The 60,948-nt window shown below is 55.6% G+C and overlaps 3 protein-coding genes across 3 annotated transcripts in view; 2 read left to right on the top strand and 1 right to left on the bottom strand.

Annotated features, from left to right (window-relative positions):
• Positions 1-16,727: 16,727 nt before the first annotated feature.
• CDK4 (cyclin dependent kinase 4) lies at positions 16,728-26,474 on the top strand. Its single transcript, XM_032786869.2, has 8 exons — positions 16,728-16,810; positions 17,362-17,595; positions 19,615-19,750; positions 20,141-20,308; positions 21,834-21,943; positions 22,917-22,967; positions 24,949-25,084; positions 25,606-26,474. The coding sequence occupies exons 1-8, from the start codon at positions 16,803-16,805 to the stop codon at positions 25,696-25,698; spliced, it is 936 nt and encodes a 311-aa protein (XP_032642760.1). The 5' UTR covers positions 16,728-16,802; the 3' UTR covers positions 25,699-26,474.
• A 502-nt stretch (positions 26,475-26,976) lies between these two features.
• On the bottom strand, positions 26,977-45,860 carry TSPAN31 (tetraspanin 31). Its single transcript, XM_032786882.2, has 6 exons — positions 45,640-45,860; positions 37,296-37,463; positions 33,392-33,472; positions 30,667-30,816; positions 30,152-30,280; positions 26,977-29,875 (listed from the first exon to the last, which is right to left on the bottom strand). The coding sequence occupies exons 1-6, from the start codon at positions 45,703-45,705 to the stop codon at positions 29,801-29,803; spliced, it is 669 nt and encodes a 222-aa protein (XP_032642773.2). The 5' UTR covers positions 45,706-45,860; the 3' UTR covers positions 26,977-29,800.
• Positions 45,861-58,062: 12,202 nt separating this feature from the next.
• Positions 58,063-60,948, top strand: part of LOC116828446 (uridylate-specific endoribonuclease D-like) — a 6,373-nt gene continuing 3,487 nt past the window's right edge. The window contains exons 1-3 of the mRNA XM_032786676.1: positions 58,063-58,356; positions 59,028-59,230; positions 60,697-60,813. Of these exons, the coding sequence (XP_032642567.1) occupies positions 58,103-58,356; positions 59,028-59,230; positions 60,697-60,813 (574 nt within the window). The 5' untranslated portion in view covers positions 58,063-58,102. The remainder of the gene's footprint in view (positions 58,357-59,027; positions 59,231-60,696; positions 60,814-60,948) is intronic.

Here is a 60,948-nt window from a genome sequence, read left to right as displayed (position 1 = left end):
AAGTACCTAGGTGGTGGGATAAGGGTGTGTGATTGCTGCAGAGCAAGGGGCCAGTGCATCTAAATGCCTGATACTCTGTCTCCTAGCAACTGATGGCCTGGGCCCCTCCTCTGCAAAGGTGCCAACTGAAGGTGTTGGAGACAAAGAGATCAGGTGACCTCCTGGCCTGGGAAAGGAGCTGAGCAGAGGAGGAGGGGCTTTCAGTCTGGAGCTGCCTGGGGACAGGGAGTGAAGTGCAGAGGTGGGGGTCTGGCTCACTGCCCCTCAGAATGGACCCAGCCAAGGGGTCCGGTTCGCGGTACCTACAAGCTCTGTTTTAGACCGTGTTCCTGTCATTGAATAAACCTCTGTTTTACTGGCTGGCTGAGAGTCACGTCTGACTGCGAAGTGGGGGTGCAGGACCCTGTGGCTTCCCCAGGACCCCGCTGGGTGGACTCGCTGTGGGAAGTGCACGGAGGGGCAGAGGATGCTGAATGCTCCAAGGTCAGACCCAGGAAGGTGAAGCCATGTGAGCTTCTTGCCCTGGAGACAGTCTGCTCCAAGGGAGAGGAGACTCCCCAAAGTCCTGATTGACTTTGTGGGGAGCAGTTCCAGAGCATCGCCCAGGGACTCCGTGACACCACCCACCCGCCAGGTGGGTTAATTGGTCTCTCAGGCCTGCATTAACCCTCTCAGAGCCAGGATTGGAGCAGGGAGTTTATACCCTATCAGGGATGTTTTTACTGAAAGGCTGTGATCAGGGCGTGTCTCAGCTCTTGTTTCAAACAGAAAGAAAGCTGGGAACTCTGGCGGTTGGGAAGGAAATCTTGGCACCACGACCTCCTGGTGATGATAACACCACGGGGCTTTTGATCATTTGGATTGCTCGTTTGAGAGCAGGTCACTGGGGTGTTTCCTGCATGAAGATGGTTCAGTTGAATGGGGTGGTGGGGTGGGGTGGTAAGAAAATCCCAGCAGGAAGCGAAACAACAGCTGGACCTGCTCCTGGGGGTAAATGCTTCAGGGTAGTTAAAAGACGCTGGCTGGGCTGTTAGTGGGGAGGGTTCTATCTCTTTACATAAGAACGGCCATATTGGGTCAGACCAAAGGTCCATCTAGCCCAGTAGCCTGTCTTCCGACAATGGCCAGTGCCAGGTGCCCCAGAGGGAATGAAGAGAACAGGGAATCATCAAGTGATCCATTCCCTGTTGCCCATTCCCAGCTGCTGGCAATGAAGCTAGGGACACCATCCCTGCCCATCCTGGCTAATAGCCACTGATGGACCTATCCTCCATGAACTTATCTAGTTCTTTTTTTGATCCCTGCTATAGTCTTGGCCTTCACAACATCCCCTGGCAAAGAGTTCTACTGGTTGACTGTGCGTTGTGTGAAGAAATACTTCCTTTTGTCTGTTTTAAACCTGTTGCCTATTAATTTCATGGGTGACCCCTAGTTCTTGTGTTATGAGAAGGAATAAATTACACTTCCTTATTTACTTTGTCCACACCAGTCATGATTTTATAGACCTCTATCATATCTCCCCCTTAGTCGTCTCTTTTCCAAGCTGAACAGTCCCAGTTTTATTAATCTCTCCTCAAACAGAAGCCGTTCCATACCCCTAACCATTTTTGTTGCCCTTTTCTGAACCTTTTCCAGTTCCAATATATCCTTTTTGAGATGGGGCAACCACATCTGCACGCAGTATTCAAGATGTGGGCATTACCATGGATTTATATAGAGCCAACATGATATTTTCTGTCTTATTATCTATCCCTTTCTTAATGATTCTTTGCACCAGCTGAGCTACGAAACTGGGTTTGGGTGGGTACCAGCAGAGTGAAAGGACATCTGGTGGGATGAAAAGTGACACGCTTCTCTTTCTCCGAGGATGGCGGTGGGGTTGTTGATAGGGAGCTGTCCAGGCTAATACCGGCTGAAGAAGCCAGACCTTCCCGGCCCATCGTCCCAGGACTTTAGGGAAGGCAGATCTGCATACTTGCTGTTTGCCAATCCTTTTCCCTCTCATGTTGCACTTTGCTCCTACTGTTAGAGTTAAGCAGCGCTTTGATTTCGAAAGGCCGTTGGATCGCTCTGCTCACCACTGAAGAGGTGAGGTTTTTACCCATGAAAGCTTATGCCCAAATAAATGTGTTAGTCTTTCAGGTGCCACCGGACTCCTTGTTGTTTTTGTGGATACAGACTAACATGGCTACCCCCTGATACTCTACTCATCACTGGCCACAGAGCTCTGCAAGGGGAACCCGCAGGTGCTGAACCCGGTTGGACCTGCTGGGGAAAGCACGGTGAATGCACAGGGTGTGCCAGCCCAGCGTCCGCTCAAGGGATTTCACTTGTGGGGGGTGCGCTCGGAGAGACCACACAAGGGTCAGCGGTGCCGCCCTGTAACCGTGACAATAATTATTATTAGGGCTAATTAAATAATAAATCCAAGAAGGCTAGCCAATCAGCAGCCAGTGTGTTTGTAATTAGCCGTTCCTGGAAATGACTGATGAGCTCTCTGGGGCAGGGTCTGTCACAGCACCTGACCAGCAGGACTCCGTTTGGGTTCCTAAGGCGCTGCCATAATACACCTAGTTTATGAGTCGTGAATAAAGCTGCTGTTTTGCTGATGTTCATCTGAAACCCCCCCCCGCCATGCATGGAACAACATGGGATGCACCATCTGCAGCTGAGTTCTGCCCACTCGCGACAGGAGTGGATGTTTGTCCGCCGGTGGGACCCCAGGCGAGGACGCGGCCTCCACTCCGGTTCCGGCACAGGAGAGCCACAAAGGAATCATCTGAAGACAGCATAAAACCAACTCCCTGCAGAGTCCCCGGGAGGGACCCCCGATGCAAACAAGCGAAGAGCAGCCCTGGATCTCTCCAGCACAAGGGCCATTTCTCTCCCCTACAGCCAGCCTGGGCCCTGTTCATGGTGCTGAAAAGCTGGCGTCAGGGCGGTGGTAGGTTGTCCCAGCCTTATCAGGTAGCTCTTGGGACACCATCTTCCCCCTGCCCCACTCACCTTTTGTGGGGCAGAGCATCTTGTTCAATTGGGTACAGCTGTGACCTCCTGCCCCCCATGTCCTGAGGGATCGGGAGACACCCTGCAGCTGGAGCTGGGCTTGTAATTAATCATTGAATGCTCATGACTGGTTTCTGATGTGCCAGGCACTTTGCAGCAAGGATGGTCCCCTGTTCCAGGGATCGCCTGAGCTAGGAAGGGGCCAGCACGGAGGCAGAGGCTCCAGGAAGGGAGCAGCAGGTAGAAAGGACGGCCTAGTGGGCTGGGCTCTGGCCGGTGACCCTAGTTCAATTCCTAGCTCTGCGGCTGATTCCCGGGCAGCCTACGGGCCCTGTAGTGTCAGGCGCTGCACAGCACAGAATGAGAGACAGTCCCTGCCCAAGACTGAAGAGACAAAGGGTGGGAGAAGGGAAGGATTAGTACTCCTGGCTTTACAGCTTGGGGGCCTGCAGCTCAGAGAAAGAGTCTGTCCCTCCATTGATCCCAACCTGGGCCAAAGGGATTTCACTCTCCCAGCCTTTCCAAAGGGATTTTCCACTGTCCGTCCACCTGGGTCTTTGGAAAGCTCCCGTCCCTGAGGGGAGCAAACCACGGTGCTTTGCTCCTGCGATAAAGGCTGGGGCACGGCAAAGGAGAAAGCAGGAGGCGTGGCTGCTCGGCTTTCAAGGAAAATAGCTTCAATTAGATTTCTGCAAGCCCACGATGGCCATCTCGGGTGTTCGGAACACAATCAGGGTAATGGATGGGGAAGGCGCTTGGCCAGAGCCGCTGTTCAAGTCATTCCCCTGGAGAGGAGTCGATCCATGAGCCATTAACCCTTCCATGGGGTGCAGAGGAAATTCTCCGCTGTGGATTTTGCCGTCTGTCATGCCTGATCCCTACCTAGACATGTCCTCATATGACCCTTATTACCCTGGTATCTGAGCGGTTCATAGCACCCCTGAGAGCTAGTGGAGCATTATCCCCAGTGGGGGAAACTGAGGCATGGCACAACTAAGCCCCAGAGCCATTGGATCCAGACCGCTGGTACAATTTCCCAAGAGGCGTGGTGGGTTCTTCATCAGTGGCCATTTTTAAATCAAGATGGGATGTGTTTCTTCTCTGGGAATTCTTCTGAGGAAGTTCTCTGGCTTGTGTTATACAGGAGGTCAGACTAGGTGATCTTGGACACTAGGAACCCCCAGTGGGATCTGGGCTCCTAATTTCCATTGGTTTCCTTGGAGGAACCGGGCCTAAGTGACTGGAAGCCAGGACTCCTCCCCCAGGCTTGCTGCTCTACCCACTAGACCTTCCATCCTTATTCAGGGTGGCCCTCCAGTTGTAGCCCCTTATTATTCCCGACCAAGATTGGGGCTTCCGTTGTGCCAGGTGCTGCCGCAGATGGGGAGCCAGGGCCTGCCCCAAAGGAACTAACCGGACAAGACAAAGGGGGGAAGAAAGGCAGGACTGTTCTCCGGGGCAGATGCTGAGGCTCAGAGAGGGCTCAGCACACAGGATTGAGGCCAGCTGAGCTCTTCTGACAAATCTGGTCCTTTATTCAAGCACCGAAATGGGAGCAGGGCCACCCTGTGGAAGACCTATCTCCCCGGGACTTGCCGAGGTCAGTAGCACAGCTGGGAAGTGAAGTCGCAGCTCCTGCGTCCCCAGCGAGCGTGTTAACCACAAGGCTGTCCTCCCTCATGTCCTGTGACCCTGGGCACTGGCTGCGTCTGGAACGTCAGGGACACACGAAGGCCGGGGCAGATCAAAGGTACTAAAAGGCAACTGGATGCATTCGCCTCAGGATGGTGCCTGGGGGACCCCCGGCACAGCCGGCCGTGCTGGACGAGGGATTGCCGTGTAGAAGACCCGGGCGGTGTGCCAGATACAGGCTCGGTGACGTGCAGCGTGGCAGCCCAGCGAGAGGGGCCATGGAAAGGGAACGCTTCCCTTCGATCGCAGCCCCGCGAGGAAACGCAGGAGCCAAGAACATTGCTTGCCTTTGGCTCCCGTGACATTGTCACTCGGTACGTCTCCGGCAAGGTGGTGTGTTCCCTCGGGGGCACCCGGCTGGCTTGAGAGGAGGCTTCCAGGGACTCGCTGCTGCTAACTGCAATGTGCCAAAGGGAGCAATAGGTGTGTGTGTGATATCAGCAGGTTAGCGCGTGTGTGTGACAGCAGAGCCTGGGGAAAGGCCCTGGCAGCACTCAAAGCCTTGCTAGCCGACGTCAGGCCTTTGCCCCCACCCAAATTCACCCTGGTGCAGAGATGACGCAAGGCGAGAGGCATAAGTGGTGTCTAGACCAGGGTTTCTCAACCTGTGGGTCGAGACCCAGAATTGGGTCGCCAGAATGTTTCAAAGGATGGTGTGGCAGCTCCTGTCCCACGGGGCAGGCTGGGCTCGTCTCTTGGCATCGCAGCCTCTGGGCTCCTGGCGCCACTCAGGTTTGGCCCAGCCATCACGACGACGGGAACCCGGGTAGGCCGCATTCGGGTGAGTGGTGCTGCAACCCCCGCGAGCCAGCTCACATCTCCACTCACACACATTTGATCCAGCTGGGGTGGCGGGGCCAAACCTGAGCGGTGCCGCAACCCTGGAGGTCACAGTGCCCCCCTAGCAGGGAGAGCCAAGCCCAGCCAGCCCCACAACACAGGAGCTGCAGGAGCTGCCACTGTGGGGTGAGTGCCAGGCAAGACCCAAGCCCCCCAAGGGGGCAGGATCAGACCGAAACCACCCCAGGGCCTCCACTCCCAGCCTATTTACTGGGTTGTGACGAGTCATAAAACGGGTCCTGAGCCCAAAGAGGTTGGGAAGCACTGGGCTGGACTGAGTGGACTCCTGAGTGCTACATCGCATGTTCGATACAGTGTTTTCGTACCATGGTGCCTTTCATATACACGCCCCCCGCCGCCAATGGGTGGGCACCTTCCCCTTCCCCAGAGCCTCGCATCAGCCTCTCGTCGGTTTAAATAGTGACGTGGCGGCTTTCGCTTCCACAGCAGCCAGGCAGCTGTGTCAGCCCCTGAGCTGAAGACGAGCAGCTGCAGCGTGTGGAGCCCAGAGGTCAGGAACCCCTGACTCTCTGCAGCAGTGGGAGGGGGTCAATTTCCTTTCCCTTCTCCCCATGGTCTGTCCTGCAGGTGCCCAGCCAGTCTCTTTTTTTCCGACCCATTTAATTTGCCATCCTCCTGTCTGGCTTCCAGGAAAGCGCAGGCCTTGGGTGGGCGTCAGACCCAGCACCACGCCAAGCCTCTAAATCCATTCAGAGCAGCCGGCAGACTCATCAGCAGAGCCTGGGGCTGGCTCCCCTCTCATGGCTAAGGGTTGACGAACGGGCTGTCTCTGAATCTTCCCAGGCAGCAGAGAGGAGGCGCTCTGGAGCTGGGGTGGTGGAGGGGTTTGCATTGCTAACAGTAATGATGGAGGCCAAAACCCACACTGACACCATCCTTTGCCATCTGCAGCCTGGCCTGCTATCCATGACCCCAGTATGTCTGGCTGCATGAAGCCCCGGACACCTGCTCCAGCTCCCAGCCATGGGTGGGTGGCAGGGACATTTAAGCCATGTGCTTTTCGACCTGTCTGCTCCTCACCCTCACCTCTCCCAGCATCGCACCTTTTAATCAGGCTGCCGGGTACAGCATCAAAGCCATGCACCCCACCCAGTGGGGTCTATCTAAGGCCCCGCTGTACCCCACTCCCCATACCCCAGGACCTTTCTGCCCCCAGAGAGTCTGAAAGCTGCGATGGGCCCAGGTGTCCACTAGGGGGGCCCATCACATAATGAAACGCAAAAGACATCTGGGGCTGAGCTTTGAAGAGCTGGATCCCCTCCCCTCCTACTGCTCCCCCTCAAACTGGGGAACAGAGAGGGGAGGCGTGGAGGGGAACCCCACTTGACTGGGGATCAAGAGCACGGATGTGGATCTACTGGAAGGGATGGCCACAATATTCCACCCTCCTGAGTCTGCCCTGCTGCAAAGACCTCCCCTCCTACTGCCCGCACAGCTGGCAGGCCTCTGGGGTTTAGGCTCCCTACCCAGAGCTCATCCTCTAATGCAGAAACAGGAAGAGCCCAGCGCCTCCTGCAGGCAGTTCTAGAAACTGCGAGCCCCATCCCAAGGCATGGGGCAGTGCGGAGACTGCAGCAGCCATTCCACGCTCGTCAGAGGGGACACGGGGGTTAAACCCCCAAATGCCGTAGGGCATTAGATGCTTTCCCGCCGACATAGTGCTGGGCACACAGGCACTTTTGGGGTGTGACTTGTGTCGCTCACTCAGGAGGGTGGAATATTCACCCCCTGAGCGACACACGTTTTGCAGCATAGGCAGTAGTGTAGACAGAACCTTAGAAATGAGCCCCCAGAGCTTACTGAATTCCTCTGAGCGGGAACCTTCCTTGAAACAGGACTCGATTCAACCTCGTGCCCCGATAGGCAGCACATAACACTGGGTGGGGCTCTATTCCAGCCCTTTCTTTCCGTGACCAGTGTCCTCAGAAGCCGAGATTGCGGTGGGTTTATGAGCCACATTAGAGCCCAGAATATTGGCACATTAGCCAAGCGGTGCACGGGGAGCCGGGGACTGGAATCACCGGGGCAGAAGATCAGGCTTGAGGTGCATCAGCAGAGCTGGATGTGGCAGAGCCGGTGGGCGAAACTTCCACCTTATGCCCCCCCACAAGCCTGCAGCAGCTCTCCGCCCCCGCCTCCACCCTGAGGCACCTCCCTCCCCCCCACGGTAGGCCCCCCCCCGGAGCCACTCCCCCCCCCCTCTCTTGCGTCTGTCGCGCACACACAGCGCTCTCTGCTAACCATGTGAACGAACTGGGACGTGTTACCTCATCGTTTGCTCCTGAATACTGTCGTTTCGCAGCGATCCTCAGCTGATCCCTATCGGCAAGTTCTTCAAGTATCTGGCAGCAGGCCAAAAGGCCATGGCACGCTAAGTGCCTTGGCACTCTGTCTCCTAGCAACTGATGGCCTGGGCCCCTCCTCGGCAAAGGTGCCAGCTGAAAGTGTTGGAGACAAAGGGATCAGTGGTGACCTCCTGGCTCTGGGAAAGCGAGCTGAAGCAGAGAGGTAGAGTGGCTGGAGCAGTGTCGGGAGTGCTGGAGCTACCTGGATGGATAAGGCAGTGAAGTCGACCTAGGGTCTGGCTGCACTGCCCCCAGAATGACCGGCCGAGGGGTCTGGTTCGCTGATTCTACAACTCTGTTTTAGACCCTTTCCGGTCATCGACATAAACCTCTGTTTGCTGCTGCTGAGAGTCACGCCTGACCGGCAAAGGGGGTGGCAGAACCGCTAGTGGCTTCCCAGGACCCACGCCTGGGTGGGCTCGCTGTGGGAAGCCCACGGAGGGCAGAACCCCAAGAAGTTCCTCAGCTCCTTATAGGGCGCCTGGAATGCGCAGGCTACATGTGAGCCCCCAGAACCGTGCCACTGGATCTCCTGAGAATGGGTTTTGTGACCTCTGGGGTTAGTGGCCCTTGAGAAATGGGTTTTGGGCCGCTGGGGTTATGGGCTACTGGAAATGGAGTTATTGTGGACTCTAGGTTTAGAGGCCTCTGGATAATGGGCGTTTTCGGGCCCCTGAATGTTAGGGTCCCCTGGAAATGCGGCTTTTGTTCCCCTAGTGGTTAGGGTCCCTGGAAATGGGGGTTGGGCAATTGGTTTTAAGGGGCCTCCTGGAAAATGGAGGTTTTGGGCACCTCGGTCGTTAAGGGCTCCTGGAATGGGTTTCGTGGCCCTGGGGTTAGCCCCACTGGAAATGGCGGAGTTGGGGCCCCTTGGGTTAGGGTCCCCTGGAAATGGGGTGTTTGGGGCCTACAGTTAGGGGCCCCTGGAAATGGTGCGGCGGCCGCTGGGTGTTACGGCACCTGGGAAATGGTGGTTTTGGGCCCTAGATTAGGGCCTCTGGAAATGGGGTTTTGGCAGGCCACTTAGAGTTAGGGGATCCTGCGAAAGTGGGGGTTGGGCTCTGGGTTGTTAGAGGCCCCAGGAAATGCGGTTTTGCTCCTCTTAGGTCAGGAGGCCTTCTGGAAATGGCGGGTGGGCCCTAGGGTCTAGGAGGCCCCAGGACATGGGATATTGGTGCCCCTAAGTTAGGGGCCCCGGAAATGGGGTTTTGCGGGTCAATGAGATTAAGGGCATCTGGAAATGGGGTTTTGGGGGCCTATAGGTTTCGCGGGACCCTGGAAATGCCGCGAGTTTGGGGCCCCTAGGTTTAGGAGCCCGCTGGGAAATGGGTTGAGGGCCTCTGTTTAGGGGCCCCTGTTAAATGGCGGTTCTGGGGACCGATTCGGTATGTTAGTGGCCCCTGGAAATGGGTTTTCAGGCCCCTGGAATGAAGGGGCTTCCTGCGAAAATGGGGGTTTTGAGGCCCCCTCAGTGTTAGGGGCCGCTGGAAATAGGGAGTTTGGACCCCCCCTTGAGGTTAGGCGGTCCCTGGAAATGCGCCGGTTTTGGAGTCCCTCGGATTAGGGCGGCCCCTAGAAATTGGTGTTTTTTTCAAGGTCCCTCGGCGCTTAGGGGCCCCTGGAAATGGGGTATGAGGCCCCTCAGTTTAGGGCCCTGGAAATGGGGTGATTAGGTGGCCCCTGAGAGGTTAGCGGGTCCCTGTGAAATGGGGTTTTTGAGGGCCCCTCAGGTTCAGGGCCCTGGAAAATGGTTCTGGGCGCCCCTACTTTAGGGGCCCCCAGGAAATGGGGTTTTGGCCCCAATGGTAGGGCCCGTGGAATTTTTGGTTTTGAAGGCCCCTGAGGTTAGGGGCACACCTGGAAATGGAGTTGGGCCCCTTGTTTTAGGCGGCCCCTGGAAATGGATTCTTGGTGGCCCCCTGAGGTAAGGCGCGTCCTTGGAAATGGGGTTGGGGCCCCTAGGTTTTAGCGGACCCGGTGGAAAATGCGTGGTTTGGGCCCTAATGGTGGAGGGCCACTGGAAATGGCGGTTTTGCGGGTCCCCGTGGTTATAGTGGCCTTTGAAATGGTGTATTTGAGACCCTAGGGTTACGAGGGCCCTGGAAATAGCGGAATATGGGGCCCCTAGGATTAAACGGGGACCTGAATAAGAGGGTTGGGGCTCTTGGGTGGGAGTGGGCCCTGAAAATGAGGGGTTTGCGGCCCCTGTGAGTTAGGCCCCTGGGATATGCGGGTTTTGGGTCCCCTAGGTTTAGGGGCCCCTGGAAATTAGCGGGGTTGGGGCCGCGTAACGCTACGGGCCCTCGAAATGGGGTTTTTGGTGTCCCCGACTTTAGGGGCCCTGGAAATTGGGTTTTGAGGCCTTCGTGAGGCCCCACCCGCGAAATGGGTTTTACGACCCTCGGGTTAATAGCCACTCGAAAGGGGGTTGGGCGCTGTAGGAGTTAGGCGGCCCCTGTAATTGGGATTGTCGCGGGCCTTTGAGGTGAGGGGCCCCTGGAAATGGGGGGTTGCGGCCCCTTGGTATTAGGGGCCCCTGGAAATGGGTTTTGAGGGCCCCTGAGGTATTAGGGGCCACTGGAAAAATGGGCTTTCGGGCCTCCTGGGTTTCAGAGGCCCCGGAAATGCGCTTTGGGACCCTAGGGGTTAGGGGCCTCTGCGAAATTGGCGGTTTGGGGCCCCTAATTCTTACGAGGCCTCTGTAAATGGATTTTGGGCCCCTTGAAGTTAGGGGCCCGTGAAATGTTTGGGTTTTGTGGCCCGCTTGTGTGGATGTGGTGTCACGCGGTGGGTCTGCTACACGGGATGGGGTAATGCACAGTGCACAGATGCATTTCTCAGGAAAAGCAATGAGTGCCACCCTGAGGCCATGCGGGCAATGCCACCAGAGCATTTTCCTGCCATGGCAGCAACACTGACACCATGTGGCCAAGAGGGGTCATGGCACAGAGCATTTCCCTAACAGGTGTAGCGGACTGTGTCCCGCATGGAGGAGAGGCCAGATGACTCTCCTCCCGTTCACTCGCTAGAACTGCAGACCGCAAGCTTAGTGTCTGTCTCTCCTACCTAGCCAGTCGCACGCTGACGACTCATGGTCGCCCACAACGATTTCTGGAGCTTATTATTCGCGTCAGGAGCGCGCATTGTGCCGTCCATGCGAGCACACTGACACCGTGCTGGCCAAGAGGGGTAATTGCACAGAGCATTTCGCCGCCCTAACAGGGAGCAAACAGTTTGACAAACCTTGGCGTGCGGCCACTCAGATTGAGGAACCATCCCTTATCGCAATATGCAGCTTCCCGAGCGAAAAGGGATGGCCGATGTCTGAGCTGCATTTAAGTATGCGTTCAATCTTACTTAGACTTAAAGTTATGTGACCAAAAGCCGTCTTACGGACAGGTCCTCGCGAGCATTCCTGTGTTGCCCCTGCTGCCATGCAATGGATGCGCCTAGCTCCAGGTGTACAGCTCTCGTGTGCGTATGTTCAACCAGTGCACTGATGTTCAGATGGAGCAGATGTTTCACAAACTTACAAGGAACTTCTGCTTCGTGTCCAGGCACGGTAGGGCTGAAGGAATATGCCAGAGCATTCGGTTGCTTTACATGACAGCTAAATCGGGTGCACTGGAGCAGCAAGTTAGCTCTGGGCACGCCGAGACGCTCCAGTGCCAGTGCGAGATGACAGTGAGAAGCTTGCGTGCGAGCCGCGTCGCGTTGTGCCCTGATATGGTAAGCGCAGGCAACTCGCTAGCGCCATGTACTTGGCCTCCTGGCTGGCCCGGCCTCGCTCAGGGTACCCTAGTACGAGATGGAGACTAAGTCTGCGCCGACAGGGTGGGGATGCAACAAGGCAGAGCCGGGCTTGCGCACTGAGCAATTGCCCGATCCTCCTCTCGGGAGCCAGCGCTACGCCATGATTGGATACCAGGGGTGGGCCCAGGGTGGCTCAAGCCCGGATGCCGCTTAGGCTAGACTTCGGGTGTCATGCGCTTGTCTGCAGTTCACGGTGGTCCGCTCCATTGTGGTAGACGAACATGGGATGGTGTGTGGGTTTTTAGCGTGGTCTTGTGCCTGCTGTGTGGAGTACTCCTCGTGGGGTAAAAAAGGGTATTTTGGGCCTCAGCGGTCTCAAGTATGTGCGCCTTGAGAGCATTAGTTCTGTTATAGTGCTAGATCTGGCCCCGTAGCAGGAGATTGAGCCATGGCTACCTAGATGTGCTGGCAGCTCTGTCTACCTGCACTGATGGCCTGGGCTCCACCTGCCGGTCGTGCAAGGTGCCAGCTGAAAGTCGTTGGAAGATGACAAAGGGATCAGTGGTGACCTCTCCTGGCCGTGGGAAGGAAGCTGAAGCAGAGAGGTAGGCGTGCTGCTGTGGCAGCTTACCCCACATTGGCCGGACGACGTCTTTGGAGCACCTGGGGAGTGTCATTTAAGAAGTGGTGATTGTCCTGCCTAGGGAGTTCTGAGAGCTCACTGTCCTCAGCATGTAGCGCACTTACCCCACGGGTTCCGAAGGGCGGTCGCATATCGCTAGTAGTGTCACTTGACTTTGTGGTAGTACTGAGCATAAGCAATTGCTCGCTTTTCTTGACCCTTTCTCTGGTTACCTCCCGGCAAAGGCCACTCAAGCGCGTCTGTTTGTTCTGGCTTGTGCTGGCTAGGTGAAGTAGTTCATGTGGCTCTTGGGACAATAGTGCCTCGTGTGTGGGTGCAGCTACCCGGGTCGGCTTACACCTGTGCAGCTTGTCTCCGATCGTCTTGGACTGGGTGGCGCTCCTGTGGGAAGCCACGGAGGGGCATGAGGTTGCTGAATGCTCCAAGGAGAGACCCAGGAGGTGAAGACGTGTGAGCTTCTTGCCCTGAACAAGTCTGCTCCAAGGGAGAGGAGGCTCCCAAAGTCCTGACTGGCTTTGTGGGGAGCAGTTCCAGAGCATCGCCCGGGGACTCCGTGACACTCCACCCCCCAGGAAGCCTGGCAGGGTGGGGTTAGCACCCTGGGACCTGCAGCCAGAGAGGCCCCGCGTCTTGCCAATGATACAGCAAAATGGCATGAGGCAGCTGAATCCAGAGGGGAGAGGAGAGCGACCTGGCAGGAGCTGGCGGTGTGACGTCCCAGCATCACCTGTGTGCTGCAAAACCCCACCGGTATGGTGTGTGGCCACGGGCTGAGCTGAGCCCATCATTCCTGGCTGGGCCTGGGCTGCAAGAAGCCTTTGCTTTACATAATTGTCTGGGTGATGCTGCACCTGACCAGCCTGGCTTAGGCACCTTAGGATGCTTTGGAGGGGAGGGATCCATCTCTGTGATAAATGAAGGAGCAGCGGGGGAGCTTCCTGTTACGGACACCCAGCCAGCCAGGAGCTATAAAATCCCTCTTGCTCTACCTGTAAAGGGTTAAACAGTCTCACCACTATGCACAGGTAAAAGGAAGTGAGTGGGCACCTTGCCAGAAGAGCCAGTGGGAAGGCTAGAGCTTTTTAAAATTGAGAAAAGACCCCCCCTCCGCCTTTGTCTGTCTGTTGTTCTCCTGGGGAGAGGCAGAAAGGGCAGAGCTATGTTGTAAGGAGCTTGGACCAGGTATGAAAAAAATCATCAGTATCATACCTAGAAACTATGCATTTAAAACCCCAGTAGATCAGGAAATGTCTAGGAAGACACAATTAGGTTTATCTCTTTTATTTCTTTATGGCTTGTAGATTCCTCTGCGCTAATCCCAGGTGCTTTTGGTTTGCTTTGCTTGTAACCTTTAAGCTGGACCTCGAGAAAGCGATTCTTGGTGCTTAATCCTTGTAGTTGCTCTTATTAAACCTGGCAATAGCCTGAGTTCTCAGATGTATTTTCTTGAGTTCTTTTTTATTAATAAAACGTACTTTTTTAAGAACAGAATTGGATTTTTTGTGTCTTAAGACGTTTCTGCAGATTAATTAGCTGGTAGCAACAGCTGATTTCCACCCCCCCCCCCACTTCTCAGCTCTTCCCTGGAGGGGTGTGTGAAACGGCATGAGGGTACCCCATAGGAAGGAACTCCCAAGTGCTCCTTCCTGGGCTCCCAAAGGAGTTCTGCACTTGGGTGGTGGCAGCATCTACCCATCCAAGGTCAGAGAAAAGCTGTAACCTTGGAAGTTTAATACAAGGCTGGAGTGGCCAGTGATTAATTTTTAGAATCCTTGCGGGCCCCACCTTCTGCACTCGGAGTGCCAGCGTGGGGAATGAGCCCTGACAACCTCCATTAAGTCACCACCACAGCAACCACAATTAGTGACCAGAAGGCAACAGAATCCAGGGGAGTGGGGACGGCATCATGAGGGAGCAGCTTCCAGGAGTTCTCCTAGATGGGGTCCAGCTGTGGGCGAGACTGGGGTGTGCACCATGGGGCTGGGATGCAGGGGGAGGTTGGCAGGACGTGCAGCAGTCACCATGCATCCAGAGCTTTAGTGGCATGAGAGATCTGCCCTCTGCTGTGTGGATGGCCCAGCAGGAAAGAGGACCAGGGAGTGACACGGATCCCAGTCACAGAGGAATCTGTTGCTGCCAAGGGGTTGAGAGAAGGAAGAAAAGTCTGCATGGAGAGAGAGGAGCTCCCTTGGGGCAGGCCCGGCCCCATCACAAGCTCGGGGCTAGGAGCAGCACCACGACCCAACCACCTTTAGTGGTGCGGACTCAACAGATCCAAGAGAAGCCTGCCTGAAACACCCAGCGATGCAGATGCGGCGAACATTGTGCCTGTGCACAATGGGGTCCTGGTCCGAGATTGGGGTTCCTAGATGCTACCACAATACGCCTTCTCCTCCTTGGCTGGGGCACCTGGAAAATAACAGCTCACTACCGGGGCTGGCGATGCTAGAGGACATCTGTGTCATGGTGCTGATGATCCAGAGTTCAAGCCAACCGGGGGGGCGGGGGGGGGGTTTACACTAGACAGATGGGTTCCTGGGAGGCTTGTGCTGCTTCGTTGGGGGCCACGAAGGTGTGGGAGGGGAGAGAAGAGCCTCAGAGTTGCCCTCAAGGGGCCAGATGTGGGTGTTGGGGATGCTAGGCTGGGCCCTTTCAGAGTAGCACCCCGCACCTCAGGCACCAAGGACGGGTGGGGCTCTGGCAGGGAAGCCAGGATGGGTCGTACCCTGGCTTCCCCAGGGGACGTGGCTGTCAGCAGGGATCAACCCAGGGGTGGCTGGCCTCTTGGCACACAGGAGCAGACTGCCTGTGACCCCAGGGCTGGCAGCAGTAGTTGAGCTGTTATCCCACCTTAGAAAGGGAGCAGGCCTTTGCCAGGGGGAGGGGAGCTCGGCCTGCCCCACTCTGCCCCTCCTTGGAGCCAGGGGCCCTTGAAACCTGCCCAGAACACAGGAGTCCAGGCTCGCCACACCACACAGAACCCAGGAGTCTGGGCTCCTCCCACAGAACCCAGGTGTCCGGGCTCTCCACACCCCACAGAACCCAGGACTCTGGGCTCCCCCCATGGAGCCAAGGAACCCAGGAGTCCGGGCTCGCCATGCCCCACAGAACTCCGGGCTCCCCCCATGGAACAAAGGAACCCAGGAGTCCAGGCTCTCCACGCCCCATGGAACCAGGACTCTCCATGCCCCACAGAACCAAGGAACCCAGGAGTCCGGGTTCTCCACACCTCACAGAACCCAGGATTCCGGGCTCCCCCCAGAGAACCAAGGAACCCAGGAGTCCGGGGTCTCCATGCCCCACAGAACCCAGGAGTCCAGGCTCTCCACGCCCCATGGAACCAAGGAACCCAGACTCTCCATGCCCCACGGAAACAATGAACCCAGGAGTCTGGGCTCTCCACGCCTCACAGATCCCAGGAGTCCGGACTCCCCCCACAGAACCAAGGAACCCAGGAGTCCGGGCTCCCCCCATGGAACCAAGGAACCCAGGAATCCGGGCTCTCCATGCCCCACAAAACCCAGGAGTACAGGCTCCCCCCAAGGAACCCAGGAGTCCGGGCTCTCCACGCCCCACAAAACCCAGGAGTACAGGCTCCCCCCAAGGAACCCAGGAGTCCGGGCTCTCCACGCCCCACAAAACCCAGGAGTCCAGGCTCCCCCCAAGGAACCCAGGAGTCCGGGCTCTCCACGTCTCACAGGAACCCAGGATCCGGGCGGTCCCCCATGGAACCTAAGGAACCCAGGAATCCTGGCTCTCCATGCCCCAACAAAACCCCAGGAGTACAGGCTCCCCCCAAAGGAACCCAGGAGTCCGGGCTCTACCACGCCCACAAAAACCCAGGAGTCCGGGCTCCCCCCAAGGAACCTAGGAGTCCGGCTAATCCAGCCACAGAACCAGGAGTCCCGGGCTCCCTCCAGGGAACCAGGATTCCGGGCTCTAACGGCCCCAAGGAACCCAGGAGTCCGGCTCCCCCCACGGCACCAAAGGAACCCAGGAGTCCGGGCTGGGGGGGAAGGGCTGCTCCATCGACCTTCCAGCCGGCCCGTCCTCGCCTGGTTCCGGTCCTCCGGCCCCGCCCGCCGCCGGCCCCGCCCGCCGACACCGCGGCCCGCGAGCCCCGACCGCCCTGCCGCTGGCCCACCTCGGGTTGAGTCCGCGCCCCCCCCCGACCTCCCCTTCCCGGGCGCCCCTCCCCACAGACCCCCCCCGGCCCCTGCAGCCCCCCCCGGCAGCCCCCCCGCCTGGAATTCTGCCCCCCCGCACTTGCCCCCCATGATTAAGTTACCCCTAGCGGGGGGTGGGGGGCTGGTCCCCATGGGGATTCCCAGGGGAGGGGCAGTTCAGCTCCCTCCGCTCCCCCACAGCACATGGTGCGGGCCGGTGGGGGCAGGGCTGGCCCTGGCGGGGGGGTGGGGCGAGCCCTTTGCCCGGAGTCTCCCCAGCGACCGGATCGGAGCCTCCCTCTGCCCAGGGGGCCGGAGCAGGGTTTCTGCGCTGAAATGGCCAGGTGGGGTGTCTGTTATTGTAGGGTCGCTCATGGGGGCTGGGCCCCACGCGTCGTGTGCTTCCCCCCCCACACACGTGGGTGCCCTTATAGGGTTGCCCAAGGGGTCTGGGGCCGAGCTCGCTGCTGTTGTAGGGTGGCTGTGAGTATGGGGGTGGGGGTCGGTGCATTTTCAGGGTGGCATGGGACAGCTGTAATGTGTGTCTGCCTGGATGGGGGGCCTGTGGTAGGCTTATTGCGGTGGTGGGGCAGCCTTTCTGGGGTCGCTCAGGGTCCCGGGTGCTGGGCAGTTGTGGGGTCACCCTAGCTCTGCTGCAGGAGCCCCATATTGTGTGTTTTGGGGATGGGCTAGGGTGGAAGGTGACCCATCTATCTTGCGGGGGGGCATGGGATCCAATAGCATGGGATTGAGATGAAGGGGAGCAGACAGGGTATCTGAGTGAGGGGGAGCGGGCTGGGCAGTGGGGTGCAAGAGGGAGCAGGCGGGGTTGCTAACAGTTCATAATCTCCTCTGCCAGAGTCTCTGCCTAACCTGCCGTCCCCTTCCCTTCTAGCCGGCGTGGAGCCAGGATGGCGAAGGAGATGCGGGCGCAGTACGAGCCGGTGGCGGAGATCGGTGTCGGCGCCTATGGCACGGTCTACAAGGCCAGGGACCTGCAGAGCGGCAAGTTCGTGGCCCTCAAGAACGTGCGCGTCCAGACCAACGAGAACGGGCTGCCACTCTCCACCGTGCGCGAGGTGGCGCTACTCAAGCGGTTGGAGCATTTCGACCACCCCAACATCGTCCGGTGAGGCGCTGGGGGCGGCTGTATGGACGGGGGAGGGCTGGGGGGAAGCCGAGACCCAGGGAGGACTTGCATGTGGTGCCTACTCACGTGGGGCGGGGGCTGGCGGACGCTTAATTTGCATTGGAGGGAGTTTGGTTTTGGGGACCCAACAGCCACTTCCCTCTGGGATAAAGGCCCCGGGGCTGTGCAAGAAGGGGAATCAGTATCCCATCGGGGGGGGTCTCCCCCTGGCTCGGGGGTGTGGGTAGAGAGGAAAAGGAGGCTTGGGGGTATGGGTGGGAGACAAGAAGTGGGGAGGGGTCCCCAATCAGGATCTGCGTAGGAGGCACACGGCTAGGCCTGCTTGGGAGGTTGGAGTGGCCATGCAGGGGACAGAACCCTGCCCTGCTCTCTGGGGCCTCTCTTCCTGTATGAGCTAATCCCTGGGAGCTGGAAGCAGCCCCAGGCCGCTTTGTGCTCATTTTTCCAGCTCTGGGAAATGTGCGGCCGGTTCTAGGAATTGAGCCGCGGCGGCCTGGGAGCTGCCTCCTTCCTGCGAGTTCTGAAACGCCGGCGCCGGGGCTGGGCCGCGGGATGGCTCGGCTGGCAGCCGGGCGGGTTTCCACTGGCAGAGGATGTCTGTCCTCCCCCTCCCGCCAAGGGGCCCGCCTGCGCTGGGGGTGGGGGAGGAGGCTCAAGAGCTGCTCTGAGTCTTGCCTGGCCTTGGCCCCAGGTGTTTATAGGCCTGGTGCGTTAGGGTTTTTCTGCCAGCCGGTTCCGCTCTGCTGGGGGTCCGGCCCACCCCAGCCTGGGGCACTGCTGGCTTTACAGAAACACTGGGGTGACGGCAGGAGAGCTCCAGGGAAGGAGGTCACTGGTGGGTGGGGTCCCTGTCCTGCCCCTCTCCCGGTTGGACGAGACGCTCGGGGGTAAATTGAGACGTTTTCGGGAGCTTCTAAAAATCCAGCTTCGGTAGCAGGGCCTTGGCGGGAGGGGATGGGGGCAGGGCTGGTGGGACGAGTGGCACACCATCGGGGAGGGGAGTGGGTGTCGGGAGGCAGGGGGAAGCCGTGGGGCAGGGGTGCGTTGGGGATTGAGGGCAGCCGCATCTCGAGAGACCGTAGCTTTTTAAGCGTTTAGCTCCCTGGCGGCCTCCTATGGTGAGAGGGGCTAGTGGAGCTGTCCCGACCCCACTGCGAAGGGCCAGGCCGTGGCACACTGCCCTCGAGTGATCTCTGGGAGTGGGGACACTGCTGCCCTCGGCTCTACGGCTCCCCCTTTCAGAGGAGCTTGCAGGGGCTGGTTCTGCTGGCTCCGTCCCTTTGAGTCGCATTCTGTCTACATGTGAGCCTGGCCCAGCCATTTCCCAGCTCCTTGCCAGCCTCTGTGAGCCAGAGGGCAGTATGGTGGGGCCTCCCTGTCCTGCGCTGATTAGCTTCCAGGAAGTAGGGAGGAAGCAATGGGGCCCCAGGAATTGCTGATTGAGTTAGCCAGATAAGAGTGTCCAGCCCTGCCTCGGGCTATCTGGTGGCAGGATCTGCAGCTCGGGAATCTAATCAGCCTGGGACTGGCTGCAGGTCTGTTACTGGTCGGGGGTGGGGGGGTTGGTTTGATGCTGTGAGCTCAGGGGGCATGCTCAGAACAGGGGCTCAGGACGTGTGTCCCCAAATTACCATGTGATATGAAGCATGGGGAGCAGGAGAGGGGGCTGAATGTTGGGATTGAAGGCCATTGGCAGAGGGGGGGGGGAGGGGGCTGAGTTAGCAGGGGGCTGCAGGTCAGGACTGAGGGGCATTGGCAGAGCTGTGTTCCATCTCTCTAGATGGGCCTGGGGGGATCCCTGGCCCCCATCTGTCCCGCCTTGAGCCCAGACAGCCTCGGTTCTTCGTATTGTGTTGAGCTGGATTGTTGAGTTCCTGCAGCTGCGAGCGGGAGCCCCCCTTCCAGCAGAGCATGTGTCAGTCAGATCCCTGCCTGGCCCCTCCCTCCCGCACTCAGATCCCCAGCCCCCGCCAAGCTCCTTTCTCCGCCTCCCCGCAGGTTGATGGACGTCTGCGCCACCACCCGGACGGAGCGCGAGACCAAGGTGACCCTGGTGTTCGAGCATGTGGATCAGGACCTGAAGACGTATCTGGACAAGGCGCCGGCCCCTGGCTTGCCAGTGGAGAAGATAAAGGTATGAGGAGAACTGAGCCCTCGGCTGTAGGGACCTTCGGGGATGCTCCCGCCCCACGGTACCCACTGCTCTCGTGACATAGGCTACTAGGGTGATCAGGGAGGGGAGAGCTGCTTGCCCAGGGGAGGCTCCAGGAGCTGGGCTGGTTCAGCCTGACCTAAACACATCTGATTGCTCTCCATCCGTACAGCCGTGGGAAGCCCAGGGGAGGGACGAGCCAAAAGACAACGTGAAGCCAAAAGACAATGAATCGGATGACATGACAGGCTCCAGGGCTGGACTCGATGCCCCAGGAGTGTCCTTCCTGTCCTGTATCCCTGGCCCCTGCCCCACCTGTGCTGCTGGGATAGGCGGGGAATCTGACTCTGCACTCTCCCCCTGCTTGGCCAGGATCTGATGCGCCAGTTCCTGAGCGGCCTGGACTTCCTGCACTCGAATTGCATCGTGCACCGCGACCTAAAGCCGGAGAACATCCTGGTGACTAGCAGTGGGCAAGTGAAGCTGGCGGACTTCGGCCTGGCCCGGATCTACAGCTGCCAGATGGCCCTGACCCCTGTGGTGAGCACTCGGCCTGTGCGTGTGGAGGGGGTAAACAGGAGCAGCTTTTGGTTCATGGAGCCTGGCTTGGAAATGCTGAGGTGCCTCCTCCCCTGCTGGTCTCCAGCCCCCTGCCATCCCGCACTTGTGCCTGTGATGCAGATGCCTGGCTCCCTCCTGGAATACTCTGCTCTTGGTGTTGAGGCTCCTGCCACTGTGGGGAGGGGAGAGCCGCTGCCGTGGGTTGGGAGCCGCGTGAGCCTGAGTCACTGGAGGGTGACTGCCTGCTGCCTCATCCTCTGCTGTGGGCATCTTCCCCCAGAGGTGCCGGCCCGGCCCCAAGCTGGAGATCCTGTGCTGGGCAACGGTCTCCTTCCTGGGCTGGCCTGGCCTGGCCTGCTCTCACTGTCTGAGCCCACACGGTGCTCCGAGCAGATGGGGCAGCAGCCCGCTGGGTGCCCTCTCTGCTGCAAAGGGAGGATTTCCCCAGGGTTTGGAGCCACCCAGACATGAGTGCTTCTCAGTTACCCCCATCAGTGGGATCTTCACTCAGCTTCTATGGGGCACCACCCGTGGGGGGATTACGGTGACCAGATAGCAAATGTGAAAAATCGGGATGGAGGTGGGGGTAATAGGAGCCTATATAAGAAAAAGACGCAAAAATCGGGACTGTCCCTATAGAATCAGGACCTTGGTCACCCTAGGGGGGATCCCGGGGAGACCCCAGCCGTACTGAGTGGTCCCCCTGCCGCCGATGCTGCTGGGAGCGAGGTGTGCTGGGAACCTGGCAGAGGCTTGGGCGCACTCAGCCATCATTGGGCTGGGGGGTCCAAGAACCCAGGGCCGGGGGCACGGTATAGCTGGAGCTCAAGGCTGTGTGAGCAGCAAGGGGGCCTGACTCAGCAGCTCTTCCTTCTCCGGGGGCTGGAGATCCAGGCCCTAGTCTGAGGGCCCCTGCCCTGCTTGAGGGCTGAGAGAAATGGGGGTTCTCCAAGCTGTTAACTTTCAGCTCTTGGGGGCACCTGGGGCCAGGGCCTGGGGCAGCCCTGCCCGGGCAGGCTGGGTCTGTTGCTGGGGTGCTGCTGTTGGGGTTTACCCGGTCACGTCTCCAGGGAGATGAGCTCCAGTGTGGTGGGTCTCTGTGTTGGGGGGCAGAAGGGGGGAAGCTGCAGTCTCTGGCAGCTCCCATGCTGCTTCCCCTCAGCCAGTGGAGTGCGTGGAATCTGTAGGGTAAATATTGTGCCATAAGCAGGAAGTGGGACTGGCGAGTGGGGAAACTCAGCCTAAAGGCATTTCCTGCCCAGCAGGGATTAGGAGCTCTGAGCTTCCAACCAACCCTGGAGAGACTCTCCCTCCAGGAGATGGGGGACTCATAAGCTGCTTGCGGGAGGGGAGCCCTAAACCCCAGCAGGCGTCTACCCAGGGATGGGGACACAGTCTGTTTCTGGGAAGCATCAGGACGTGTGGCCTTGGGGGCTGCCTAACTGTGGGGGCCCCTTTGGGGTTGTCGCGCCCCCCCCACCCTGATGTGACTGTGCCCGTGCAGGTGGTTACCTTGTGGTACCGCGCCCCGGAAGTGCTGCTCCAGTCGACCTATGCCACCCCCGTGGACATGTGGAGCGTCGGCTGCATCTTTGCTGAGATGTTCCGGCGAAAGTGAGTGTGCGTGGGGAGGAGCTTGCCGGGTGCGGGCACTGGAGTGACTGCAGACACAGGGCGGGCACTGGGTGGCGTGGGCACGGGCGGGTGAGGGCGTGGCTGTGTGTGGTGCAGGTAGGCCTGGCTGCATGTCCATGTATAACCTTGAACCCCACCCACAACCCCCCAGGGTGGCATCTCCCTAGCACCACTTAACTCAGGACCCTAAAGTGCTTGATGCCAGGAGGTTGGTCTTGCCAGGTCTCTTCTCTGGGCGGGAGGCGTCTTGCCTGACATCTCTCAGAGCCAGGAACCCTGACTCCCAGGGCCCTGCTCCAACCAGTAGGTCACGCTGCCTTGTGGTAACGTGGCCCTGCTGGGGACTAGGATGGGCACGGCTGGGTTGGCTCTGGCCTCCGGCTGGCGGCAGCCCATGGTGGGGAGCCCACCTGCTGGTCTCTGCCTCTCCCCCAGCCCCTTGCCGTAGCTTAGCAAGCCCAGCTGGGAGACAATTAGGGCTGAGCCAGGAACTACCCCCACTCCCCGCTAGGCTTATCGGCTGGGCTCTGTGCTGATAGACAGGGAGGGGCCCTACGCTACCAGATCTCCCCTCCCGGCCTTGTGGGCTCAGCTCTGGGCCTCTCCAGGGGTGGGGGGATGTGTGATAATGAGGCTTACGCCCTGGTGCCCAGCGGGCCCCTTCTGGGCAGGTCATGGCTAGCTGGGGGAGGGGGAGTTGGGCCTTGGCCTATTACTGGCCCCTCTAAGCCCTCCTGCCATTGTTCAGCCTCTTTGGCCTCTTGAGTGGGCGGGAGGGTGACGTTGGTGGGAGTCTGTGCCCATGCAGCCATTTCTGGGTGGGGACGGAGCTGCTGAGCAGATCCCGGCTCTGATTCTGATGAGTCTTGCCCCAAAGGGAGAGGGGAGGGGGCTAACGGTGGGGAGCACACCCCACGCTCAGCTCAGCAGCCAGCCCCTCTTTTCCCTGCAGGCCCCTCTTCTGTGGCAACTCAGAAGCCGACCAGCTGGGCAAGATTTTTGAGTAAGTTCTGAAGCTTCCCTAGTGTCTTGCGGGAGAGGGCTGGATGGGGGCAGGGGTGGCCCCCTGGGATCTCAGCAAGGGGAGGAGGGTGAGGCACTAAGAGCAGAGCCAGGGTGGGGCTGGGCGACCCAGCCCTGGCTGAGAGCTGATTGATGGGACAGGGCGGGGCAGCGTGCCTGGGTGTAGCGCTGCTGCTGGAGGTAGAAACACAAGAGTTTGTGGGGTGGGGGGCTGCTGGGAGCTTGTCGTCTCCGTGACCAACCCACCCCGCTGTGCTCCAAGATCAGGCTGGGTCCAGCCTTGTGCTGCTTCGTGACCTCCTTTCACATCCCCCCTTCCCTCCCCGGGTGGCCAAGGCAGGGGTTCTTTTGCTGCATGGAGCAGAATGTCCAGGGGGCTGCCTCGTGCAAGCGGCCCGGGGCCCAGTGGCGTGGGCAGCTCTGTGCTAGAGGAGAGAAGGTGCATTTCAACCCTGGGGCCGAGGGGACAGTAACGTCTAGGAGCACCAGTCACAGACCGGGACCCCTTGGTGCACGGCGCTGCACAGACAGAACAGAGACGGCCCTTGCCCCAGAGAGTGGCGGCTGTAAGGGAACAGTCTGGTGAACATGGGTTACCTTAGTGGGGATTAAAGAGGCCCCTTTGTTCCTAGCAGAGACAAGGTGTCAGGGAGTCCCCGGGCGATGCTCTGGAGCTGCTCCCTACGAAGCCAGCCAGGACTCTGGGGAAGTCTCCTCTCTGTGAGCAGACTGGCTCCAGGGCAAGAAGCTCACACGGCTTCACCTTCCTGGGTCTGACCTAGGAGCATTCAGCATCCTCTGTCCCTCCGTGCGCTTCCCACAGAGAGTCCGCCCAGGCGGAGGCCTGGGGAAGTCAGAGGGTCCTGCACCCCCACTTCGCAGTCAGACGTGACTCTCAGCCAGCCAGTAGAACAGAGGTTTATTCGATGACAGGAACAAGATCTAAAACAGCTTGTAGGTACAGAGAACAGGACCCCTCAGCCGGGTCCATTCTGGGGGGCAGTGAGCCAGACACCCACATCTGCCCTCACTCCTTGCCCCCAGCTAGATCCAAACTGACTCTCCAGCCCCTTCTTCTCTGGGCTTTGTCCCTTTCTGGGGCCAGGTCACCTGATTCTTTTGTTCTCCCACACCTTTAGCTACCCCCTTGCAGGGGGGAAGGGCCCAGGCCATCAGTTGCCAGGAGACGGAGTGTCGGCCATTTATGTACACTGGCCCTTTGCACTGCAACAATTACACCCCCCTTATCCCACCACCTAGAGACTTAAATATATAGGGGAAACTGAGGCACCCCTACAGTATTTAGAGGAAACATTAAGAGCAGTCCCAGTTCGTCACACAAGGCTGGAGAGGCAGGGAGCTGGGGTGGAGGAGATCCTGCTGGGACTCGTGGGTGAGGGATTCGGAACTGGGCCGGGAGAGGCTCTTGTCTGAAGAGGCTGGGGATGTGTAGGGGGGCGGGAGATGGGACAGCGAGTTGCCAGTGGGTCAGGGAACCTGGGCTCGGCTCACAAAGGGCTTATCAAGGAAACGGAAAGCCGGTATCCTTGGAATCCTATGCAGCGTTAGCCTGGGGAACTCACTGCCACAAGAACTCATGAGGCCAAGAGCTTGGCAGGGTTCAGAAGAGAATCCGACCCCTCCCCCCCCATGGGTAACGAGAGAGAGAGAGAGAAAAATAGCTTGTTTTTAAACAAGGGATCAGAGTCCTTTAGCCTCAGGGCAGAGGGAAAATGCTGGCTGTAGTTAGTAGGGCAGGCTGTTCCCTCGCATCCCAGGCAGGGTTCCTCACACCTTCCTCCTTCATCCTACCCTTGGTGGGATGGGACAGTGGGCTGTGTGGACCTCTGCTCTGGGCTGGCCGTGCCCATGTCCCACCCCCTGCCTGGGTGCCAGTTGCTGTGCAAAATCCGTCCCCTCCCTGCTGCCCCGTCCCAGCCATTCTCTTCCCTCCCCCGCAGCATGATCGGGCTCCCGGCAGAGGATGACTGGCCCCTGGACGTGGCCCTGCCGCACTGCGCCTTCACAGCACGCTCCCCGCAGCCAGTGGAGATGTTTGTACCGGAGATGGAGAAGCTGGGGGCACAGCTTCTCTTGGTAGGTTGGGGCAGGGGGAGACGATGTGGGAGTAAGGGGCGGGGAGCAGCAGTAATTCAGCCTGAGAAGGAGAATTGGGGAGGGGGCCCTCTGGGCTTTGCGTCCGAGGCCCTAGAGCTGCTGATGCTCCTTGGAGAGACAAGGGCCTGGTTCGTGTTTGTTCCCACCGCAAAACCAGCCCGTGGGGTCAGCTGACTCTGGAAATGACATGCCCAGGAGCATCGGCAGAGCTGGGGGGAGCGTGCCGTGCTGGGAGAGCAGGGGGCTGTGCGTCGGGATTGTGGAGCACCAGCAGAGCTGCATGGTGGGGAGCCTGGGGTTGGGAGAGCGGGGGGCTGCCGGTCGCGGAGGGGGGACAGGACACAGGGTCCTGTTAATTCGCCCTTCGCTCTTTGAACAGCCAGTTAGCTCAGCTGGCCCCCAGCTGATCCATTGGGTGGGGAGGCTTAGCCCTGAAGTCTCTCTCTGTGGGGATAGGGTGGGGGTCCGTCCCATTTAACCCTTTCTCCTCTCCTCCCTAGGAGATGCTGACCTTTAACCCCTACCAGCGGATCTCGGCCTTCAACGCACTGCGTCACCTTTACCTCCAGGACAAGAGCCTGGTGGAGGGGTAACACCCCAGCGCCCCCCTCTCCCCTCCACGGGGACCCAACGGAGGACTCGGGATAGTGCCAGTTCTGCACCCGCAGCCACGGCCCCTTCTCACGTTCAGTCCCCTGCACCTGCCCCACGCACACGGAGACGGACTCGAGCAGGGAGCGGAGACGCCTCCTCCCCGAGGACGCTGGGATTTTGGTGGCATCTCCCCTCCCCACCCCATAGGCGCCTGGCCCCGAGCAGGCCTAGCTCTGTTGAAGGTCAGTTTGTGTTGGGAGGGGGCCCGGCGGGGCCTCACCCGAGTTCTCACAGACACTTTGAGTAGCCTTTTGTAACCGTTTACAAGATAACTGTTGCTGCCTTATCGCATTCCAGCCTCCTGCTGCTGGTCTCAGCTCTTCCCACCCCCCTAGCGAGGGGCTGAGAGCAGCACGACAGGCCCCCCCAACTCCCCACACTTGGGGCAGGTGGGGGTTTTTTACTAGAAATATTCACGCGCGGTTTTTCTACTGCCAGGGCCATGGCCAGGGCGAACTGCCGAATTCTTGGTGCACATGTGAGAGTTGCTTCCCTGAGGGTGGATTGGGGAATCCCGGGGGGTGTGTGTGCTCCCCCGGGCCGGGATAGACAGTTTATATTTATAATGATTTTTCTCAGACACTTTTTTTTTTTTTAATCGGCTCTAAACATGGTAAGAGTCCAATAAAGGGAAGGCAGGGGGATGGGAGGGCAGCACCCGGGCAGACCTGGCTGCCCTGGCGTGCGGCCCCACCCCAGCCTGCTTTGTCACTTGGTTTGCCTGAAAGTGTCTTGGGTTTGACTGATGCGGCTGAGAAGCCAGGACTGCACCCCTTGTCATGTAGGGGTCAGAGGTCCCCTTCTGATCACTGCTGCCCCGGTGACACTGGTAGGTTACGGGGTCGCTGGAGTGGAGGCAGCTGGGCATCGCCCCTCATTGCTCTTGACTGGCTTGTTCGCCCTTTGGTCCGAGATCCAGGGTGGGCTGTCGACCCCAGGAAGTGGACACCCCTTCCTCTCCAGCAGCGGACAGAACCACGCCTCCTGCTCCCAGAGCGTCCATCCAGGCTGCAGCGGGGGGCCAGAGACAGGACCCTGAGAGCTGTGTACGTGTTCTCACCTGGCATCCCTCTCAGGGGTGCAGGGGTCATGCTCATGTTCCTGCCTTCTGCCACCTGGGGGTCTCATCACTGCCTCTGAGGGGGCACTGCACCTTTACTCCACGGGGACGGGGACCGAGGAGTGTCCGCCCCCCAGTGATACCGCAGAGCTGGAGGGTCACTGAAAGGTGTTTATTTGAATGAACGATAAAGTAACAGATACACACAACAGTGAATGAGCTGTGAAGGTTCCAGCCACTCCAATGGACACTGATAACACGGGTCCAGCACGGATCCCCCGGCCGGGGAGCCAGGACAGAGGCTGAGCAGACTGGGGAGAGGCTGACGTCCTGCTGCCCCTGTTTAAACACAAGTCTTTGGGAGCAGCATCTGCTTTGCTAGCACCCCAGCTGAGTTCTGCCCACACCCACAAGTGCTGCTGGGAAAGCATCCTCTGCCCCAGCCAGCCCAGCTAAAGCACCGAAACCTCTAGTATCACTGCCTGGGGCTGAGTCACACGGGAGTCCCCAGTGCCCCCCGAGGGCCTGTGTGCAGGACCTTGCCCTGTGGCTCTGTTTACATACCAGCTGGGGCCAGTGACTTCCCCAGGGAGCAAAACCTTGAACTCCATACTGCAAGGCTGGCTCAGCTGGCAAATGATCCAAGCGGGCGCCAGAGAGGAAATCGACTCCTTCAGCACCTGGGCTCCCCACTCTGTCGGGCTGCACCCAGATGCCTGCTAATGGCAGCCTGCACCTGGTGTGCGTTTAACACTGAGGCGTGGGCACTCTCACTGAGTTCCCTACAAGGGTTAATTGACAAGGGAGCCGGCAGCATTCTGCTGCTGCCTGGTCCCCCCTTGCTGGCTCTGATGGGCATAGCCCAGAGACTGAAGGGCAGAGTTTGGGGAGAGGGCCCTTTAACGAAGCGTGGCTGGAGAATCAGGCGCTTGTGCTGGTTCTGCAGAAGGCCCCAGTCTCCTTGCCCCGAGCCTTGTGCAGGGAGGGCTCTGTCACACTGTGGGAAAACACCTTCTACTCCTACCACATACCTAGTTTCCAGCTAGACTTATAAATAAATAGCATGCAGCCCCTCTGGGCTCTAACCACACTAGTCACATGAGAGAGGAGACTCTCAGAGGCAGGGCGAGAAGAAGAATCAAAACTATCCAGTGTTGGTTAAGGATGGTGCTTCTCCTGGGGTGGGGTGGGCGGGAGGGCAGTTTACCCAGCTGCGCCTGGGCCCTCTACTGCATGCGAGGGGAGGGGGAGCAGCCAGCATCTTTTGGGGAGCCTCCAGCCCCACCCTACTGCCCGTCTGAGTCCAGCCAAGCGGTGGCTGGGCCAGTGCTGTCTTGCCAGGGAGCTACGGCCTGCAGCGGCGGCTGTTCTGTGCCATTGGAGCTGGCGGCTACGGCCGCTGGCGGCGACACTCATTGCAAACTCGGGTGAAGGTGAGAAGCTAGCACTGTCTGTCCCCGTACTGGGGGGGGAGGGAGGAGAATCCATTGGCCCTGGCTCTATTCCCAGCCCCACATGCTAATCAACTTAGCCCCACTGCAGAGCACAGGACTTGTGCGTGGGACTAAGTGCCCAGCTGCACATGTAACAGCACAAGGCTCCAACTCCCCATGTCCAACCCAGAGAAAGGGGCAGACACTGCTCCTTGGAGACAGCGGGTGGATCCGGGAATGCAGTGGGCCAGCCCAGCCCTCCCAGTCAGTCTCAAGCCAAACTCACCTGCTGCAGGGAGGTGTAACACTGCGCTCTAAGTAAGGCATCGGTCAAGCTGCATCTGGCTGTTGGGCTAAGGTCTCAGGCCAGGGATGCAGCAAAAACCAAAGACGCCACAGCTGGGGGCTGGCAAAGAGAGATCCCAGCCAGCCCTGCAACAGGCAGGGAACTGCCCTGCAGAGATCACCTGGGCAAGGAATCTGGGTGGGGGGTGGCCCCTCTACAACAGGCCGATCCCTTTATGACAGTGCAGAAGCAAGCTCCAGCTGACTGCGGCAGCGGAGGAGGATGGGACCCCCAGCTCGGCTGAGGCTCTCACCGTTCCAGGAAGGCAGCTGGTCTCTACTGCCCCATGGGAGGTTAGGGGCAGACAGCTGGGGGTCAGCCATGGACATAGAGGCCAGAGGCTTTGAAAGATTCTTCTGCAGGAGGCTGAGTTGCTGCTCCAAGGCTCTGAAATGTCCCTGCAAAGCCCTTAGGTGGGGCAAGAGGAAGCAGGAGCAGCTGCCCAGGTGCTACCTGCTGAAAGGCTACAGCCTGGCTCTTAAGATTCCACTTAGTTTAAGGATAAAAATGCCAACAGGTATGCACCAGCACCTTGGCACCTGTTAGATCCCCTCCACCCCCCCAGTCACATGAACATCTTCAGGGCAGGTAGCTCCGTGACAGGCTGTACATTCATCAGAGACAAGGCCCCCTGCCCCACCCCTTAAAGGAACAACTTCCTAGATGACGGGGCCCTGGCGCTTCGCTCCAGCTCCGCCGTCTCCAAGCTGTGCAGATCCCTCCCTCTCCTTGTCGGGTCAGCGCAGCTGTGGCACGTGAGTCTCCACAAAGGTAAATACAGCCCTGGAGTTTGCTCCTGGCCAGGCTGGCATGGCCGGTCTCAGCAGGGCAACATGCCTCTCTGCCTTTGGCTACGTGCCAGAACAGAGCCCTAACTACAGGTTAGCACCTTCATGCTCCTAGCCGTGCCCAGCGCTCAGCGGGGCTGCCTGGCTCCGGCACGGCCAAGCCCAGGCTCTCACTGCACCAGAACGTTCTCGCGGGGCTCCCCACCCCACGCCACTCCCACCAGCCGTTTGCCAAAGGCTTCATATCAAGGATGGAGCCATGCAGCTGCTGTTTCATCCGCTCAGCACTTTGGTAACACGGCCGTGGGAGAGGGGGGCAGATGCAGGCGTCGCTTTCCTTCCGAGCAGGAGGGAGATGGAGTCTTGGCTAAGGTACTAGCAGCTGGGGAGGGGAAGGGGCAGGGGGTGGACCATCTATAAGAAGGCACTGGGATTTGCTCTGGGGTCTTTCTGGTTTCTGTAGCGCATGGCTAGCAAGACTCCGAGGATCTAGGAGAACAGAGAGAGAGAGAGAGAGAGAGAGCAGGGTGGGATTAGGTGCGATGGGGGCTCCCCGTGTCACAGGCTGCAGCTTCCACTGGTGGTGCTGGTTCCTCCCCAGTGAGTCACAAGGAGCTCCTGAGGGTCACTGTGTAAGTGCTTTGCTGAGAGAAGACCTGGAGTCCCCACCATCCCACCCCACCCCACCCCACCCCACCCCACCCCACCCCACCCCACCCCACCCCACCCCACCCCACCCACTCCAGTCCCGGCCAGAGGAATTACCTCCGTGAAGCTGAAGAACAGTCCGACTCCTCCAAGGATTTTCAGAGCCTCGTCTGAATGCTTCAGCATCTTCTCCCCGCACTTAGGACAGCTGGGCATGTGGCCCTTGGTCGTGTTGTCCTTACACATCTGGAGAGGATGATAAAACCCCACAGTGACACTCCCCCCCGCAGGCAGGGCAGCGCGGCTACGGGGGAGCAGAACCGTTCCCCCCATTAGAGCAGTCAGGAGAGCATGGCGCAGGCAAGGGGGCTGGGCGTGAATGGGATTCCCTCTCCTGACAGAGACATGCCTGATCCTCTGCTGGCCCCAGCACATACAGACTTGTGCCCAGCTGGGAGGAGTCAGAATTACAGCCCTGGAGCCCGAATGCCTCAACAGCCACCCCTGGGAACCAGGCTGGAGATCTCCCAGCTCGTTTCCCCTGGGGGTGAACAGCTGGGCAACCCTGGCAAGCCGGGAAAGCCCAGAGGCAGAAGCACTGGGGTAAGGCACTGCCCCACCCTGGGACTTACAGCTGTGCAGTCGTTGTATTCCATCTGGAACGTCCTGATGGCGGCTGGGTCATTGGTGTTGTTTAGCAGCCCACAGCAGTTCAGATTCACCTCGATTTCCTTGCGGGTCTCGTTGCTCAGCATGTCCCAGGCGGCATGGAAGAGACTTTCCTGTGGGCAGAGTCCCCAGCGTTACCCCACGAACAGCACAGCCAGCAAGTGCCCTCTGGGCCAGGGCCCTGCCGGCCACACTGACCACCCTGCAATGCTCCTCTGCAGCCACTAGAGGACGCTGTTCCCCACAACCAGGTAGCCAGAGGTTTTCCCCTTTGTCCCTCCTTCGGTGCACAGGGCAGGGGACCAGCTTTACATGGATAGTGGGGGAGAAGCGCTAGAAGAGGGACCCCTAGGAGGGGAGCTGGCAGACAGAGATGGGGGAAGAAGCCTCCCCAGAAGACAATAATGGGCATAGCCAGAGTCAATGATGGGGCCTGCTGTGATCAGTGGGGCTACACACATACCCAAATTGTCAGCTCGATGGCAGGACGGGAACGCAAGTTCTCAAGCTGTCGTGGTAACTGGCGACAACAAACAGTAAAGGGGGAACGGTGCAACAGAGCCCAAAAGCCCATTGCTCTAACTCAAGGGCTGGGCTGTGATCAGGCCTGGTAAGCCTGGGACCAGGCCTCGGGGAACCCAAAATTGGTGCACTGGAAATAGGGTGACCAGACAGCAAGTGTGAAAAATAGGGACAGAGGGTGGGTGGGGGGTAATAGGAGCCTATATAAGAAATAGACCCAAAAATCAGGACTGTCCCTATAAAAATGGAACATCTGGTCACCCTAGCTGAAAAGTAGGGCTGATTGATGAACAAAGCAAGGAGGGGATGGGCTGTTCTGCCCCACCCACTGCTCCCTCTGGAGGGGTCTGTAAAGAAAGATACTCGGGAGCAAAATCAGCTACTGGAGGAAGTGTCATCATCACAGCGACCACCCCACTAGCTCCTGGACTCTCAGCCCTCCACCAGTCTGATCCTGAGAGATGCCCCAGCCAGGGCCAGGGGATCCAGACACCAGCTCCAGCCCAAACACCAGCTGGGATGAAATGGACTCAGACTTTAGCAGCTGCAGCAGTTCCAGGCAGCTCAGCTAACTCTCTTCCCTGCGGGACAGTTCTTATCAACGTCGCTACCGTCCAGACAGCGTTCCTTGCCTTTTTAATAGCAGGAACCGGCCAGGGAGAGCTCAGGGACCAGCGCCAGTCCCTGGACCAGTCGCTGAATACACTGATCTAAGAGCCTGGCACCCAAAGGGGTTTTTCCTGCTAAAAAACTCTCACCAGCTCAAGGGAGTGAGACCAAGGGCTGGGGCCAGCATGGGAGATGTAGTGAACACTTGATTGTTCAAAGGCTGGACCTGTTCTGCCTTCTCATTTTTAACAAAGGTTAAGATAATTTGTAATGGGGTGTTTGCCCTGGTACGAAGCAGGACTAGCCAGCCCTGGATCTTCCTTAACACTGGTTAAAGTTGAGCCCTTACAGCTCCCCCCACCCCACCCCCCAGCGCTGACAGCTGGCTTCGGGCTGTTTCCATGATGAGCTGCCAGCTCTCGCTGTCCCGAGGCGCAAGGGCAGGGGGCTGAGGGTGCCCTCTGGAAAAGGTGGTGGGTTGCAGGAGACAAGCTTTTAAGACCAGCGTGAAATGGGTGTTTCGTGAAGCACTGCTGATGCAGCTCTTCAGACGCTACCACGATCAACTCAGCTCAGCAGGAACACAGGAGTGGGACGAGGGGAAAGGCCGGGGATGGTTTTAAAATGCAGAGAGAAAGTGACTGGGTATTCCCAAGAACCCCACCTCTGCTCTGGGGTAAGACTCCCAACAACTCCCCGAGGAACAGAGTTAAACCACTCCCCCAACTAGCCCCATCCTCGCTGCATGTAGAGACAGTTCCTTGCATGGTCGTCTCTCCCCACCCCCTTTCCTGTCTGGCTTCTCTTCCGAGTCAACTCAAGTTCTCCACCCTTGTGAGACCGGCCCCACAGACAGCCTGTTCCGAACCTCCACCCTGGGGCCTGGTGCTGAGACCCCTGGGGGCGCAGCCTGAGCTGAGCGCTGCAGCAAGCTGAGCTGCTCTTCGAATTCTTTCCCAGTGGACTGTGGGCAAAGATGGCTGTCTTTGCCAGCTACCAGAGTGGCAACGCGGGAAGGCGTTCGAGGACTATCCACCCTTGTGTGGAGCTAGCCACCACCTGCACTACACGTGCTGGGGCAAGCAGGTGATACAGGGCACTTAGGCAACCTGTAAACTCTCCAAGACAGGCCAGGCAACTTGGGTTAAAGCACCACCGTGCCTGTGTTAGGAGCTGGTGTGGGGATAGTACTCAAGGCAAGATACAAGCCAAGTGGTGCCCCTGTGTCAACTCTGCAGTAACAAGCCCTTGGCCTGTGCTCTCACATGGGTCTGGCTGGCCTGCAGGCCCTGATTCCAGGGGGATACCGGGGGGCTGTAGCTAGCCAAACCCAGTAGAGGATCCACCTCACTGCACTGATAGGCTGGTAAGACATCTACCTGGCTCAGAGCTTAGCAGGAAGAGGGTTTCACCAAACACCTTTGAACCCATTGGTTGGAAGCCACAAGAGCAGCTGCCAGGACCTTCCTGTTTCCCCATGAAGATAGATGTACAGATTCTCCAGCGCATCTCGCTGAAGCCACTGTGGCCCAGGGTTGGTGAGGGAGGCCGACTCACCTCTCTGCTTGCGTTAAGGGCCAGACAAGAACAGGAGACTCCCAACTGGAAGAGAAAGACGAGCCCCAAAATGACCATGTACTGAGGAAGAGTCGGTGTTAAGGAAACACGGCAGGGGAAAGCTGCCATCTCCTCCCAGCCTCCTGGGTGGAACAGAACAGTGACAGCAACCCACCACCTGCCCAGGCAGCTTCCTTTGCCAGCTGCCAAATCCCCTGCAGAAGACCAAACCTGTGCCGTGCTCTACTGTCCTCTATCCACAGCCCACTGTTATTTCAGGGGAGCCAGGAACTCCCATGGAGAGGACACCTCCTATTTGTGCAACCCTTGCTTATGCTAGCACCACAAGCCAACTCCCCAAGCATGCTGGGTCCCTCTCACGGCAACCTTCTGAACTTCAGACTGGAGGGTGGCACAGGAGCGAGGGTTAGCTAGACAGTCATGGGGTCAGTTTAGGGCTGTTTAAATGTACAGAGGGGGGCACTGGGGAAAGGAGGCTGTGGCTTTACAAAGAGACAGCGCTCGGCTTTAATCGCCACAGGAACCTGCTGGGCAGTACAGCGAAGCTGGAGCAACTCCCTTCTGTTGATGCTATTCCACTGTAGATTTTCTTCTGGAATTGAATCTACAGAGTGGGTTATTCCAGAGCAGGTCTGTTGGGGGGTCTCCCCTGCAGACAAGCCCTGGTGTGGGGGGGCTGTGCCAGCTCCATGGTACAGGTAGAGAACCAGAGCCAGAGGAAGGTGAAGTGACTTGTGCAATAAGAAAACCTCGCTGTGATCTTAGACAAGGCCAGGGCAGAGCTGGAGTAGAACCCATTGGCAGGGTCCTGCTCTAACACCTTGTTCAGGGGACAGGGTGGGTAGTTGCATGGAAAGAGACTTTGCTCCAGGAAGGACTCCACCATCCCAGGTGCCTTGTGAGGAGAAAAGGGCCCATCTTCCCCTAGCCCACCCATAGCAGCTGAGCTGGCAGCTTACCCTTCCCAAGGGGTGACCACCCAAGGCTAAGTAGGGCTCTTTAAACAGATTATTATCCACAGGCAACACCCCCCCGTACATGTTAATGTAGAGCTCAGTATACAGCTGAGTCAAAGAAGGCAACAGACATCAAACCAACAGCCTCAGCTTGCTGGTGCTGCACGGAGTTTGTCCACACTGCTGTCCTGGGCAGGACCTGGGGCCAGCAGAGCCACCATTTAAAGTGTGTTTGTGTGGCAGGGAAAAAGATTTTCCACCTCACCTCTTTCTTTCCCTCTCCTCCAGCAGCCTGATCTCCCCCCTCCCCCCCCCCCCCCCCTAAAGCCAGCAGTGTACTGAGGCAGTGGGACCCCCCCTGCAGCACTCACCTTTGGCTTTAGCGGCTCGAGCTCCAAGGCTACACTGGAGCCTGAGCCACCCCTGAGGCGTTGCAAGGATGCGGGGCCTGATCTCTGGCTGTGCTAGGCAGGGTGCAAACAGGACAGACCAACCAGCGCTTCCTACAGCCAGTCTCCCCTTCAAAGGTTTGTGGCTCACCATACTGGCAAACACTCTTAGGGGGGACACCACGCTTACACCATGGGCTGAGAGAAATAGCTATTCAACAAAGCCCTTTATTACCCATGAACTGCAGCTACATAGGGGCCAAAGAAAATGCCTTTCTACTCGCCCTGTCTGGCTGACAAGAAGCATGTGCAGACCTGGCCTCAGTACTTGAACAACGGTCCCCAGCCTGTGCAGCCTCAGCGTGAGAGTTAATGAGCTCCTGCTTCAGCTTCTCCTACCTTCCTCCTGCAATGGTCCCCCTAAAGTCTGGGGCATTGCCCACCCCAAGACTGGAACAGTCCCCCCTGAGACCTGGCTTTCGCCCTCTGGTGCCTCAGGAGCATTTGCCACCCAGCCTTGTTTAATGAGAGTTTAGCCTTGGCAGAGTTCCCATCACCCTTGCTGAGGTCTCCAAAACTGCTACAACCACCAGCCAGCTCAGCTAAAGATTAGGTCAGTTTCTCAAAAGTTAAGGTTTCAAGTGGAACTGTGGTTTCCTCTTCACATCACTTCCCCTTCACTGAAATATCAGCCCATTTGTAGGTGGCAATCAACCATGCCTGGCCCTGTTCATGCCTCATCTAGGTAGATAGAGGTTCTGCCCCAATCTGGGCCAAGATGGGTCCCAAAGTCCCTTCTGGCAAGCGCCTGCCTGGCATCAAGCCTGCGGCAGCCCCTAGCAACCAGCACTCAATGCCAAAGTGCCCCAGTGATGTGACAGGCTCTGCAGAGGAAGAACATATTCAAAGTGCAGTAGCTACATCTGCCAGCCTCACGACAGCTAAATGGAGATGAAAAACCCCACCCACATGCGAGAGGAGCGGAACAGGAGCTGCATGTCAGCCTGGCTGACAGAGAGGGTGGGGAGGGATGTGCTAGGGGGTTTATTTATAGATAAAAGGAGCATCTGGAAGAGGGGCTAAAACCATAACTCCCAAGCTTCCACCAGACACGGCTTCCCCCCCTCGTACATTTGAGTGGGAGGGGTTAGAAGTCCATGGAAATCCTGCTGCTGCAGGTGTTGAACAAGATCCTTGCTCTCAGCCACCCTTCCTCCTGGCCTGCAGCTCTTTGCCCACAGCAGCTGGCAGTGGGCAGGGCCCAACGGGGCCCCTCTGGCTGACTGGCCTGTAGAGACGCAGGCCGGAGGAGTGGCTTGCTCTGAGATGCCAACCTCCTTTTTCTTACAGGGCACAGCAAGACAGACACCCCAGTGACCACCCACAGGCCACCCCATGCCCCTGAGTGGGAAAGCAGGGAGACTCCTTCCCCCCACCTGCTTCTCCCTTGGCAGTCTGCAGGGCTGTCCCTGCCACATGGTCTCAAGGGCTTTACCTAATGAGAGTTCAGAACAGCCCCAGCCTGAGTTTACCCACAGCCCGTCTCATTCAGATTCCCACAGCACATTCACTTCCTCCTCTAGTCCCGTCTAGACACCATCTGTTTTACCCACTTGCTCTTAGCTACTTCTCCCGCCAAGCCTCCTCCCCAACTTTGGAGAGAACGGTCACGTCTTTCATGTAGTTGTTGCAACACCACATGCCCCTAGCTGGGCTGAGGGCGGAGGGGAATTCCAAGGGAAGGCCCTGCCACCTCTTCACGGATGTCCGAGTCAGAACAGACCATGGTGATCATCTGAGCTGAAGCACAGCAGGGGCCAGAGATCCTCACCCTAAAGCCAGGCCCACTGCCTGAAGGGAGTGTCTGGCATTCCCGGCAGAGGCTGCCGCTACAGCAAGACCACCTAGCAGGATCCTAAGGATCAAACCTCCAGATTTCAGCCTCTCAGGCTGGGTTCCCAATTGTTACCACCACCAGATCAGCTAGAGCAGTGGTCCCCAACCTTTTTCACCTGCGAGTTGGAGGACTGGCGGTAGATGAGCATCTGCCGAAATGCCACCAAGCGGCAATGTCTGTAGGTATTGCTGCCAGAATGCCACCAACAAGCAGTGTCATCCAGGTGTCACCACCTAAACACTGCCGAAAATCAGCAGCATTTTGGCAGCGACGCCTCTGGATGATGCAGCTTGTTGGCAGATGCTCGCCCGCTGGCCAGTACACAGGTGCACTTAGACACCATGGCACCCGTGGACACTGCGTTGGGGACCCCTGGGCTAGACAGAGTGTGACCCACCCATAACCCTGCTCAGAGAAGGGCCTGACAGTGCCCCCCCAAGCCACACTGCAATAGCAACAGTGGGAGTTTTGTCAGCAGATGGAGCTGAGCCCTAAGGTTACTGAAGGCCTGTTCTCGCTATACACAGCGGCTGAGCTCTGGAGCACATCTCATGCCAGAGAACCGGGAGATTATTAGCAGCACAGGGCAGTTGTGAGGAGCGTGGCATGGCCCTGGCCTCCCAGGTGGCAGAGAAGGATACGAAGAAGAGCATGACTTGGTGGTGGTTGATAGCCCCGATGAGTCCCACAATGGCAATGAGCAGCAGGAAGAAGCCCACGGCGATGACTCCGCCGATGATGTGGATGCTGAAGACAATGCCAAAGCTTTTGCCCCAGGCAGCCACGCCGATCAGCAGCAACCCAACCAGCTGGAAAACAAGAGGATACTGTTAGCCTGGGATGCAGGGGGCCCTTTCCCCCACAACGCCCGGCACACTGGTCCCCACATCACCTCCATATCCTGCGAGAGGCACCTCATCTCCTGCACAGCACAGGAGGGGCCTTTGACAAGATCCCAGCCTCCCAAAAAACTGACAGTCTAAACAGAGAGGCTGCAAAGGGGGAGGGCTGGGGGCTTGTCATGTTACTTGGAGGGAGGGTGGATAAGTGGGGAGAGCTGGGTTCTGTTCCCAGCTGAGTGACACCCTCTGCCTCCCTGTGCCTCAGCTTCCCCATATGTAAAATGGGGCCAATGATACTTACCTTTGTGAAGTGCTTGGAAACCTGCTATTTGGTTTTGTAAACAGTCCTGTCCCCTTCCTGGCCTGGCCTCAAAACTTACCTGCTAAACCCGGCCTTCCTCTTACCCAGAATTTTCCTCTCCTGAGTAGCTGGTTGCAACAGGACTCCAAGCCTGGAAAGGCAAGCACGGGCCTAAACATCAGCTGGACTGGGGCCTCGTTTTGTGACTTTTTTCCAGTTTTTATTTTCAGCTTCTTGTCCAACCCCTGCTGGTTTCCCCTTCCATTAACCATTGTTTATTCCAGCCCTTCGCCCCCACCCCAGCTAGTGGGCCTTCCCCCTTTCCTTTCATGCCAAGATCCAAGCTCACGTTCCCACCCACGCACGCCTGCAATTAGCTGGCTTCTTAATCACCCATTTCAACAGATCAGATGTTGGAAGAATGGACGCCAGCTCCAGTTTTGCATCTTTGGCAGTGGGGGAGTCTCTGCACATTTTACATGCACCCCCAATGCACTTCTGTATCTCTAATCTACGATCTCTACTCCAGGAACCTAGCGACTGCCGGACTGGATTGGACTCACTGTCCATCTCCTCCAGTTTCCTATCTGACAGCAGCCAGCACGCTTCAGAGAAAAGCGCAAGAAACCCACAGTAGGTAAATGAGGGATAATCTATTTCCTGCCATCTAGGTCTCAGTCTGGTCTCTATTAGAGCCTGAAGCACGAGAGTTAATATCCACTCTAGATTGTTAGCATTAATTATAACTCGAGATTTGTTATCCACAAAAGGATCCAATCTCTTTTGAAACTTGCTCCATTTGTGGCCTCAGCTTCCACTGTTTCACTACAAGCGTGTGGTGCATCGTTTTGAGTTTGCCATCTTTTAATCAGTTGGCTTGTGACAGATTATTATTATTCCCCAGACTTCAGAGCCAGCAGCACATTCAACAGCATGGATGTATTTTTCACACTGACGTTAACCTATACTTCCTTTATGAGTGTGGTAGATGCTCCTTCTCATCTCTTAGACCGATACGTTCCAGAAAGATCCACTCACCATTTGCGCTCATAAAACAGGTTCCAACTGGGGGAGGAATTGACTAGCTCTTGCCATCTTTTGGCCTCGTTTATACACAAACAAGTGTCCATTTAAACTGAACTGGTTTCTTAAATTAGCCCAAGCCCCTCTGCAGGCACTCAAAAAAAAAGTTTGAAGAGCTTATGTTGGCTTTGCAGTGTTTGATTCTTAATGACTTGAGCTACATCAGAATAGGCCAGCTGAAGTGAGTTAAGAGCATCTCCATAGGGGTTTGTGCTGGCTTAACAAATCCAGTTAAAGAGGCACCTTTGTGCATTTGCACCTTCCAGGTCAGCCAAATGGCAACAAGACAGAGCAATACAGGGGGCTGTGAGCCAATATAGTTAAATGCAGAAGCTGTTGCCAAACAGCTGTTTAGCTTGTGCACATTAATAGGATCAGGCCAGCAATAAGAGAATATAGACATTAACACAGGCTGCTTCTCTTGCAACTTATCCTCCATCACATCACTCCTCATGCCAGGCTCCAGCCTGAGCCCAAACACCCACCCTGCAACTTTATAGTCCCTGCAAGCCTGAGTCAGCTGCAGCTGTGCCATGGCTCTTACACTCCGGTACAGACATAACCCAAGATATTACAGCGATGAGCACCAGAAATACCAAGTGATAGTCTGGCCCCAGCGAAGTTGGCAGCAAGACCCTCTTGACTTAAACAGAACCAGGATTTTACCCACCTTCTCTGTGTTCTGGGTTGTGAACAATTAGGTTGCCTAGAACCAGAGGTTTGAATCCTGCCCTGGCTGATCATCCGAGATTGCATGTGGGACTGTCAGACAAGTCTCATGCACTCGCTACAGAAGCTCAGTAGCCCTAGAGTTTAGGTTTTCCCTGATTGCCTTGAATGGAAGAGTCTCTTTGCCAGCAGGCTGTTCACTGCTTGCTTTCAACAACCCCATGCCCACCCCCAAAAACAGGCTGCATTTCTTGATTAGGTAGCTCCTAGGTGACTAGTTTGAGAAACTTTAGAATGATGTGAACCGTGCAGCTCTAAGATCTGTACCAGCTTACTGCACCTCCTCTCCCAGCATGGCAAATCTCAGCCGCTAGGGACAGCTATCTGGCAGCGTGACAGTATTTGAAGTCACCCCCCAAAGAGTTGGTGCATCGAGAACAGAGTTAGGATGGCACTTGCATCTCTAAACTTCTAGTGTTTTGGAGATTCTGCAGTAATGTTAGCTCTAGCAGAGACCAGATGGGTTTTTAAGTCAGTGAAACTGCTGATTTCTGCACAAACTAATGGAGCTGGTGACCCCTGGTTGCCAGGAAAACAAGAGAACATCGCAGGTGAACATTGCTGCTGACGTTGCTCTCATGGAAGTTGTCTTTATGTGGGCAGATGAGGGGGCACCTGGCAAAGAAGAACGTAAGATGCCCTCTAACTGGGCTATGTTGAGGATACATATGGCTGGGGAGCGGTCATGCAGGAGCACTGGGATTTCTCTCCTGCACTCATTCTTTAGCACAGCGACACACAAATCTGCTTGCCGTTCAGCTGCTCAGGACAGATGTGCTGGTCTCCTCTGCAGGAGGAATCCCGCACAGCTGTCTCTGGGACAAAGGAAACACTAGGCCAGATTTCCTCTGCTGCAGCTGACCACAGTGAGGTTCCATCAGCGATGAATCCGCTTCCTGTCAGCACACGTTTCGCTCTCTGCCTACAGCATTCCACCTCCTCATTCCCCATCAGCCAAGGGCTGGGCCCTCTCCCCAGCCCAGTTTGGTTTCTGACATCCCTTCCTGTCTCATTTTATAGCAGTCAGCCCCATGGAGCAGACAAGCTACTGCGGTTACCTACGTTTAGGCCAAGCTAATGGACATGACGAATTCCTCATGTCTGTGGGTGGGCGCAGAACAGTGGCTGGAAGACAAGCTCTGCTCCAGGCTGGGATTGTGGGACACGAGGTCTTATTCCAACACAGTCATCCCCACGTGCACTGATCCCTTTCAGTGCTGTTCCTACGCAGTTTGCTTTGGAAGCACAGGCTACTGCGGATGCCCGGCAGCTCCCCTAGGGGTACGGGCAGCACTATTCTGGCTCTCACTTCTTGAGCTGATGGGACCTAAAGCCTGAACTGTGCTCACAGCCTGCCCTGCCGCGGTCCTAGTTCCCAGTGCTCTCACCACATAGAATAGGAACTAGTGTTTAGTGCTTTAAACGAACGGTCCTTTTCACTAGGTTTTGGCTGCATGGCCGGGCTTTCCATTCAAGCCATGGTCGCACAGATGCCTTCGACTTCCATAGACACTGGGGCCTGATTCCCCATTGCCCAGAATTTACTGTCATTTACATCCATTCAGCCCTGGTGTGAAGTGCAACAGGGTCAGACTGGTAGCACCGTGTAGTGGTGTGACTGCAGGGCACCAGAGAATTGGGCCCCCTGTGTACTTTAACCAGACACATCCAGAGAAGGCAGCTCACAAATTTGCATGCTAGATTGCTCATCACAAGGGCTCCAACCATTTCTGCTGACAGACCTTGATTCATGACTGCCCTCCTACCCCTTGTCTATCCATTTTCCTACACACACACAGACCCCGCCCCCCCGTGTGTTCTCTTGCTTTCTGTCTGCATTTGTTTCACCCAGCGCTGCCTGTTCCTATATGTTGCTCAGGGAAGATGGCAGCCTCTCCAACTGACGTATCAAGGCAAACCCAGCGACTGGCAGAAAAAGCTTAGAGCAAGACAAGAAACAGTAACATTGTCACTTTGAGCACCAAGTCTGTTGAGGCATTATGGGCCATAAATGCTTCTGAAGACTCAACCTCTGCAGGACCTAAGGCAAAAATACTGAGCCCTGATCCCCAAAGACACCCAAGTCTGGGGCATAGGTGCCTACGTCCCAGATTTATGCACCACTTTAATCTGCAAAACCACACCTGGCGGCCACCTAACCCTGTAGGCACCTAAACTCCCCCAAAACACAAGTCTTTGCAGTAGACATGGCCTAGGTGAGTAAGTTTCTGCCTTTGAGCCCCAGAAAGATCCATCAGCTGGAGGAAGGTAGATATTTGCCTGCCTATCTTCTCTGCAGGGCCCAGTCCAGGAATCACATTCAGAGGCTGCATACAGGACAGGGCCCCATTCAAAATCTGGCTGGAGGAGCCAGCCAGTGAGACAGATTTATGTTACCATAGACCACCTCACCACTTTTAGCCCAGTGGTCAGTGCACTCACCAGTGATGTGGGAGACTCCAGTTCGATTCCTCTCTCTACCAAAGGAGGTGACAAGATTTGAACATAGGTCTCCCACAACTCAGGAGCGCACTCAGCGATGGGATAGTGTGATATGGGGCTCCCTTCACCTACTGAAGCTGATTGGAACAGGGGGACTGGACCATAGGTCTCCCACCTCTGAGGTGGGTACCCTAACCCCAGCCTATGGAATCCCTCACCCAGTGAGGCCTCACAGGAGAGACTGAGAGAACCCCACATCAGAACACCCCTTAACTCAGTGATCAGAGCACTCAGAGGGGGGAGACCCCTGTTCAAATCACTCCCTCAGGCAGAAGGGGGCACTTTCTCCAACATCCCAGGTGGATGCATGAACCACTGGGCCTAAAGTGGACACAACCATCTCCACTCATCACTCCATTGTGCGGCACGAGGTAGGGGCTTAACTCATTCTCTCAATGGTTGACGTGCCTATGCCGTCCAACTCCAGGAGAGGGTCACCGGCTGGGGACCGCAAGCAAGGACTGGTGCCTTCCTGCAGTAGAAGGGAGCCTATAAGCAGGTCCTGCCTCATATCAGGCCTCTAATACAAGAGTTTATGTCTCAGGTGCTTCCTACTACACAGCTCAGACTTGGGCACCTGTCCCTGACAGAGACAGGACTCGGCCTACATCTCTCTCCTGGGCACCTCCCACTGGTTAGCTTAGGAAGTTCCCCTTCCCTCACCCCATTCATTACAGAGAGAGCCTAGGCACCTAACTCAGGCTTTGTGGATCACCATGTTATTCCTGTAATTGGCACCGCAACACTGAGCATCTCAACATGGATCCAGCCCTCGGTTATCAAGTTCACAGCAATCATTGGGCCACTCTGCTTATTCCAGACCTGAGCTGCCCAGGCTTGGGGCCTCACCAGGAGGCCCAGGCCTTAATTTGAGAGACTTCCTCTCATGGTTAGTGTGTGATTTTCTGGTCTGTTCAGCATCCAGCCCCCTTGGACCCTGGCCCATGACCGGGGCTCTCAGGCACTACCCCAATACAGACAATGGTGGAAAGTCCATGCTGTCAACATATCATCCAGGCTAGGGACACTGCTAAACCAGGCCAGTTTCTCTTATGCCAGTGCACTTAGTATTGCTACTGCTCACAGGAGATTTCCAAGAAATGTCTCCGACAGCCCTAGAAGATGCATGTCAGTTATGTGGGTGTGACCTCTGGCTAACCAGATTAGAAGGGTATCCCAGAGAATCAAGAGGATGCTGCTAAATAGGTGCTGAAATAATGTGCATTTATGTAATACTCTCCTGCAGAACACATTTGATTACTGAAGCTAATAGCCTTCAAGTACCAGCTGAAACTGGCTGGTTAGTCTTGCCCACATGCTCGGGTTTAGCTGATCCCCATATTTGGGGGCAGGAAGGAATTTTCCTCCAGGGCAGATTGGCAGAAGCCCTGGGGGTTTTTCACCTTCTTCTGCCATGTGGGGCATGGGTCATTTGCTGGAAGATTCTCTGCACCTTAAAGCATTTAAACCACGATTTGAGGACTTCAATGGCTCAGACACAGGTTTGATACAGGGGTGGGTGAGATTCCGTGGCCTGCACTGTGCAGGTGTCAGACTAAATCGTAATGGTCCCTTCTGACCTTAAAGTCTATGATCAGTGTAAGATGCCTACTACAGCAAGATGTTAGGAAAGAGCTACTGAAGTTTCACTTCCTTGTCTCACAGATACAATCACCAATGAATAACTTTTAGGCTTGGCCTACACTAGGATTTGTACATTGGTATAGCTGTGTCTCCCAGGGGTGTGAACCCCACCGCCCAGATGCGTTGCTATAGCAACCTAAGCCCAGGTGCAGAGAGCACTAGGTAGATGGACGAATTCTTCTATTGACCTAGCTAGCACCTCTCAGAGAGACTGACGACCTAGACCAGTGGCACAGGTAGCATCTGAAACATTACAACAGCACAGCTGCTCCCGTTTCCATATAGACATGCCCTTAGAAGCATTAATCTAAAATGACAGACTGCAGCTTTTATACTTACAGTGGAGTACCTTGTTTTCAGCTTACTCAAGAGAAAAAACCTTTGCCTCACAGCCATGGGCAGCTCATGAACCCGGGAGGTTTGGGCTGCTTCTTGGGTGTTTGAGGCACTTCTGTACTCCACTAGAAAGTTTGGTCACTTGACCTATTCCAGTATAACTAAAGCAGCTAACCCCCCTGGAGCGGATATATCAGGATAAAGAATGAGGAGTCCTTGTGGCACCTCAGAAACTAATAAATTTGAGCATAAGCTTTCATGGGCTGAAGCCCACTTCATCAGATGCATGCAGTGGAAAATACAGTAGGAAGATGTGCATGTGTGTGTATACACATACACAGAGGATGAAAAAATGCAGGGTGCCATACCAACTCTAATGAGACTAATCGATTAAGGTGGCCTATTTATCAGCAGGATTTTCCACTGCATGCATCCGATGAAGTGGGCTTTACCCCACAAAAGCTTATGCTCAAATAAATTTGTTAGTCTAAGGTGCCACAAGTACTCCTCGTTCTTTTTGCTGATACAGACTAATACGGCTACCACTCAAATATATCAGGATAGAGAGCTTAACGTGTATGGCTTACTCTGGTTCAGGAAGGAGAAACAGCTTTACCAAAATCAGGCACTTTTGACTGATGGATGCAGTTATGCACTAGGCAGGGCTTATGCTGTTGAAGAATCACATCCCTCACAGACCAATAAGGCCTGGTCTACGCTTACGACTAAATTGATACAATTTTTTTTTTTTATCTCTAAGGGCTAGGCTGATGGACAAATTCTTCACTCAACCTTGTCGACACTTCTCTGAGGGGCGGATTAATGACATCCATGGCAAAACCCCTTCCATCGCTTCAGGAAGCATCTACACTACAGGGTAACAGCAGCCAAACTTTTCAGAGTGGACCAGTTGCTGGTGGCGACTGAAGATTGCTAGATGCTGATGTCCGGGCAGGCTGCTGGCTCAGGCATGATGGAATGGGATGGGGGAGGTCTGTTTTTACAGCCTGTTGAGGAGCAGACAGTGAAGTCCATCCCCACCCTGCGTTGGGTCAGAGACATGGACTTCGGCACTAACCCATGTTCGCTTGGGAGGGGGGGCTCTGCTTCCTTCCGGCCAGGACAGGGGGGGAAAGCAATTCTCCTCACGGAGCTCAGGGCTAGGGGAGATATCAAGTCAGCTGCCCTAGATATCAGAGCCCCTATGGGCCCCAGAGAAGTTATAGCCGGAGCAGAGGCAGGCCACACACCCTGCCTTAGGGACAGCCCCACCCCAACATAGGAGGGGGCAGCTCTCGGCTCCCCCAGCTCCTCCCCTCCCCCCCCGACTCGAACAAAGGGGGGGCTCCCCCAGCTCCTCCCCTCCCCCCCGACTCGAACAAAGGGGGGGCTCCCCCAGCTCCTCCCCTCCCCCCCCGACTCGAACAAAGGGGGGGGCTCCCCCAGCTCCTCTTCGCCCCCCCCGGCCCGAAGCGGGGCCCCTCCCCCCAGGCCCAGCCCCACCCTGAGCTGAGGGAGGCCCCGCCGGAGCCCCGGGCCCGCGCTCACCACGTAGACCACGTTGAGGGCGCAGAGCGCGTTGCGGGAGCAGGCGAAGCCGCCGCCACACACCATCTTCCCGGGCGGGGGCACCGGCCGCAGGCTCCGGAGACAGCGCAGGCCGGGCCGCTCCTGGCCCTTTAAATCCCAGGCCAGCGCCCAGCGCCGCACTGCGCCTGCGCGCCGAGCCCGCCCTCCTCGCCGCGTTGCGCCTGCGCACGTACCCCCTCCGGGCCGCCTCCTTTGGACGCGCCTGCGCAACCCTATGCGTGAGTACGAGTACGTACGCCGCGCTCGCACACACGCACTGCGCCTGGGCGACGCGTCCTGTCGTGCGCTTGCGCAGCACTCTGGCGTGGCGCGCGTGCGGTCTTCTCAACCACGGCTCACACGCACGGCGCCTGCGTAGCAGTCTCACCTCCGGTGCCAAGCTCTTCCACCCACCTCAGAGCGCCTGCGCCGGGTAACGCGGGTTGATGATGCGCATGCGCGGGCGTTCCAGGCCTGGCTTTAGCTTCGTCTCCAAATACCCGGATGAGAGTGGCTCACGGGTGGCCAAAGACCCGGATGGAGGGGACAACTTCCTCCTGGGGGCCCTGTGTTTTCGCGCCCCCGCCCAGATGCGCCCTGTCCCAGTGCCTTGGAGTCCTCCAGTGCCATGTCCTAGTGCCCCCCTGTGCCTTGGGGTCCCCCCCTGCCCAGTGATGTCCCCCCCTTCTGCTACCCCCCCCCCGGCCTTGTGCCAAGCTGCGCCCTTCTCCCCGTTCGTGGTGAGCACCCCCGGATGGCAGCTGGCCTGGCGCCTGCCCGCCCCAGTGTGCCGCCCACAGGTGCCAAGCGGTTGGTAAGTCGTGGCAGCATTTCCTTTCCGCTGTTACTCGGGCAAAAGCGGAGGCTGGAGAAACTCCTGAATATTTCAGCTCGTGTTTTAACAGGCAAAGCCTCAAACAAGAAGTTACGTCTATGGTTTTGATCTCAGGTGCGCACTCTTAGGGCAGCACAAAAGGGGAACCTTCTTATCGCCTTTTTTTTTTTTTTTTTTAGAGCTGTGTAGTCGGTTTTTGTTACAAGATTAGATTTCTTCAGGCTGAATTCTATCCCGAAAACAAAGTTTAATCAACAGTCATATTGCTGTGCAAAAGTTGGATTCACTGAGGACAGGTCCCATCAGTGGGGATTAGCCAACAAGGTCCAGGAGGCAAACCCATGCTCTGGGTGTCTCTAAGCCCCTGCCTGCTAGATGCTGGGACTGGAAAACAGGAGGTGGATCACTTGAGAGTTGCTATGTTCTGTTCATTCCCTTTGAAGCACCTGGCATTGGCCACTGTTGGACAACAGGATACTGAGCTAGATGGAGCATTGGTCTGACTCAGTATGGCCTTCGTATGTTCTAGCCTTCCCTTACTCATGCGACAAACAGTGAAATAAAGGAGTCAAGGGGCACCCTTTAAAATAAGGGATAGGGAGTCATCCTAAGGAACAAATGAATGAAATAAGGAACTGTCCCTTGAAATAAGGGACAGGTGGTCACCCTATGTGCTGCCCTCCACCCTGGGCACTGAGGGTGCCAGTCTAAGTAATACAAAATAATAACGAACGGCTGAGGGGTGTCCTGTTGAGGTGTGGGGCAAATGTGGCCAATGGAGCTGCCCTAACAAAATGAAATCCTGCCCTCACAAAGTTCTTCTCTGGACAGAGAAAGCATCCATTTGTTCCAAGGCCTTTGTGACTCCTTATTTTTCTGAAGAGCTTAGACAGCAGGGTCAGAGGTGTTACAAACAGCACCTGGATAGATGGAGAGGGGAAATCAATGCAAAGCCTGAAATAGCAGTGAGGGAAGGGAGTTCAGAGGGAGAGCCTTGAAATGCAGTGGCCACAGGTCTAAATGCAAATTCCACCTCTGACAATTCCCCGGTAAAGACGTCTTCCCATCGCCTCCCTCATCCCCACTGGCTTCTGAGAAAACAAGAAGGGACCACAAACCTGACTATCAATCGGCAAGAATGGAGTTTGCTTATGGCACAATTAGTTGCTATTAAGAGACCCTGGTGAGGAGCCCTTGAGTCACTTTGTCTGTCTGTCTATCTATCTATCCCCATCCACCCCCTCAGTCTATCTATCTATCCCCATCCACCCCCTCAATCTGTCTGTCTATCTATCCCCATCCACCCCCTCAATCTATCTATCCCCATACACCCCCTCAATCTGTCTATCTGTCTGTCTATCTATCCCCATCCACTCCCTCAATCTATCTATCTATCCCCATACACCCCCTCAATCTATCTATCTATCTATCCCCATACACCCCTCAATCTGTCTACCTATCTATCCCCATACACCCCTCAATCTGTCTACCTATCTATCCCCATACACCCCCTCAATCAATCTATCTATCTATCCCCATACACCCCCTCAATCTGTCTGTCTATCTATCTATCTATCTATCTGTCCCCATCCACCCCACTTTCTGTCTTCTATCTATCCCCACCCACCCCTCTATCTACGATCTATCTATCTATCTATCCCCATCCACCTCCTCTATCTATCTATCTCACCACCCCCTCTATCTATCTATCCCCATCCACCCCCTCTATCTATCTATCTATCTATCTATCCCCATACACACCTCAATCTATCTAGCTCTGTCTATCTATCTATCCCCATAATCCCCTCATCTATCTATCTATCTATCTATCATCTAATCACAATATTGCCAGCCCCAAATATTTGAGAATCGTTAATCCAGCACCAAATAATTCTTTTTACTTGCCTTCTGGTTTTTAGGCTTTTGGGTATTCACTAAGGTCACATTTTGAGCTTTTCTCCACAGTCATGAAGGGCAGAAACTTTTTTTTTTTTTTAAATGAAAGCTGAGAGTCTCATGTGTTGGGATTCCCCTTCAAGACCTGTTCCATTCAGCTTACCCAAACAGCTTGTCCAGTTCTGGAGGACACTTCATCCAGTTCTGGAACCAAAACAATCAATCAACTCTGTATTTCGTCACTCAGTCCTTTATTTGGCATAAACAAAGCTATGCTGAATGATCGGACTCATCATAGGGGGTGGCAGGTATAAGGCACAGACAACCTCTTCCTTGTTACATTTACACATTACATAGCAATTTGCTATATGTTAACACACTTTTTTTATTAGATTGGTCACTTTGCAGGAGCCAGTCCCTGTACAGCATGGATATTAGGAAAACTTTTTCACTAGGAGGTGGTGAAGCACTGGAATGGTTCTCTAGGGAGGTGGTGGAATCTCTCCTTACAGGTTTTAGGTCAGGCTGACAAAGCCCTGGCTGGATGATTTAGTTGGGCTTGGTCCTGCTGGAGCAGGGAGTTGGACTAGATACCTCCTGAGGTCCCTTCCAACCCTGATAGTCTATTCTATGATTCTGTGCTCTGTCCGTGTGATGTTCAAATGGAACCTGATCTTTACCTTACAAGTTTATCTTGTCCATGGTTCCTAGCATCAAGGTGTTGCTGCTTATCTTAAATAGCACAGACACCTGACTCCAGCATACTGGTTGTCAACCCTATTTACAATTTAACTTCCAGTCACCTTCCAACTATGCCCATTAAGAAATGAGGCAAATTCTTATGACAAGCCGGTCTACATTATGTCATCGCCTGACTCCAGGAGCTGGGGCTGTAAGTAAAAAATCGTTATGTGAGACTCACAATAAAACCACGAAGAGATGGCAACGTTGTCAACGTGGGACCTGACACTGGAAAAAAGCCAACGTGATCTGGGATGCATTAACAGGTATGTTGTGAGCAAGACACGAGAAGTCATCTTCCGCTCTACTCTGCGCTGGTCAGGCCTCGGCTGGAGTATTGAGTCCAGTTCTGGGCTCCGCATTTCAAGAAAGATGTGGAGAAATTGGAGAGGGTCCAGAGAAGAGCAACAAGAATGATTAAAGGTCTAGAGAACATGACCTATGAAGGAAGGCTGAAAGAATTGGGTTTGTTTAGTTTGGAAAAGAGAAGACTGAGAGGGGACATGATAGCAGTTTTCAGATATCTCAAAGGGTGTCATAAGGCGGTGGGAGAAAACTTGTTTATCTTAGCCTCTAAGGAGAGAACAAGAAGCAATGGGCTTAAACTGCAGCAAGGGAGGATTAGGTTGGACATTGGGAAAAAGTTCCTAACTGTCAGCGTCGTTAAACACTGGAATAAATTGCCTAGGGAGGTTGTGGAATCTCCATCTCTGGAGATATTTAAGAGTAGGTTAGATAAATGTCTATCCAGAATGGTCTAGACAGTATTTGATCCTGCCATGAGGGCAGGGGACTGGACTTGATGACCTCTCGAGGTCCCTTCCAGTCCTGGAGTCTATGAATCTGTGAATGGGGGTACTGGTTCCCTGGTAACTCCACAAAGAGTTATTCTGTGACTGGTGCAACAGGAGAATGAGACATTCCTGATCAAAATACAAAGAAATGCAAGTAAGAAATAGTAAAAGAGATGCCATTACTGAGCAGTTGGGAGGGGAACGGGACAGAATTGCAGTATGTGTGAGCCCTGAATCTCTGCATGAGAAAAGGTCAGTCATGAGAAATGGGCACACAGTGTTAAACCCTGTTCTCCCCATGAAAGCTACTCTGCACACAGGTACAGGTCATCAGGCCAATCAGGTGCGAGGCAATGAAAATGAAGTGTGAGAGAGAGGAAGTTGCTGTACTCGCCTGGGCTCCCCATGACCCTGTGTCAGACATCCTGTGCGGTGCCACGCTCCCATATGGAGCACAAAGAGGCCTCTGGTGCTTCAGAAGCGCGGATCTTTTGGTGTGATCGACGCCTTCCCCTTGCTAATCGGCCTTGTGATGGAAGAGCCAGAAGAGTGATGAAACAGCCTCCTGATCGCACTGTTGCAATCCCTGCTTTCAACCTTCTAGCAACAAGAAGAAACTGGCAGGTCTCCAGAAAGACGAGGAGCTCTTTCAGTGTGCATGGATCACAGGGCCTTGGCAGTCCAGAATCCTGTTAAACTGGACTCCCCAGTGTAGACTTGCTAGCACATAGCACATGCAAATTCTCCTTACCAACTCTGTTCCAAAGTGCCATGTGCTAGGATCTTCCTATTGAAACAGAGCATATGTCCTCCGGAAACCGGGAAAAGTTGGATCCTAAGGCTGGCTGCTTGCTGGGGGTTACCGGAACTGTTCCCTGCCCCTCCCTCTCCACGCAGGGAAGGCCTGTGCCAAACAGCTAGTAGACATGGTGTTAAGGCACATGTTACCCTTGGGGCTGGAAGCTTAATGAAATCATCAAAGCAAATAACCTGTTTCATAATATAAATGTGCAGGAACTTTAGCTGTTCCAACTGCCCTGGCCACCGTGCTTTGAGGGGGGGGTCCCTGTGCTTCAGGGAGATGTGAGGTCCAGAGTGGCCTGGGAGATTAGCAGAGGGCAGGAGCAAGCAACCTGGCCCCAGCACATCACACTCTGCTGGCTCCTGGCATTGCTTGGGGGAGGGAGTGGAAGCCAGAAAAAGGTGGGGTGGGGCCTTGAGGGAAGAGGTGGAGTGGGGGCAGAGCAGGGACGGAAAGAGGCGGGGTGGGCTGGAGCCGGGTCACTCGCTGCTGCCGGGCACCAGTCCCCCCAGTAATCCTCCAGGCTGCCCTGGACCCCACATCCCCTTGAAGCGCAGGGCCCCCGAAAGTGTGGGGCCTGGGGCGGTTGCCCCAGTCTGTCCTATGGACAGGACAGCTCTGAAAATATAAGCTCAAATATTGGTGGAGCCGGGCCCACGTTCCTCGATATTAGTGGAGCTTGGACACCACGAGGCCATATAACTCACCACCTATGGCCCTGAAGGGGAGGTAAAGGGAGACCAAGGCTAAGTTACTTTATCTTGCTGTCCCCCCACCCTTACATTTCAGAGCATTCACCCAGCAAAATCCCTCTGAGCCCTCAGTGGGAAAGTCTAACATAGGCAGCAGCTGGTCACTTAAATATTAAACAAGACCTTGGAAATAAAATGATCTCATTGCGACCTGCCTGTCGGGCAGAAGGGTAATTTACCAGCTGAGTGGAATCTATGTAATCAGGACCAGGGGCCTTGTTGGGTGTATTGGAAATCAAGAGCTTTCACATGAGAGAGAACTATCCCAAAGGCAGAGGGGTCAGTCCTTGCACACACACAGTTCCTCTCAAGGCTGGCCTGGGGTCTGAAGAGAGGTATAGCCTAGGAGTCGATTACATTCATGAATGACTAAGAATGCAGTGCACTTCCTTTCCTGGCTTCTGAGTCGCACAGCATCACCCTTCCTGCATCCTTCACCGTTCCTGCATCCGGTGTTTCTGCCATTCCTGTCCTGAGTGGGAACAGAAATGTCCCCTGTTTGTCCACAACTTCTTGGCACAGCTTGCCTGCGTGCACCGTACCAGAGCGATCTGCCTTTTGAGGACCCCTTTTGGGTCGGGGGGGGTGTACTGGGCTTACCCCAGCTTTCAGGGAGCGTAAGAGAAGTGAAGAGACCGTGTGCAGTTAAATCTAGCCACGTTGACAACTGGGCACAAGCAAATAGTCACACCTCATTGGAGGTGGTTTCAGTTGCCCCTACCGCTAGTGCAGCAGTGCGGTGTGTGGAGGCCAACAGTGCTAACATGCAACATGCCATATTGATGAAGCAGGGACCATGACTGAGGCCTCCAGGACCCACTGCAATATACATATTGGGTAACCTGACTTTCTGTAGTGCAGGAACACAGCATGGGCAGGCTCGGTCGAGACTGAGCCTGGTATGCTGAGATGTCTGGCACAGCCATTTGAAAGGTGAACGTGGTCAGCGCTACATTACAGAAGTCCCAGGGCTGACTGTATTTGGACTCCGAGCCACGTGTCCTTCACCTGCAATCTGCCGGTACTGCAGAGAAGCGCTAATGAATCTCCAGCTCCATCCTCAATCTGAAACAACCAAACAGTCTGTTTCTCTGACAGTAAAACACGTGAAGATGTTGTGTAACAATGAAAGTGAAAAACACGAGGGTCTGCATTCTGTATCTGAATGGCCACAGGGCTCCTCCACCTCCGCGGTTTTGGCTAAACTGCGCCGAGGCGTCTAAATACGCTTCCAACTATAAATGTTAAATAAATGTGTCTATCCAGGCTCCGCCTGCCAATTTGAGACGATTAACGGCTTTTAGGACTAATCCTAAAGGAGAACGGCATTAGCATATTCCGCTTGTGTCTAAGACCCCGGATATTTGATACTCCAATCCATCCTGGAAATAAAGCTGTGGGAGTTAGCTGCCATGTAGATTTCTTAGGCAGGGCATCGCTTCCCCAACCTCATGCCCTAAAGACCATCCCGTTTCCCACTGGCCTCTTTATTCTTTTGAGGTTAGTACTTGGGAGATAATGCTGCCATTTACATATAAATATAAAATCCAGGCTAAGCGCATCTGCTCAGAGGTGGGAAATGAAAAGGAATCAAAAAAAGAATTAACTCACGCTTTTCCCGGAGAGAGGCGATTTTATTTTTAATTTCTCTGACCCAAGGGCAGTTGAGATGCTTTGATGTGTCATGTGTTGTCCCCTACTCCCGGCTAAGCAGCCAGATTTGGGAGCAGTGGAGCCTCCAGCCCCTAGGAGCTACCTTGTCTAGCACCAGGAAGGTGCTCCTTCATGAGATCAGAGTGCTGGAGTGAGCCGATCCCTGGGGAAGCCTGACTCTTGCTACCAGACAACACAACCAGTCCTAATGTCTGTCCCAGTTACCTCGTGGGAAGCTGCTCCTTTAGCGCGCTGGCTGCGGGGGTGGCGATTTTGGAGCCCACCATAGCGAGTTTGAGCCTTGTCGCTGCTTGTGTGTGGTTTGGCTGATTGTGCCCATCCCACTGCTGATTTGTGTGTAAATGTGGCTTCCACACGGCTTCATTTACACTGGAGCCAGGCAGAGAGCTGCCTTCCCTTCTGTCTGGGAGAAAACCTGTTTCTCCCTTTGTTTGGTCACAAACTTTAAAGCATAATATCCGTGCGTATCCATGACTCATATAGTGTTAACACATTTCACGATGATATTGATCACCAGCGTATCACTGGCTTTCATAAAAGACCTTACTCAATATACTTTTCTGCTGCAGTAATACTATGAACAGTTGCTTACTCTTTGGGGTTCAGGGCCCCTGTTGTCTCCCTGGGGTGTCACACTGACTGCACAAGGGCCTTGTGTGTCACACATCGCTCCATAGAACCAGTGGGGAAACTGACCCCTAGTTCTCAGATCCTCAGAACTCCAGCTGCTATTCTGCATTGGACTCCTGACTGTCTTTCAGTACCTGAATTCTCTGGTCTTGCATATTATCCAGCCTGCTCCCACCTATCCCTGGTTTATCTAGCTGTGCAACAGCTGCATCTGACTTTATCTGGTTCTGCTCACAAACTTCGCATGTGTTCATTATCCTTGGGCTTTGAGCTGCCACTCCCAACTTAGGGAGGTTTAATATTTTTCTAGCATTATCTAAGTGATACAGCAAACTGATATAAACCCTCAGTGCTGCTCCGGTGTCAGGTAGGTTGCAGCCCATCCAAGATGAAGGACATTCTTGCATTGGTCTGCTTCCTGCCCTGTTTAACGTCTGGGGCCCAGCTCTCCTTTCTGGGTAAGAGCAGATTTTTAAAATATTTTTTTTAAACTATAATGTATCCCATTTGGATTTATGTGATGATAACAAAAGGGTGATTCAGGGTGAGATTTCTCTCCTTGCCCAATAGCTTGGTAAAAATTATGGGTTCAAATGAGCCATTTTTGCATGAATGCAGCTGCCCAAAGCTCTGATTTTGGAAAAGCGAAATTCAGCCCTGTTCAGAAGGTCGGAGCAAGGTCTATGCCAGGGGTAGGCAACCTATGGCACGCGTGCCGAAGGCAGCACGCGAGCTGATTTTCACTGGCACTGTAGAACTGATAAATGAAATTGTTTTAAATTGTTCACTTTATTAATGTAACTTCTGTTCACCATTTATTACACTTGCCTACATTTTAACTTCTGTTTACTGTTTGTCATCCACTACACTTGTCTATATTTAACTTCTGTTCACTGTTTGCCATATTGTAATTCAAACCCCATTTTAAAACACTCACTCCATTTTGCAAAAGCTTCGTCCAGCCTTCATTTTTGCAAACCCTGCTGTAATCGTATTAGTTTAGTTTAGATGTATGACTGAGGTGTGTATGGATGATGGAATCAACCTCCAGCCCCACCCTGTCCTGTTGAAATAGAGTTCAAACATCACCGGCTGAAGATGCAGACAAGAGCCCTAACAAAGTAAGCAGAGTCCACCCTAAAAAGAAAAGGTACAATAGAAGGAAGATCAAAGCCAGGTCCGAGGCTGAAAGTCATGCCTGCAATTGACGGATGATCAATCACCAAACCCAGAGGCAGCATGACACAGCAAGACCTATAGATTCTGGATTCAAACTAAAGCCTACAAAAATGATGGGTGAGATGGGAGACTTTGGAGGGTAACATTCTGCTGCCAACATGGAAGGTCACCAGTGCATGCCCAACAGAGACCCAGCTAGTTCTTGTGTCTGCCTTTCCTGGCCAGTTACCGCCACAAGCTACGAATCCAAGCTGCAAAATCAAGCCATGAACTCAAGCTATGTCCAGGACTGGTAACTATGCAGCAGCTGCAGGACATCTGATGGACGTGTTGCTGTGTTGTATAGGTATTAGGTTTGTGTGTGTATCGTTAAGATATTGTTTTTGTCATATCAATTGTTATCTATATGTGGCTTCTTTGTGTTTGCCCATGAAAGATCTGTGTGTTTGTGTCGATCACAGCCTCACACTGCGCGGTCCTGGCCTGGTCAGGGGGCTTCTGCTTGATTTTATGAGTCTTAAAATTTAAAAAAGTATTTACTTTATACACGATAGTTTGTTTGTATTATGACTTAGAGAGGAGGCCCTTCTCAAACACATTAACTGTATTACTGGCTATGCGAACTTAATTGAGTGTATAATGAAGACTAGACGACTTTGAGGGTTGCCACCCTGGTCTAGCTGCTTACTTTTCACTTCTTAAGTGGTTGAGAAGGCCCCATGTTGGCCTCTTGCACAGGAGTGACTTTTACCCTTGTAGAATAATTTACCAACCAAGGGATGTGGTGCATTCTCCATCCTTGACAGCTTCAAATCAAGATTGGAGGGCTTTCTAAAATACATGCGGTAGCTCGACCAGAAGGCATGGGCTGGATGCAGGACTCATTGAGTGATATTCCCGGGCTTGTGTTACGCAGGAAGTCAGACTGCTCCTAACGGTCGCTTCTGGGCTTAACATCCACGACTGTAAGAAAAAAACAGACAAAAATCTGTTCCATGAAAAGCTGCCATTGGCCATCATCGGGCACAAATTTGGGCAAAACCACCCACCTCTTTGCTCACACTTGAGCAGGAACGGCGCGAGGGATTTTGGCACCCTAGCCGCAGGGCCGGCTTGCTAGTCCCGCGGCTCCGGTGGACCTCCCGCAGGCTTTCCTGCCGACAGTCAGCTCGTCCCACAGCTCCGGTGGACCTGCCACAGGCGTGCCTGCGGATGCTCCACCGGAGCCGCGAGACCAGCGGACCGTCCGCAGGGACCCCTGTGGGAGGTCCACCAGAGCAGTCTGCCGCCCTCCCAAATCCTGGCGGTCGCCTAAATGGAAGCGCCACCCCTGCACTTGAGGCCACCTTTTAAAAGTGCTCCGCACCCACAATCAGCCCCCGGGTTTTAAAAGGATTCTGCTGCCATTATATGTACCACCACCAGACTTCCCGAGTGTCTGTTCCCACTCCAGTGCTGGATGGTGAAGTTCTAAAGTGCGGCAGCAAAATTGACATTTGGGGGCTTTTCTCCAGTTGGGTCTATACACTGTGTTCTGGTAGCCCTTTCTGTTTTGCTGCAGGAGTATCTTCCAATCGCTCTTTGCTTAACGTTACTAGCCTGGTGCACATTCACCATCGACGACAGCTGCTCTTCCCCCCTGCAGGTTACTTTGTGCAAATAACCACTGTGTAGCGTGCACTTTATCAAACCCATGAAATCAAGTAGTAGCCACCTGTGCACGAGCGCTTCAGAAATCCTAGCTCAATGAAACCGACAGTAGGTTTCCCATTGATTTCAAGGGGGCCAGGATTTCACCCATGTTGTTTCCCATCTGTTTTTGTGGTCAGCTGCTTGCTTGTTTGTGCCAAGAACTTGTCGGTGGAGTTTCCGGCAAAGGCAGAAATAACGCTTCCCTGTTTCCCTTGTGTACTCGCGTAGAGCAAATGCATAGCAAAGAATGAAAGCCGGGATCCCAAGATCCTTCATGAATAATTAAGGTCAGATTTGTAGTTCTGACTTGAAAGGCGAAGGCTTGGCTGCCATATCTACAGGTGGGAGCAGATTCTCCCCCGAGCTTCCACAGATACGTGCATTTAGGGCTCATTAAAAATCCATGGATAGCGCTCTTGGCGGCAAAGCCTCTGATGAAATTTCAGAGCTGGCATGATTTGCTCTCAAGACAGTTGAGTCTTGCTGTGCGCTGGGCAGGTGATATGGGGCAGTCAGGGCCAGCTGCCTCCAAGATGGGGAGCTGCTTCAGCCCACCTCTGCTTGCAGGCACCCCAAGGACAGCATTGGGGTGCGAAAGAGAGAGAAGCAACTTCTTCTGATTCCCAGCTATATTACATGAACAGTATCATTTTCCCTTGTCACCAAGGGTGCGCCTTGGGTCAGTATCCACCTCACCATTGGATAGAGGAGCTAAGCTGAGGCACATAGAAAAATGCTCTGCCCAAGGTCTTCTAGTGAGTCAGTGGCAGAGCTGGGGAAAAGGACCCAGGAGTCCTGGTTCTCAATCCACTGTGTAAAGCAGGCCCCGTGTCAATCGATCCTTCCGGAGAGGGAGTCCTGGGGCTGTTCTGTACAGCTGTGGAATCAAGCAGAGAGGGAAAGTTGAAGAAACCCCCAGAAAGGTGAAAGTGATTTGAGGCAGGTCTGTGTAGATGGACTTCGTCTGTATCTAGAATGGAAAATCCAGGAAATGTAGCTTCATCCTGCAATCAGCAGGTAGTGTGAAATAGCCGCAGTGGAAAAGGATAGCATAGAGAAGACCAAGCTGAGATGTGAAAGGAAACGGAGGGTCGACGGAGCTCATTGCAGATGGTCGGAGCTGGGTTCTCTCACACACATGAGAGGAAGTAGACCCTACTCAGACACAGGGAGAATGGTGTGTATAGACAGTTGGGTATTAAGAATGGAGCACATGGAAGAGGGAAGCTGGAGTCTCCCTTTTGACTATATTGCCTGCACAGGGCTCCTTGGAAGTAATTATTCCATAACGACGATGGCTTAGTGACTATTCCAATCGGCACGTTAGCTGGATGAACTGAATAAACCAGCCATTGTGCCTTCAGTGAGCCAGCTACCCCTTTGAGCCAGGTAAGAGGGGAATTGGGGACTGGTGCTGTATGTGCTCCTCCGTCCACGTTTCTAGCCCATGACCCTAGTATCTGGCCATGGGGGCAAGGACATAGTGAACTTTGGTCTGTCTCTTTTTGCCATCCCAGGAGAAGGTGAGCCGTGGGAGATCCCCTCGTTTTACTCTGTCTCTGATAGTGAGATCAAGAGAGTCTCTGAGACGCTGTACTCTGCCGACGTGAACAAGGCCGCCAGCCACGAGATTGTCCTCAACCTGCAGCACAAGATCTCCTCTGACCAGACCGGGGAAGGCCAAGACTACGCCAGCCAGAAGTGAGGGCATGGGGATGGGGTGGACGGGACAGGAGATGCTGGAAAACCCACATGTGTGGGATGTGCAGATGGGGGGGGTGCGTTGAGGTTACACCAGATCTTTGCATGAGCAGAACCTTCCACAGCCACATAGACGTTCCCACAGGGCAGACAGAGAGGAGTGCCGCAGAAGTAGCACACACGTGCGGCAGACAGGTCTGGTCAGGGTGTGGGGGTGCATGAAGGGGGATGGAAGTGGTATGTATGCTTAGTTCTAGCTCTCTAGTAGGGGGTGCCTCCTTCTGCAGATCCCATTTATAACTATCTGAGAGGGACTAGTTAGTCTCTGGTCAGAGCGGAAGGATGGTTCAGTGGTTAGGGTACCAGCCTGAGACTTGGGTGACTGGGGGGCTATCTCTTGCTCTGCCACAGACTTCTTGGTGTGACCTGGGGAAGTCACTTAGTCTCTCTGCCTCAGTTTGCCATGTGCCCAGTGGGGAAAATAGCACTGCCAGGCCCCCCAGGGGGTGGTGAGGATAAATGCCTTGAAGATTGTGAGGCCCTCTGATGCTCCGGTGATAGGGCCCAGATAAGTACCTAAGGTACAGCTATCAGCCCACCGGCTCTGCCTCCGATTCTCCGGCTGGGTCTGTGACCAGGAGCCGTGTCTCTAAACTCTGCTCTCCTGCCAGGCTCTTCAGCTACGTGGATGAGGATGCCCTCTTCTCCAGACCCACCTTTGCCAGGCTCTTGGCTTTGCTGAATAACTACGAACGCATGACGGGCAAGGAGGAGGTGGTGATCGCCTCTGAGAGCGAGGAAGTGGACGCTTTCCTGGATGAAATCTTCCAGACCCAGGTGATGGAGAACCTGACCCAGTTCTTTGTTTCTGAAGGTAAAGCGCTGACTGTGCAGGCGTGCACAGCTGGGTGATGACATGGGTTGTGTCTGCTGCCAGGCGCTAGAGGGACCATAGAGGGGGCCTCGGATCAGTGCAGGATCCTATCACTCTGCCAGGTGCCGTGCAGACAGGCTGAGCCATCAGGAGTCCAAGCAAGGAATCGCCTCCCCTTGCTGAGCCGATTTGCACTAGGTTATGCTCTGTGTGGAGGAGCTGGCCGTCCACCCCAGCGTGGGGCTGCTGGATGGGAGTTTTGGATCCCTGCGGAATGCTTGTCCCTCTAGCTTGGCTCCCACCCGAGCCGAACGCAGCTCCCGGCACCTGCTGGCCGTCAGCGCCAGCAAGCAGGACTGCCTGTTCTCACCACAGCCGGCTCTCGCCTGGGAAACTCGCTGTGCGCGTCAGTTGGAGAAGGAACATGTGTTTCTTGGTGCATTTCCCAACGCACCGTCTGCTAAATACCAAGCACGGTGCTCAGGAGCAGACCGTGAAAGCCAGCATCCGCAGCGCCCCGGTTGTCCCTCCCCGCTCAGCTGCTCGCCGCAAACAGTTGTCACAAATAGCATATTGCGTCCCGGTGCTTCGCTTCTGAGGCAGGAACGGGAAGATTCAGGCCACTAAAGACAAGGCTGCTGTTAAAACGAAGGCACACGGGGAACGTGGGGGGCATGAGTGACACAGAGGTAGTAGCTGGCACCTGTGCCCAACGGGAGTCTGGGAGTGACAAAGGAGAAGGGAAAAGTGCAGCAGAGGGGCAGTTTGCACATTCAGAGAGGAGAGGGCAGGGCCGCCCAGAGGAGGGGGCAAGTGGGGCAATTTGCCCCAGGCCCAGGGCCCCACAGAGGCCCCCACAAGAGTTTTTCGGGGCTCTTGGAGCAGGATCCTTCACTTGCTCCGGGGGCCCTGGAAAACTCTCGCGAGGCCTGGGCCCCCGGAGCTTCTTCCGCTCCGGGTCTTTGGCACCAATTTGGCGGCGGGGGGTCCTTCCACTCCGAGACCAACCCCCGAAGTGCCCGAAGACCCGCGGCGGGGGGTCCTTCCACCCTGGGACCCGCCACCAATGTGCCAGGTCTTCGGCAGCAATTCGGCGGCGGGGGCCCCCGCCACCAAAAACCCCAGGCCCCCTGAATCCTCTGGGCGGCCCAGGGAGAAGAGCCCATGTCCCGGCTACGAGGGTTTGATGTTCTCAGTAGCGAGAATGGTGATGGAGAACATCCGATCGCTATCTCTGGGCCTCACCAGTTTTTACAAGTGAAGAGGCGGCATATGACCCCAGTAAGCCCATGCCGGAGCTAAGCAGACACCTTGCCGCCTCTCGCTGGGCTGAATCACTGTGGCTGCCTAACCCATGGATTCAGACCAGCAGTGGGCTCTGAGATCTCCCGTGGCTGGGCTATGGGGAGCTAGCTGCATCGCCCTGCCGGAGACCAGCTCTGACACCTGCTCTCTCCCCGGGCCAGAGATCTATTTGTCGGAGAATGACTTCAAGGCAGACCTGAAGGAGATGTGGTTTGGGCTTTACTCGCGCTCGCAGGGAGCGGCCATGGACTCCTCTGGCTTTGAACATGTCTTCCACGGTACCGCGCTGCTCGCGGGGCGGCGGGGGGAGATCTCCGATGAGGGCACAACACAAATGCACAGCTCCGGGGGCTGTTGGAAAGTTGAATAAACCCGAGGCTCCGGTATGCCCACTTGCAGAGCCCCTTCTGCTG

Source organism: Chelonoidis abingdonii, chromosome 26 (assembly GCF_003597395.2).
Source record: "Chelonoidis abingdonii isolate Lonesome George chromosome 26, CheloAbing_2.0, whole genome shotgun sequence".
Taxonomy (NCBI): domain Eukaryota; kingdom Metazoa; phylum Chordata; order Testudines; family Testudinidae; genus Chelonoidis; species Chelonoidis abingdonii.
The sequence above is the reverse complement of the archived record's forward strand: the minus strand, read 5'-3'. Positions and strand labels throughout refer to the sequence as shown.

What these genes read in the sequence shown, in the direction of transcription:
- TSPAN31 (XM_032786882.2), bottom strand. Translation starts at nt 45,705, where the DNA reads ATGGTGTGTGGCGGCGGCTTCGCCTGCTCCCGCAACGCGCTCTGCGCC. An exon ending in CCCTCAACGTGGTCTACGTG is followed by an intron (nt 37,464 to 45,639) that starts GTGAGCGCGGGC and finishes CTTGTTTTCCAG; the next exon opens with CTGGTTGGGTTGCTGCTGAT. An exon ending in CCCTTAACGCAAGCAGAGAG is followed by an intron (nt 30,817 to 33,391) that starts GTGAGTCGGCCT and finishes CTCTGCCCACAG; the next exon opens with GAAAGTCTCTTCCATGCCGC.
- CDK4 (XM_032786869.2), top strand. An exon ending in CAGCTGGGCAAGATTTTTGA is followed by an intron (nt 22,968 to 24,948) that starts GTAAGTTCTGAA and finishes CCTCCCCCGCAG; the next exon opens with CATGATCGGGCTCCCGGCAG. An exon ending in TGGGGGCACAGCTTCTCTTG is followed by an intron (nt 25,085 to 25,605) that starts GTAGGTTGGGGC and finishes TCTCCTCCCTAG; the next exon opens with GAGATGCTGACCTTTAACCC.